Below are 72,089 nucleotides of genomic sequence, written 5' to 3' on the forward strand. Positions count from 1 at the left end.
GTGTGCTATAGTGAGGGCTCAGAAGATAGAGATTAATGAGAAGGAAGCAAAATGTCAGCAAATCTCTGCGAGAACATCTATGCTATCTACAGGAAGAAGTGAATAATGGGGAAGGGGGATAAAAAGCATTTATTTTTTTGCCCTAAGAAAGGCTAGAGATGACCTTATCCTAGGTTACTAGGATGTATTCAAAAATGAGAAATCCATAGCCCTCAAAGATTAAAAGTTCACTGATTTTTTTTTTGGCTGTTGATGAGGAAAATAATAAAGCTTTTGAAGAGGCCTAATGTAGCAAAAAATATTAGCAAAGGACATGGTATAGTAGAATTTGAAATTTGTTTGGGGGAGGCAAGGAAATATACCCTGATATTGGATAAAAGAGCAAAAAGATTTAGACAAAATTTGCCAATGTGTGCCACTCTTCAAAATATTCACCAGAGGAACTTAGTTTACTTTATAAACGGTAGTGACACTGATTCATAAGTTATATTTTTCTTATTTTACAATTAATAAATATAGACATAAATTCTAAACATATGAAAGAGATTTAGATGTAAATACTTATCTTTCCTCATCAAATAAGTCCCAAGAAATTCTAACAAGATATTTTAAAAATATGCCATCTGGCAGTATCACATAATATGCTGAAAGATGATAAAATTGATATGGTTTATTCATTAAGAAAATGAATGGCAATTATGTACTGTATCTATGCATCAAGTAAAGCTGAAAACTAAACCAAAAAAAGTATAGATAAACTCATAATGACAACATCTTCACAGATAGAGAAACTGGAGTCCACATTTTGAGACATATCTTTTGGATCATTCTAAGTCTGGAGCGTGCCATCATTATTTCAACTCAAAGAGTAACTTTGGAAACTGTTATGTATTATTGTAAGGTGTATTTTTAACCTAAGGTCGCTGCAAGGTAAAGACAAGGAGTAGTACACAAGTTGACCTGCCACAGGAATTCCAGATAAAACCCCAGAAGTTGAGTCAGAGATAATCACAAGATCTGGAATCTGCAATAACAAACTGTTCATATATCTACCTGTCAGCTGTCTTCCTCTAAGGGAGGGACACAAGGTCACTGACATGGCCACTTTCCATCCCTTGTTTTTACTGGACATGTGCTGGGTAAATGGAAAATCAAATATTTACAGGAAAACACTTTTCCATGAAGACTAAGTGATTTCATTTCAAATGGTTGTTTGGTAGCTTTTTTGTCCCTTTTTGCAAGTTCCCATAAAAAGTAATAAAGCTAATCAAAGAAATACAGTTAGTACTCTTCTCAAGAGTATTTCCACTCTCGACAGTATTTCCAAGTTTAATTAAAGGACTATGTTTCAGTTAAATAAATCAGGTATTAATTTTTTAATAAATTGAAATGAGAATGTGTGGAAGGAAAGACAGAATCACAAAAATGGAAGGTGGATCACTGAGTTCAGTAGAGCAGCTCTGCTTGGAACTGTACAACACACATATCATCAAGTATATGTTATGTACAAGCAGTACCACTACCCTCCCAGTACTATTCCCTTATACATTTAAAAATATCTCAAATCCCTAGATCAAAAAATATTTTGGTTTAGGATACTCTAACATAGTTGCATTTGTGGCTATTCCAGTAATAAGAGAGGTAACATTTATTATAGTCTAATAATAATGGTTAAAAGGATGGGTAATGTTAGGTGGTGATGTCACAATGCCAAGCTCCCAGACTTTGTTATTCTCAGTTTTCTGAAAAGAAAAACGTTGAAATGGTTAGAATCAGACATCTTTATCTGTGTTGGATAATTCGAAAGAGAAAGTGTGTTTGTATATTCCAAGTATGTTGTGCAGCAATACTTCTGTGAGCCAACTGAAGAACAGAAATAATTTTATTGCTGTGCCTGTGCTCCTGCCCCTCACACAATCTGGATATTTTGCAGCCTTGTATTTATTTCTCAGTGCCCCAGCTGGCTTTAGGACAGTGCTATTCTCGTTTTCCAGGGGCAGGGAGGGAACTGTGAGCTACCCGGGTTCACACAGGACATCAGCGCAAGAACAGGCAAGGGAGCTCTATTCTCCTGAGCCACAGCGTTGGCACTGTGACAACTGAACCCAACTTCCTCCTCTTGGAGCCAGGACAGGACACAGAAACGTATTCATTTGGCAGAGGGGGAGGGGAACCCCTGTATGCCTTCCTTATTTTGTTTTATTTTGGAGGGGACGGTTGCAGTTCTCATGCAGGGCAAGGTTATATAAACTTGATGACAAGTAACCACACGTTTTTCAGCATTTCCTAAAGTTTGAGAGGGGTGAATTCCAGACAGAGCACAGAATGTCACCATGCAAAAAGTCATACCAATGCTTTTTCCAAAGTATATAATAAATGTTAATAATAATTAATTTTTGGTCACTGTGCATCTCTATGTACTATAATTTATTTTCCTATGCATATAGTACATCTGTAAAGGTAAAAGAAGCAGCATGAATAGCATATGTTTAATAAAATTTTTTTTTTCCATTTTTAACCTGATTGTATAAAGATACATTAGAAAAAATATCTAGAAGCTTTTTATAGTTGAGAGAAAGGTCCATTGTTTTGAATGACTTCATGATTGGACTATTTATGAAACTGAATTTGTTTTCCTGAACTTCTGAAAAATGTGCCTTCCTGGTTAAGTTAACTTTATGTGTATGTAATATATTGCTGTTGTACCAAAATAGAGTATGGCAGTAATATTTTATCATACTTATCAGTGTCATTTTTTTTTTCTTGCTAGTTCTGTTAAGGTGTTGTCTCCATAAAAATGAGACCATAGGTTCTTTGTGGGAAAATGGAATTTTTTTCTCATATAAAAGCTGTGGATCTCTATTACTTTTGTAGATTAAACACATTTTTGTGATTTAAGAAATTGCATTAATTTTCTGCATTTGAAGAAAGATGCAGAACATTCTAAGAAGTGTAATTGACTTCAGATTTCCTATGAACCTCATAACCCTGGTTTTACAGCCCAAGGTAGTCCTTGGTAGTCCTTTGTGCTCCTTACTTCAAACCAAATTGCTTGAATGCTGATGCATATTTTTGTGCAGAAGACTGAGCTCTTTGTAATGAGCTGAATTTAAGTAGCAGCTGATAGTAAATGTTGAAATAGCAAAAGCGACAATGTAGAGAATTATTATTTTCCTATCTAAGTTTGTCAGTTCTATAATGAGCTTAAAGCAGAAAATATTTTTCTTTTGGAAGTGCACTGTGTGTATCACAGCAGATGGTGGAACTAAGGGGCAAAACTGATACATGCTTAATGCCTTATAGTCATCTCTGTCTTGATTTAGTTATTATACATACACAATTTCTCATCAAGAAGAAGATTTTAAAGGCAGGAAATGGAGGTAGTAAAAACTTTATGACAATTGCAAAAGAAAAATAATTTGATAATCAGCATGTATTTTTTAATTCCACTTTGTTTTATAAGTACAGAAAATTCAAAATTAAAGACCTATTTGTTATATATATGGGAGGAAAGTGGATAGAAGAAATTCTAAAGAATTGCACAGGGAAGGAAGGCGACTTCAGAAAATTCATATAGTGGTGAGATATGGGGAGATGTAAACTGAAGATTACTTTTAAAATCAACATTTCCTTCTTTGTGGAAAACAGAGGCAATGGTTTTGTCACTTAAATTTAGCCCTGGTCACTGCAGTTCCAGCCTGACTTTGCAGTTGCTGCAAGTGCATCGCTTGTATGGAAGAAATTTCTAAGTCAGCATGAAGAACATAGTACAGCAAAAGTACAATTTCCCATTGAGAGCATTAATTACATTCATTCTTCAATCAGAAGCAATAAATCCAAGTGGGAAACAGCAAAACATCAACCTTTTACAGAACTGGTTGTGCATTTTCTGCAGCATTTTCATGAATGTGTGGGATTTTTCACAGCTGCTGATAAATGATACTGACCAGTTAAGATTATATGTAATTTTTGGATTTACATTGTGAGTATTCAGTGAAGCTAATGCTGTCACTTTCACACACACTTTCACACTACCACAAGATACCCTACATATCATTAACTTTTCATTTTGGTCCACTTCAGAAGACATTACTTGCCTGGTGTCACCAAAATAAACGTGGCCATGTAAATATGACAGAAACCGTTTCTTCACAGAGAATACTCTCAGATTTTTATTATTTACAAGTCATTTCTTAAAACTCTGACAAAACCAAACTTTTCTGTGATGATATCCACTTATGGTCAGTTCATAGCACAAAACAAGAAGTTAGTATCTACCCACTGGACCATAAATGATTTATCTGTAAGGTCCTATGCAGTCCCATGAAAGTTCATTTTGTACATAAATGATTCATAACAATACTGACTTAGAGAACCTGGAGGTAAATACCTCCATCACCAAGGAAATCATGTGAATCAAGGTATCCGTCTTTTTCATACATGTCAGCCTTATCCTTAAATGCAAACTATTTTGATTTTGCTAGACCTTCTTTCTTGTGATCCTCCTATCAGAGATATTTGAGGACTTTTTTTTTAAGTGGAAGACAGGAAAATTATAAGGAAATGCTAATACTCAAACTGTTTCTGATCTTTCTTGGTCTTAATGCACTTAGGTCCAAATACACAGTACTTTCACATTGCCAAGTCAGTAGATTTGAATTATTATGTTTGTGGATAGAAACTAATACCAGCAATCTAAGCACCAACAAAGTAAAACAGTACCTACACTCATCTAAATATATTGTGTTTCACTAAACCATAACAAATTAAATGGGAAGAAATTATGGATTCTTACAACTACTTTCTCTCATAACAGCACACTGTTCTGAGCCCTTTACTTTCTGGTAAGTAATGTCACAGAATTGGCTCCCCACTAAATATTGGATGTTACCACTAAGAGAAACACAAGCAAAAATAACATCACCCAGCATCACCTGGCATAAGCTTTGGTCTGTCAGTCGTCTTTTCTGGAAGATGAAATCTGGTGGTCCTTACCATGTTGCACCATGCAGAGTGACTGCAGTAGCCTCCATCTCTTTAGCATCATTTCTTAAAAACAAATTCTTGTTAGCATTCTGCTCCTGAACACGTGTCAGAAGTCATTAAATGTAGCCAAGCAACTGCATGTAGCTATCCCTTACTTCATGTATTCAGTGTGTGGGTAGGTCTAGCCACGTATCAAATTTATGCAACTGTGATATGAATCAATATTATACTTTATGCATCATCAACTGCAATCTCATAGGCTAGCACAGCCCATAGATTACAATAAATTAAGTAATAACTTCCCTGATAACATGGAATCAAGGTGGATTTCTAGAATTCTGGAAGAACATTACTTTTCTAAGGCAGATTTTTTTATCACATTGAAAACATAGAGATACAGAGGTGAGAGAACATGCTGTCATCAGTTTGGAGGGCAGTAATATCAAAATTTGGTGCTGGAAGATATGCTTTATTGTAATTACTGGTGGTTATACAAAGAACATTCCACTGTATTTATGAACAGTGTGAGAAGTGGGATTGGGTTTTCTGGAACTCCATTTATAATGACTTTGCTGAACTCAGGCTAATTATGAGGGAGGCCCATCTGAGAGAGAAGGCACACCACAGAACAAAAGGGATCCATTTTTTAAATCTACTGTTTGAATTTCATCCTTTCTTCTTTCATCTGTTTTCATCTTATGGAAGCGATTATAAGTGCTAATGAGACATTTGATCTTGCTTCAGGCAGTCATTTTCTGGTTAACACAACAGAGGTATCAAGCATCTATTTTGGTAATATAGGAAGTCAGCAGGTTGGGGTCACATATTCTTTTCCCTTATACCTACCCAGTTGAAGCAATCCCTTTTCTGGTACTTGAAATACTTATGGTACTATTTTTATTTTTCTGTCTGCAGCTCTTATATGGGCTCCTCGTCACTAATTTATGTCAGGAAAAGATACAACTCTTAACAGGTGTTTCCAATTTAGAAGCCAGTCAGAATTGTATGAAACTTTTTTTTTTTTTTTCTTTCAGGAGCTAATTCTACTCAAGTTGAAAATTACAGATGTGTTGTTTAGTTCCAGCAACAAGTGGTGACTGATGAGAGCAGAAGCAGCATTTGAACTTGGGACCCGATGAGTACAGTTCAATAAATTGGGGGATCATTCTAAAGAGAATAATACTGTTTGAAAACGTGATTTCTTTCATGTTGACTTAATTCCTCAGAAAGCATAACCAAAACTGGCAGTTCTGAGCCATTCTTTCCATCAGTCTTATTTATCAAAAGAAAGCCAGAGAATGCTTTTGGACCTGTGTTCCTCAAGTGCTGATAATTATGTGTATAGACAGCGCTGCTTGTATTACACAGTACATCCAGTGGAACTGGGATTACTACTGAAATTTAAAGGAAGCACCCTGGAGAAGACCTAAGGTATGTGTACCAGGCAAACACCAAAAATTTTATCCCATTAGGATGCATTTTTTTTAAAAGAAATAACCCTTGTTAATCACTACTGTTCTTTCATTATGGTACAATCAGTTTCTCCTGCTAACTTGAATGTGGAGCTCTTCTAGTGCCTACTTTCCATAAATTAAAATTGGTGCCAATTAGCCATTTATAGGAGACAGGCTTGTGAGATCTTTTCGGGGAATAAACACATGAGAACACTGAGGCTAATTTGTGGAAATACTTTGCTAATTCCACCTGTTCTAGGTAATACCAATAACTTTTACAAACACACTTGCACTGAGACAGATAGGAAATGCTGCTAGTATGTCTGCATGTATATGGTGTGGTAGTCAGTAAAACGTGTTCCAAAGTCTTGTTACAAAGCAGAATAGTATTTTAACATGCCTATTGAATAGGCAAAAATAAGTTCATGACACACCTTCATTTTCTCACAACTAATACTGGAGAAAAACTTTAACTTAAAAACCCTCTGGGCTTTGTTTCTGATATGTGGAAAAAGGTGAATAGGCCCAGAGAGAAAAAAATAAATATCTCATACTGAATCTTTAAAAGCATTATCCAGGGTTTCTTTTCCCCAAGTCTGCAATTTAAAAATCACCAAATATCAGTCAGTTCCTTCTTTAGGTGTACCTCTTTAAGTGCTGCATTTTTAAAAACATGGTTTTAATTCTGTGACTGAACACTGTTGTTTAATTGGATTACTGTGATCTTTATAATCAGGCTTCCAATGTAATAAATTATATGCATGGATTTTCCTTATATAATGAACCATTAATAGTTACTTGATGAATATTTCAAGTTACAAAATTTCAAAGAAACTTCAGATTGAAAAAATTAACTCTGATGTAAAGACAAATTGAAAATCTTTCAAACTTTTGAAAGATCTCTAATGTTATTAATATTTCATTAAGTACGCCTGCTAGGAAACATAATACTCCTGAAATAGTAATGCAAAGAAAATCAAAGCATGTTAATAAAGCTGAAATTAAAATGTAGAGAAATCCTGTGTTTCTGATTATCATGCAGGAGCATGTAAAACTGAGGACTAGAGAATGTAGAGCCACTTCATGTATTCTTATTTTTCTTAACTTTACTGTTATGTAGTCCTAAACAAATTAGTAAAGAAACATGCATACATAATGTTAGCTCCAGTCAAAAACACCAGTCCTATAAAAAACTTATGCCTTTAGGTAAAAATTAGATTAATTAATTTTACTCATAACTGCTAAACACAGTTATTGAAGATTATTTTCAGGATCTAGACTCACATTAGCAAATGATTATGTTTTGAAGTGGTTTTTGAATATGTTAGATTTTGTTAAGTCTACTTAAAAGAGTGTTGGGAGGAGAGGACGTATTTTTTAAACTGGACAAGTTTCTCACACATGCTGTCATATTTAGAATACTGTTTCCTGACTTAGCACTTTTTTGCTCCTTCAGAATATGACTACACATTTCAGTAGTCTTCAAATTCACAGGCACATGTCAGTTTCACCAGCTGCTCATTAGTTGGTGTATTTTAAAGAAGGTAGGGAAATGTGGAAAGCCTGTTTCTTAGCGAGTGAATCAAGCGTGCAGTGTGAAGGTAATAATGAGGAAACATAATGGGTTAAGAGCAGAGAAATCCCACACTTAATTCCTTCCTGTTAGATGAGCTCCTTCACAAGAGTGTGGTCCTTGTAATGTACACATTTATAGCAGTGTTTCTTATTTTAAAAGAGCTGTGATTCATTGTATGGAGGTGGAGAGAACTGAGCTTTTGCACATTAACAATTTTAGATGAAGAAAAAACCCTTTTTTTCTTGCCTTTGCATTTTTGTTAGAACTTTATGAGACAGAGTATTTAAGCATGATGGTTAATTTTATATCAAATTTGATCCTGCCACCAGTTACTTTCTACTTCTGCAGGCTGCTTACTCTGTCACCGAGTATTAGATGTATTACCCACAGAGCAGTAATTACATTTGACACATAATTATTATGGTTTTGATGACAAGAAGGCCTTTTCTTTTCCTGCTTTCATAACATATACTCCTGAAAGTGCTGGCTGGATGAATACAGTTAGTTTAAAAGCACTTGGATTTAAATTGAACCCTGGGACAAAGAAAGAAATGAAAAGAAAGAGTGAGCACATTTGAAAATTCCAGATGATCTCACACAGTCGATTTTGAAAAGGAAAGAAAGCCTTTAAGTGTTGTTAATGCAAAAGGAGAAAGAGCTGCCGGGCTGCAGCCATGCCAGATCCCCAACAGGAAAGGAGTGCTTTTAAAGTTAATAAACTGAAGGTTTGGAAAAAACGGAGGCTCCTGGCAAGGCCACATAAACTACACAAATGAGTTTCTAATCTTGCCACATGGGCATTTTTCCAACTCTGCACTCTGAGTCACCCCCAGCTGCAGGCCTGGATGAGCGGTTTAATAATCCTTAGCCCTTTTTTCCCTTAAATGATCAGCATCAGAGTATCATGTTTCTGGAGCCTGGAGGCTGTGTGGTATTCAAATAGGGTGAGTTCTTGAAATTCCTCCAAACCTACCTGCAGCTGCCTCTGCATCTCTGCTGAGGTTAGAAAAGCTGGACTTGCACACTTTGTAAATTGCCATCATCTTCCTCCCTCATCTCCTCTTGATTTCTCACAGCGTGCATGGGGCAAAGCCAGGCCAGGAGGATGCAAACTGTTCTTCCTGTCCTTTTTTTTTAAAAAAGAAAAGTTAACAAGGCATGGACGGGGTAATGTCAATGCTAGGAATCCTTCTCTGGGAATTGAGTGGTTGTGAAGGAAACCTGAGCAGAAAAAAAATGACCTGACTTTCCCCTTGGATCCAAGAGCTGAGCATCAGCATCAGGGAAGCTAGATGTAAAGGGTATCCCTCCTACTGATGTGAGATCTTCAATCCGTGCCGAGACAATGATGACCAAATTAACGTACTATAAAGCAGCTCTAATTTTAGCCTGGTTTGTTATTGTAAGAGTTCGTAGGGAAGGGTAAAGGGGGAGGGGAAGGCTGCTACAAATGACTAATGCTGCATTTCAGCCTCCTAAGCCATCTTTAGTGATATGGGATATAAACCTAAGCTCTCAGTACAATTTTTCCTATTTGACTCCTGTTCTCTCTCTCCTGTTCCCTCTCCTACAGACAGCTGCGGACAGACAGGTGTGTATTTATTGGGGCGCTGTGCGGCAGGCGCACCCAGCCGCCGGGGCGGATCCGGCACCGAGCGCGGCCGGAGCGCTCCGAGCGCGGCACGGCCCGAGGGCGGCCCCGGTGCCCTGTGCCGGGCTGGGCTGTGCCGGGCTGGGCTGGGCTGTGCCGGGCTGGGCTGGGCCGGGCTGGGCTGGGCCGGGCTGGGCTGTGCCGGGCTGGGCTGTGCCGGGCTGGGCTGGGCCGGGCTGGGCTGGGCCGGGCTGGGCTGTGCCGGGCTGGGCTGGGCCGGGCTGGGCTGTGCCGGGCTGGGCTGTGCCGTGCCGGGCTGGGCTGGGCCGGGCTGGGCTGTGCCGGGCTGGGCTGGGCCGGGCTGGGCTGTGCCGGGCTGGGCTGTGCCGGGCTGGGCTGGGCCGGGCTGGGCTGGGCCGGGCTGGGCTGGGCCTCCGCCGGGAGCCGCCACCGGCACTGCCCGGGGTTCAGCGCCCGAGCTGCCCCAGCCCGAGCCTGCAGCCTGCTCAGTGTCACCAGCGTGTCGTGGTTGCCCCTCTCTGCCAGTTTTGGCCATTGGACTTGCTCGGGAGTCAAAGTTTGGGTTGGTTACCTGCGTGAGGTGGGTTTCGTGTACCTCCGTGGCATTTTGCACATCCTGAATGCTTTTTCTGCAGTGAGTCCACACATATACATTAAACTGCAATTCTCTGGGGCTGTCAGAATTGCAGACCAGCCTGAGGCATGGCAGTATGATAAAGTTTTCAGGCCCTGTTTAGTTAAGGCTGAAAATCTGGGACCCAGCCAATCTATACCACTCAGGGCTCTTTTCACAGTCCAAAATGATTTGGCTTAAACATTTCCAACTGTGATGAGGTCTCATTTCAGTGATTATACAGTCATTCACTTTTCCACATCAACATCAAAGTCATTAACAACTGAGTATTATTGCATTGGCTGGAATTCAGTTAAGGACTAGAGGGATGTTGCTCTTTATTAAGATAAATCATTGCCTTGGTTATGTCACCCATGAAATAATCAATTTACTGTGTTGGTTAATTTCCTCCCTCTTTGATCTGTGAATTAAATTCAGCAGATCATTGTTCCACACAACTGCAGTGGAAAGGATGCTTTAAAATAAATGCGCCACATTTTCTAATGGTACGAGTCTGGTAACTGTATAAAGCAAGACTGCACGTGGCCTGACCTATCTCAACATTTTCCTTTAAAAGCTTGAGAGGAAAATGAACCAGTAGCACCAGTTTGGGTTATACTCCCTTGAAGTTCCTGAGAAATGAACCAGAGGAAAGAGAAAAACTAGCAGAACTGATTCTGAGGCCTTCGGAGGATTTAGGCTGATTGCCATACGAAATGAAAATATTCTATTTCTACCGAAATATAGGGTTATTTCTTGATAGCCTTCATGACCTTTGCTTACTGAGATGCTTACTGTAAGAATTTTTTTCAAAAACCCTACACATAACAAGCCAAATATGAAAAAAAAAACAAAAACAAACAAAAATATCTGCACTGAAATCGATTGATATTCCAATCTCCTTTTGCATTGAACTATGCATTCTGAAATTAAACCATGTGTATAAATAAATCCACGTTGACTGGAAATCACTTTGCCTGTCAATGGGAAACTGATGATGAGAGCCCAAGTCTGACTCCTCGTTTTGCAGAATTTCACAGCAGTGTGGATATTCAAGTCTCACTTTTCTAATATTAAACTCTAACTTTTTAAATTTAAATAGATTTAAATAATCCCTGCTCATTAAAAGCAGCACAGACTTCTTCAGCATTTCTCTAAGTTCAGATCCATGCCTCTTCTAAAACCTGAGATGTTCTCACATGTATGTCCTCTAAACTCAAGACCATGATCGATCATGAGATTTGAAAAATAGGAACAGCATGTGATGTAGTTTTAAGGTCAGCATCTAATTTTGTTAGATTTTGAGGAAAACAGCACATAGGTTTCTGGTTATGCAACCAAGATACAGAATTTCTTCCAAATTTTTACATCTTAAAGCTATATTTATATAATCTTAAAGATTCTAGAACATGTGTTGGTGAGAAGTGCTATTATTTTCAAAAGAAAATGCATATGAAAATACTATTGCTAAAATAGTTGAACTAAAATTCCTGATTGGACTAAAAAAAAATCACTTTATTTTCTAACTCCATTTCCCATAACATGAGTAAAATATTCTCACTAATTCTGAGGTCAAAGTTACAAATTAGAGCAATGGATTAAGAAGATATAATACTGTTTCATTATAAGAATCACACCCCTCATTCACTTAAAAATTAATGAAAGCTGATTGCAGATTTGTTTCTATAGCAATTACTTAGAGTGTTTCTCCTTACATTTAACAAAAATTGTGTGTGACTTCATGAAAGAAAAACAATTTGCATTAACAAATTACTTTAGTGCATTTGAAAGTCATCTTCATGAAACAAAATATACCCTAGCTGAGTATGCAGAAGAATGAACACTAATGAAAGTTCAAAATCAGGACTATGTAGAAATTCATGGTAAATCAGTCAGGATATTCAGAATATGTGAGGAGTCTTAGTATTGAAGAGTTAATTGCACCTGATTAATGCACATGGCAATTCTATGTTGCTTATAAACCTCCTCAGTTAGCAATCAAATTACTATTTTCTAATTAATTGCATTTGTTAGTTTCTACTTGTCAGTTGTTTCATATTCATCATCCTTTTGCCATTAGCTTCCATTTCTAAATGAATCATTCTAAGAGCAGAAAGTGAAAACATTGCTATTCCTCAAGCATGATTTCTTATTTTGTTGACATGAATGCATAGTAACTGCAAGTTTCTTCAAGCTGTTGTGGAATATTTATTTTTTAGTTGCCATGAGGTCATACACTTGGAGTTTTAAGATGACAGAAACTCCTGGTGGAGTTTTGAACACATTTAGCTTTTGTAATTCTGCTTCAGGCAGTAGCAGGCAAGTTAAACAATCACTGATTGACTTTTATTAACCGATTTGTAAGGCTGATAGGCTCAGGAATGCAAGCTATAGATAGATTCTTGAAATACAGCCGAGACAGGAATCTCACAGAAATTCCAAAAATAGGAGGTAATATTCTCCTTGCAAACTATTTTTTTTCCCTTAGATAATATTCTTTACTTTATAAGATATTATTCTTTTTCTGCTTTTTATTTGAAAAGTTCATCAATAAATCTATGATTATTAAAAAACCCCAAATTACCTATCACAGACTTAATTTCAAGCCTATGCTATTTTACATGAAAATAAAAAAAAAAAGAATTCCCACTAAGGTAACTGAAGAGTTAAAGTTAAAATGTTAACTGAAGTAAAATTAGTGTAATGGTTTCTTTGGTATAAACTAGCAAGCAGCCCAGAAGAAGATGCTGCACAGTGGGACTCCTAACCTGTCCTTGGATTATCCCCTTGCTCTGGGGCAAACAAGCCAAGCTGTACTTGGCATGCATTTCCTTCCTGAGAGAGCAACTCCCTTCAACTCAATAAAGGGTTGAGAGGAAGGGGCCAGAGTTCCACCTTCCTCTGGGCCAGACACCTGTGCAGGGTGACTAGAAACACAGAAACACAGCCCTGCTATAGAACACATTCTCCCATCCCATGCTGGTTTTCATAGTTATCCCACATATACCATGAGCTCTCTTGGAGGATTAGAGCTGTACGAGCCAGTTCCTGATTGTATAAACCATAAGCTATGTGATATCACAGATTTGGATGCCTGTGCAATCTCAAATTTTTGTTTTAAAGGTTTGGTTTGGATTTATTAAATACATGGCATTTATTTAATTGCTAGATCAAATTAATTTCTGCTATGAATATATAGTTATCATCTAATATTCTAAGGAAAAAAGTGCAATTAATGATTTGGGGCTTATGTTTCTCTTTTATTTTTCATTTTGATGTCAAAAAGCATCTGTCATACAGCAAGCATTCCACATATGAGTCCTTAGATTGAAGCAGCAGTTCTGCAGTTTTCAAGGGCTTATAGAGACAGCCTCAGGACCTCTAAGTGCATTTACACAGTTGACACCAAACATATTAGTGGAATCGACATCAATGATTAACATTCTTCTTAAAAAGAGGGGTAGAGCAGGGTCTGATAACGCTAGTCTGTGTTCTCTGAACCAAAAGAACGCTCATGGTGGGTACTTCTTGCCACTTCCATGCAATTAAACTTTTGAGTAGTATTTCTTGGCATTGGAACACTACTGTTAAACGTCCACAGTGGAGTGGAACAGATAAAAAGAAAACCAGATAAATTTATCTAAGCATTTTCATTAATTGTTAAGATGACCTTGCTGATGAGAGGTAAAGACTAAAATTCTGTCCTTAACTGAATCAAAATGGAAACAGCACAGACATGAAAGCCCTCAAATTTATAGATATTTAAGCCTCCATCTCTTTCAAAATCAAAACTTGAAACCAGATCAAACTTAATTGCTGACATTTTTAGCATTTTTTTCCTTTTATTTGTCTAAAGAAAGCATCATGTGTGGCATACACTAGAGCTCATACAATTCAATATTTGACTGCTGGGAGCTGTAGGTACAGCAGAGATTCTCCACATCACTGAAATTATCTCTGAAACATACAGGTAAAAAAATCTGTTATACTAATTATTTTTTTTAATTAAGCCCACTGTGTCACTTCCTAAAGAGCACTGTACAAAGATCTTGTAACACACAGTGAAAATGTATAGGTATCCAGTTATTTGTAAATAATATATCATACACAGTAATTATAATTTTTATAATTTTAATAGGTTAATAATTTTAATAGGACTCTTTTAATTCTGTCATCCTTTTGTGTTGATACAGGCTACAACTTCCAGCAACATTACTCCATGCTCTCACTAAAAACAGATCAGTTATAACATATCCTTTTAAGAAGTTTGAAATAAAATATGCTAAGTATATTAAAAATGTGCCAGGTATGTTACGCCCACTGCCAGATTCAATGCCAGTAAATTATCCTGTTTTGCAAGGCATTCCCTATTGCTATTCACGATGTGAATAAATTTCTAGCTTTCATTCATTCTAGGCTCTGGAGCCCAGTGATGGCAGCTCTGGGAAACAGCCTTTGGGCTGAGGGCTGTCCTCTTCATTTTTTGAATGTTCTCCACAAGGGATGGTTCATGGGATTGCTATCAGTATGCTCCAGGGCAAATGCCTCCTTCTGTGGGGTGCTTCTGGGGAGTTGTTATCATTGGGCTCCAACTTTAACACCTCCAACCCACTGAAAATCTTTTATCTGTAGCTGTTATCAGTAGGCTTCACAGTTAAAATACCATCACCCAAGAAGGCTGTTTACTGGAATGGCTTTTTTTTTAAGTCTCCAGAGTGAAAACTATGCCCCAAGTCTGGAGGAGCAGCCATCAGTAGGATCCAAAGCATCATCTAAACAAAACTTATTTGATAACTTTGCATTGATGAGGACACAAAGGAAAGAAAGATGAAAAAAAATGAATGCAGATGATTCAGGCTAATGACACCAAGAACACAAGAACTGGAACTCATCAACTAATGCTGGCATTTCTAAATAGTCCAACAAGAAATGTGATTAGCCAGCTACACTGATAATGTATTAGCTCCTGCCAGTCTTCTCAATATCTGCTTCACCTAAGGTAAGAGAACGAGCTCATATACAATTTTGTTAGTATATCAAAGACTGCAAGTGCTATGAAAACTGCTGGTTATACTGCATGAGTACTTGACCAGTGGGAGAAAATTCCATCTGTGTGTGCCTTTGAAGTTTAAGCGCCCTTCACTACACAAATCAGCTTGTGTTAAAGGATTCTTATGTCTTCTAAACTGGTTTGCCACTTCACTGTTTTACCTCACCCACAGCATCTCCATTCAAATCACAATTCATATGCTTCAGAATGTATTTCCTAACTGATGCTATATTAACCACAGCCCATGTAGCACAGCAATGGAAGAAAAGCCATAAGGGTCTCAAACCATAAAAACCTGGAGACTGAAAAGCTTTAAGGGTCACTGAACAAAGCTTGGGTAATGACTGGTATTACTGACAAAGAGTCAGGAAGTCTGGGGAAGGAAAAACCTAGCAGGAGAACTCATAGTGCAGGCACAGAGATTCAAACACTACTGGCAAAATCAGAATAATGAAACTTTGTCCAACCCTTCCAGGGAAACCTTGAAAGAATTCATATGTTCCTGAGGCATCAACATTGCTTTAGGAAAATCCTGTTGACCATGAACTCCCAAAATAATCTGGAGAAGTTGGCATTAAAGAGAGAAAACTGCTTGAAGACATCAGTAACATCTGAGGAGGGATGCAGAAACTGGCAGCCCTCAAATGGAGAGGCCAGAACAACTGATATTATTGAGAGCTTTGCTCTTTCCCTTCCCTGTAATAGTAAGCTCAGAGCACAGAGACCTTGGAAAAGTATCAAAAGGTACAAAGCACAAGCTGGGCATTGGGCACTATCAACTTCCCAGCTCATTTCAGAGGATCTCCCATCGTAAATGACTGCAGGTGGAGTAAGTGGCAGTTACAGCTAACTCACAACATTTGTTCACCCCCAAAGAAGGGCATTCTTACATTATTGCTAAATAAGATTAGAAGCTCAATTATAGAGCCTGGACAGAAGCTAAGCCACATCAGCTGCTTTCTCACTCCTTTCCTGCCTGACCAGCAGTTAATGGAAAGGCCAAAGCAAAACCGGGGAGAAGTTTGAGAAAAAAACTTGTTTAATTCTTCTGGTTCTTGGGGAGGTTGTTTTTTTCCCCTCTGGCTAAGAGGTGATGTCAAAAGGATTCTGCCCTAGAGTCTCAACCCTACGGGGTGAGAATTAGAGTGGGCAGCTCTCAAAGACACTTTGAGGCAAAAGCCTCTGTCAGTTCTCCCAGTCCTACAGCAAGCAGTTCAGGCAGACACAACCCATTAGACAAATACTCTGTGCTCAGGCACCACTGGACCAGAAAGGGCAGTGCTGGGTCTCTGGGAACATGGGGACAAAAGCAGCTCTGTGTGAGAACAAACTGGGGCTGCCCCACACCAGACTGAGCGAGTTCCATGGCAGGCCCATGCCCAGCCCCAGAAGAGCTCTGCAGGCAATACGGCAGCACTGCAGCATGAACAGGTCTCAACATCACAGTGGGCTTTGCTCATCACTGGGAGAGAATGGCCCTTTGGGATGTCACCTGGTGATGGAGGTCAATGTTGATGGATCCACCTAGCAATGGATTATGATGTCACCGAGGGGCTGGTGTCCCTCCCTGCACATCACCCAGTCAGCGCCACACTCCAGCTGACCAAGTTCGCGTGCAGACGCGCCGGAGGCTACCACCCAGCCAGGCCAGCGCTGCGCTTCTCCGCTGCTGCTGGCCTGGCAAACAATCATTGCCTGAGGGCACAGCAGGGAGTTCTTGCTGCATCTTTGCTTCTAACTTGCTGCTTCTCTCCATTCCTCCTTCTCTTCCATCTGCTACTCCTTGTTGCTCTTCACTTTCCTTCACCTTCTCTCGTGATGCTAGTTTGCTTTCTTCCTGCTCTGGGCTACAGGAAAGCTTTGTACCAGTGCTGTGTCAGAGAAGCCCTTTGGTAGCTCTCCAGTTTTTCCTGTAGTTTCTCTGGCCACCAGCATGGAGGGACCCTGGGTAGGCAACTGGCGACCTCATCCCCGACGGGGCCCAATCCTTGCAGAATTCAGCACCCCAGGTCCCAAGTACTGGCTCCCTGGGACAACAGGTAAACCAAATATCAGGGGACATGATAGCACTGCACAGTGCTTGCTACCACTTGGGAACCTCCTTTCATCACACAGTTGCAGGCACAGGTCCTTTCACAGGCTTTTCTTGCCAGGTCATATGGCTCATGATCCCACCAAAGACAGAGCCCCTGCATTCTCATTTCGAGGGACCAAAGCTCCCTCCTTAGACACCTGCTCACCAGGTCCTCGGTACTTCATTGAATCATCCATCACCAAGACTGGGAAGCAGATGGCTCCATCAGCACTTGTGACAGCACGTCCCAAGATCAGGATTTTGGCCACCCCTGGACCCAGTGAGTAGCATTTCTGCAGCCATTCATCCAGGCCGGACAAGCAGGCCTTACTGTTGCCCTGTGCCACTGGGGCACAAAGCCTGCTGCTCATGCCATGAATAGGCTTCAGAGAGTTCCAGATGGAAAACAAGCTAGACTGAGAACACCCTCCACCTCCTCCTGACTTCTCCTCTGTGGCTTGCAGTTACGCTCCCGGTTTCACTTCTTTTCTGGTCTCCTTCTCTGTCCCAGGTGATTACCGCACGGATCGTGCCAACAAACTCGTCTTCCATACTGCACCGTCCAATCTCATGGTGTTCCGGCCCAAGGACTTGAAAAGGTTCCGCACACCAGGTATGGAACTTGGGGAAACAGACACTCTTACAGCCTGCGTGTCCTCCAGGAAGCGTCTGCAGCTTCTTCAACAGGCCCAGCAAAAAGCCTGGGCAGCAAGACACAGTGTGTGCTCAACAAGCTTTTAGCTGTCCCACAGCACCAACTTCTCCCATCTCACAGAAGAACCGGCACCTCTGGTGTCAAACAGCCAAGGCACACCACATGCAACAAAAGCCAGAGGCACCGGGATGAGGGGCAGGATACCCTTCCTGCTCCTCACAGCCAGCTTGGCAGGCTGACTCTCTTTCACCCAGGCATTGCACCCTTTCCCACAGGACTGACCTACACTGTCTTCCTATTCCATTTCCAGGTCCTGGCACCTACACCTTGCCCAGGATTCTGGGACCCAACACAGCATACACTCATGCTGAACCATGCTACTCCATGAAGGGGAAGAGTCAATACCAGAGCTGTTTTCAAGATGTGGCAAAGGTGAGCTGTGCTTCTGTTCTCTAACAGCAGCAGCAGAAGTTCAGCTGCTCTGCTTAGAGCAGAAGCCCAAGAAGCCACAGGGCCTCTGGCTCTGCTATTACCAGTAACACCAGCAACTGAACCCCCCCATTTTTCCACACCAGCAGCTTTGGTACAGTACTGCTCACTGGCATTAATGGCAGTAATCTCCCTTCTGGGAAATCTACCTCTCTTCCCAAGGAGCCCTCAATTCCCAAGGCTCCAGGGCTCCCACACTGCTCCTCTGGCCAGCCACCTAAAGCAGCACAGTACTCATGGACACCCAGCAAGAATCCACACTGCTTCTTGTACCCACCAACCTCATTGCTTCTCTTGCAGACGCCAGGTCCTGCAGCATTTGACAAGGTGGATCTGGATGTCTACAAAACCAGGGCTCCCAGGTTCTCAATGGGACTAAGAACCAAAGTTCCTGGAAAGGGAGTGCTTCCAGGTCCAGCAGACTACAACACCCTGGGAAAGGTAAGACAGCCTGCCTACCATTATGTTATGCTGCACAACCTTCACTTGAGGAAAACTGGAGAACGAGCCACCATCTTCACCTCTTTTCTTCCCCTTCCAGGTTGCACTGATCAAAGCCCGGGATCCTGCTTACACTTTTGGACTACGACATTCTCTCTACAAAGCTTCCATAATACCTGCAACACATGTTGATTAAAGACAGACACCTGAAGAGATCTTTTTTCTGTTCCTCCTTTGCAGCAGGGTGGGGTTAGGTGTGCATTGGTGTAGACCACTGGCTTCACTGTCTCATGTCTATGCCTCAGTCAAAACATGGCAGGATGAGGGTGAGGGGAGAGCAGTGAGGTAACAGCGTGAGCCATGCTGACACATCCAACACCACCATTTCACCTAACCAGAGCAAAACACTGTGAAAGCTTTCCAGCCCTGCCTTGCACACTCTCACCCCATGGCCCATGCTGGCCTCAAGGACAAAGCCCATCTCAGTGTCCCCCTTTTCAGTGCATATAGGTGGCATCTGCCCAAGGTGTGCCCAGAAACACATATGCCCTGCATCCTCTCTTGACACAGGCAGGGGCGGGCTCATTTCCACAGGCAAGTCCCCAGAACACTGAGAGTTAAGGAGAAAGAACCATTATTCCCAGTCTGAAAATGGAATCACCATAGAATCCTGCAACAGCCCAGGTGGGAAGGGACCTTGGAAGGGACCTCATCCAGCCCTTGTGCAGAAGTGGCAGCCTGGAAGAGACTAGCCAGCACCTAGCCAACTGCAAACTTGATTGTGGCCAGTGATGGGACTCTACTGTCCCCCTGGGGAGCCTGTTTCTCCTCTCTGAATAAGTGGTGATGCCAAAAGGATACAAAATCCCCTGATTGCTGAGGAACAGGGTGGGAATTGTTGGAGTGGGCAGCTTTTTCAGGTGCTCCAAGGCAGGAGCCTCTCTCAGCTCTGTCACCTGCACTTCAGTCTACTCAGCCTCTTACAATTACACTGATAAAATAATTTAATAATAAAAAAGGCAAAAGTGTTACTATGATTGCAAGTAGAAAACCCTGAAGCATATGTTATATGAATGTTAGGAGTGCTGTTTTTAAAGTATTCAGTCATAGAAACCTTATCAAGAAGTTACCAGGTATCATGTGCCTTGTTCAAGAAACTATGCAAATCGTCATGAACACCAGTTAGTGTGCTTGGAAAACCCTTCCCTTCCCATCTTAATTTGACTATCAAGGATTCCAATCAGTAGATCTCAGTAGATATGGCCAATTATAGTCATAGGGTAGGAATATTATTGTAGTTATATAACTAGTGAAACCAATCATTGTAAAGGTTACACTTAAGAATGGGCAGATGATGTATACTATGTAAAAGAACTTATGTAAAAATGACACAGCAGAAAAAGCATATAAAATGGATTAATTTTGTTTGCAAATCAGAACAAAATCGGAGGAGTAATCCCCCTTTTTGCTGGCACTGAAATACAGAAGTGTTTCCTTGTTCACAAAAAATTGGTGTTGGATAAGTTTATTTCACACTGTTAGGTGAAAAAAGCCCTGCGCACAGGCACCACTGTACTAGAAAGAGCTGGGCTGGGTCTCTGGAAACATGGGGACAAAAGCAGCTCTGTGTGAGAACAAACTGGGGCTGCCCCACACCAGACTGAGCGAGTTCCATGGCAGGCCCATGCCCAGCCCCAGAAGAGCTCTGCAGGCAATACGGCAGCACTGCAGCATGAACAGGTCTCAACATCACAGTGGGCTTTGCTCATCACTGGGAGAGAATGGCCCTTTGGGATGTCACCTGGTGATGGAGGTCAATGTTGATGGATCCACCTAGCATTGGATTATGATGTCACCGAGGGGCTGGTGTCCCTCCCTGCACATCACCCAGTCAGCGCCACACTCCAGCTGAGCAAACTCGTGTGTAGACACGCTGGAGGCTATCCCCAGCCAGGCCAGCTCTGCGTTCTACGCCAACAATTGCTGCCTGAGGGCACAGCAGGAGTTCTTGCTGCATCTTTGCTTCTAACTTGCTGCTTCTCCCCATTTCTGCTTCTCTTCCATCTGCTACTCCTTGTTGCTCTTCACTTTCCTTCACCTTCTCTCGTGATGCTAGTTTGCTTTCTTCCTGCTCTGGGCTACAGGAAAGCTTTGTACCAGTGCTGTGTCAGAGAAGCCCTTTGGTAGCTCTCCAGTTTTTCCTGTAGTTTCTCCGGCCACCAGCATGGAGGGACCCTGGGTAGGCAACTGGCGACCTCATCCCCGACGGGGCCCAATCCTTGCAGAATTCAGCACCCCAGGTCCCAAGTATGGGCTCCCTGGGTTAACAGGTAAACCAAATATCAGGGAAGGTAGTGGCAGCAGGAGGCACTGCACAGTGCTTGCTACCACTTGGGAACCTCCTTTCATCACACAGTTGCAGGCACAGGTCCTTTCACAGGCTTTTCTTGCCAGGTCATATGGCTCATGATCCCACCAAAGACAGAGCCCCTGCATTCTCATTTCGAGGCAGCAACGCTCCCTCCTTAGACACCTGCTCACCAGGTCCTCGGTACTTCATTGAATCATCCATCACCAAGACTGGGAGGCAGGTGGCTCCATCAGCACTTGTGACAGCACGTCCCAAGACCAAGATTTTGGCCACCCCTGGACCCAGTGAGTAGCATTTCTGCAGCCATTCATCCAGGCCGGACAAGCAGGCCTTACTGTTGCCCTGTGCCACTGGGGCACAAAGCCTGCTGCTCATGCCATGAATAGGCTTCAGAGAGTTCCAGATGGAAAACAAGCTAGACTGAGAACACCCTCCACCTCCTCCTGACTTCTCCTCTGTGGCTTGCAGTTACGCTCCCAGTTTCACTTTTCTTGTCCCCTTCTCTGTCCCAGGTGACTACACCACGGATCGTGCCAACAAGCACGTCTTCCATACTGCACCGGCAAATAGCCTGGCATCCCGACACAAGGACTTAAAAGGTTTCCGCACACCAGGTATGGAACTTGGGGAAACAGACACTCTTACAGCCTGCGTGTCCTCCAGGAAGCGTCTGCAGCTTCTTCAACAGGCCCAGCAAAAAGCCTGGGCAGCAAGACACAGTGTGTGCTCAACAAGCTTTTAGCTGTCCCACAGCACCAACTTCTCCCATCTCACAGAAGAACCGGCACCTCTGGTGTCAAACAGCCAAGGCACACCACATGCAACAAAAGCCAGAGGCACCGGGATGAGGGGCAGGATACCCTTCCTGCTCCTCACAGCCAGCTTGGCAGGCTGACTCTCTTTCACCCAGGCATTGCACCCTTTCCCACAGGACTGACCTACACTGTCTTCCTATTCCATTTCCAGGTCCTGGCACCTACACCTTGCCCAGGATTCTGGGACCCAACACAGCATACACTCATGCTGAACCATGCTACTCCATGAAGGGGAAGAGTCAATACCAGAGCTGTTTTCAAGATGTGGCAAAGGTGAGCTGTGCTTCTGTTCTCTAACAGCAGCAGCAGAAGTTCAGCTGCTCTGCTTAGGGCAGAAGGGCCCCAGTGCCTGCCGTATCCCCACATAACACACACTTCCCTGCACCTGCAGAAAAGAACAAGAAACCACAGGGCCTCTGGCTCTGCTATTACCAGTAACACCAGCAACTGAACCCCCCCATTTTTCCACACCAGCAGCTTTGGTACAGTACTGCTCACTGGCATTAATGGCAGTAATCTCCCTTCTGGGAATCTACCTCTCTTCCCAAGGAGCCCTCAATTCCCAAGGCTCCAGGGCTCCCACACTGCTCCTCTGGCCAGCCACCTAAAGCAGCACAGTACTCATGGACACCCAGCAAGAATCCACACTGCTTCTTGTACCCACCAACCTCATTGCTTCTCTTGCAGACGCCAGGTCCTGCGGCATTTCCCAAGGTGGATCTGGATGTCTACAAAACCAGGGCTCCCAGGTTCTCAATGGGACTAAGAACCAAAGTTCCTGGAAAGGGAGCGCTTCCAGGTCCAGCAGAATACACCCTGGGAAAGGTAAGGCAGTCAGCCCATCAATGTGTTTTGCTGCACAACTTTCACTTGAGGACAACTCTGGAGAGTAAGGCATCATCTTCAACTCTTTTCTTCCCAATTTCCTCTTCCAGTTGTCAATAACCAAGGCCCGGGATCCTGCCTTCAGTTTTGGAGTCCGACATTCTCTCTACAAAGCTTCTTTAATACCTGAAACAAATGTTGATTAAAGACAGACACCTGAAGAGATCTTTTTTCTGTTCCTCCTTTGCAGCAGGGTGGGGTTAGGTGTGCATTGGTGTAGACCACTGGCTTCACTGTCTCATGTCTATGCCTCAGTCAAAACATGGCAGGATGAGGGTGAGGGGAGAGCAGTGAGGTAACAGCGTGAGCCATGCTGACACATCCAACACCACCATTTCACCTAACCAGAGCAAAACACTGTGAAAGCTTTCCAGCCCTGCCTTGCACGCTCTCACCCAATGGCCCATGCTGGCCTCAAGGACAAAGCCCATCTCAGTGTCCCTCTTTTCAGTGCATATAGGTGGCATCTGCCCAAGGTGTGCCCAGAAACACATATGCCCTGCATCCTCTCTTGACACAGGCAGGGGCGGGCTCATTTCCACAGGCAAGTCCCCAGAACACTGAGAGTTAAGGAGAAAGAACCATTATTCCCAGTCTGAAAATGGAATCACCATAGAATCCTGCAACAGCCCAGGTGGGAAGGGACCTTGGAAGGGACCTCATCCAGCCCTTGTGCAGAAGTGGCAGCCTGGAAGAGACTAGCCAGCACCTAGCCAACTGCAAACTTGATTGTGGCCAGTGATGGGACTCTACTGTCCCCCTGGGGAGCCTGTTTCTCCTCTCTGAATAAGTGGTGATGCCAAAAGGATACAAAATCCCCTGATTGCTGAGGAACAGGGTGGGAATTGTTGGAGTGGGCAGCTTTTTCAGGTGCTCCAAGGCAGGAGCCTCTCTCAGCTCTGTCACCTGCACTTCAGTCAGACTCAACCCATTAGACGAAAGCCCCGAGCTCAGGCACCACTGGACTGGAAAGAGTTGTGCTCTGTGTCTGTGTGTGGGGAAGAAGCACGTCTTCGTGAGGACAAACTGGGGCTGCCCCACTGGGGCTGTCTGAGCCAGTTCCATGGCAGCCCCATGCACAGCCCCAGCGGAGCCCCGCAGGCATTGCGGCAGCGCTGCAGCACGAACCGACCGGCGGCTGGCCCCAGCCTCCGGCCGGCGGCGTTCGGGTGCCGGTTAACCCCCGGGTTAACGAGAGAAAGGCTGCGTGTGCCATATTGGGGGGAGGCGGACGGCAAATTCCCGGGACCGAGGCACACAATCCCGCCGCGTCCTCTGCGGACGGCCTTGTGCGGCCGTGCCGAGGAGCTGCAGCGGCGGGAGCTGGGCAGAGCGGGCCCAGGCTGGAACACGGTGTGCCGAGGAGCTGCAGCGGCGGGAGCTGGGCAGAGCGGGCCCAGGCTGGAACACGGTGTGCCGAGGAGCTGCAGCGGCGGGAGCTGGGCAGTGCGGGCCCTGAGCGCGGCTCTGGGCAGGAGCCGGCAGCCATGGGAGGCAGCTCTGACTGCGAAAGGGGAGCACTGGATGGGTGGTGTTGGGGTGTAATTTTCTCTCTATCTGAATAAATAGCAGTAAATTACACTCGTTTCCTCCAGCCGAATCCGTTTCACGCGTCGTTATCTCAATTCGCGAGCTTTTACACCTTGTTTTCCGTTCCTGTTTTCCTGCTGAGGAGGAGCTGCGGGCACCTTGATTGCCTGAGGCTCCCCAACTCCGATCAGGCATCTTCCTTGTCAGGGCTTCAGGTGCCCTTCTCTTCATTTTGAATTGTCTGTGGTTGATGGGAAGTCTTTTAACTAAAATTACATGAAATCGAAGTGAGTTAAAAAGATTACAGGAGAGCACAAAGTTAGAACAGGAAAGTATTTGTTAAAAGTTGGTATTGCAGGGGAGGGACAAAGGCAAATGAAGCTTTGGTTAATAGACTGGATATTCAGTCCTTTGTGGTGCAAGAAAATTTTATACCTGTTTTTTTTTAATCTACAAAAGAAATCTCGTCCTACCTGTATTCACAGATGAGGTCAGTAATGCTGTGCTCTATGGGAACAGTGCTGAGGCAGCAGTGGACAGATTTTGTTCTGGAGAGGTTTTGTGCCCTCATGAGTAAGGTGGGCTTGTCTCACCTGCAAGGAAGGCTGGAGAAATGGTACTCAGGGTGACCTCGGTCTTCATCTTGGGACATCCACAGATGTGCAGTGCTGGAGCTGAGTCCTTCCCATTCACAGTGATACAGGGGTGAATGTAGTGCTGAGTACCTGCAGAGCAGCTGTCTGTGATGGAATGTTTGGCTCCTTGCAACTTGTAAGTGTTAAACTTACAGTTTGTTAAGTCGAAGCAGCAGATGTGCTCTGATCCCCCAGCTGTTCTCCCCCCCGCTGCCCCTTCCCCATCTTTCATTATTCCTGGTTTACCTGTCATCTCAGAGATTGTGTAAGTGAATCCCAGGATGTGGAACTCTGCCATGATGTGGCCACGTGGGTGATGAAACCCCCAGGTGCCTGCCCAGGCTCCATCCATGTTGGTGGCTACAAAGCCCATGGCAAGAATAGGAGCCTGGGACCACAGCGCTGCCCAGCCCAGTGCCACACGAGAGCTTGCTCTGATGAGTCTTCTCCTATTTTCTCTTATTCCCAGAAGGTTCAAGGGTGATCCCCCTGCTGAGCACTCATCAGGCCTCATTCAGGCATTCTGTCCTCTTTGGGTTCCTAGAGACAGGCTGGCAAACTTAAGAGGCTCAGCGTTAGGCTGGGAAAGTTTGTGTGGATGGCACTGGTTCAGAATGGAGTAGAGAAGGCCTTGATGCACCTCACAACTTGGTGCCTATGGATAAGGCACCTAATATATTTTCCTCTTGAGAACATGACAAGTAGACCTTGATGATGTCTGCAAGGCAGAAATGCGATGAGAGAAAAAATGTGATTTTTTGTTTATCGAAAAGCTGTATGTTCTTGTAGTTTTGGGTCACGTAATATGAATGCAAATTTGAATGCCTCAGACTTCTGTTTCATGTCTTATTTTTCCATGGACCCTTAATATATGTTTTTTTCTGGAGAGGGTGATTTGGGCCTGGTGTTTGTAAGCAGAATTTTCTGCTGAAGATAATGTTTAGGAAGAACACCTCTATGCTGCCACTTTTGGGAGTTTGACAGCCTGAGCGTGCAAATGAAGGCAAGAGAGGCCTTTCCCCAGAGTGCAGAAGAAACAGAGCAGACTCCTGTGTGCATTGTCAGGTCATGCAAACAAAAGCTGGATGCCAGCCACAGATGCAGAGTGTTTTCAGACTTCTTCCCAGTAAGTAAATATAGATAAATTCTCCATACATTGGAACTACCAGTGTGCTTAGCAATTATCAAAATACTGGTGGGTATAATAAGTGTTTTTCATGTTTAAGTGCATCTTAGGTTTAGGGAAGAGTTATTGATGGGGAATTTGTCAAAAACATTAGTGACAGTGTTATTAGCTCACAGTCTTAATGATGGGAAAGCAAACAGCATGTGCTGTTTAAGACACTGAATCTCAACCACCCGAAAGGCAAGGCCCAAGACAACTAACTCTCTTCCTGAGACTGTGACTTGCGATTGATCTGGGTTGCTGAGTTTTCTGAGCATTAACCTCAATAATTTAAATATTTCCAGATTGAAAAGCTTTTTGTAGTCAGAAAATCTGAAGTGGCTGCCGGTCCTCTTTAAGAGAAGCCTGTGTAGTTATGGATTTGTTTGTTCTGTAAAAGTTTACAGAGAAGAATCTTTATCACAGCTCTGTTTTGTTTTCTATAGTTGTTTTTGGACATGCATGACCAGAGGGAATTGCTCTCTGTCTCTGTTTTTAAACTTAAAATGTGATGAGGTGGTGTATCCACTTTAATATGTTCCTACATTTGAGGATAAAGGACAAGCTATGTTATACACCAGGAAAAAAACCCAAACAAAACCAAACATCCTTATTCCATCTTCATTTTTTCTCTGGAAGGGATTTAAGGACTCTGGCCATCTGGATGTCTGGCAACTCAGTCAGAGCTGTGGCTACTGTGTGTGTGCAGATTAACTGTGTAGCACATGCACAGTAAGTCCAATGTGTCCAGTACACATCAGACCTGCTGCACATGTGCTGCACAGATGGTCCGTGCATACACAGTAAATCAGCTATGTTAAGCCTACTGCGCATATGCAAACCATCTGTGCATTGCACATATGTATATTTTTGCATGGGAAATCCCTAGTCAGAGCATGAAAGGTTGTGGCAGAGAGGAACTCCAGTGGTAGAGAGACCGTGAGAGTCTGACAGTGGCATAAATTAAAGCAGCTCCTTGCCTGTTTTTGCTTATGTCTGGGCCAAAGCGGCAAATAAGTTCCTCAGAATCAGAAAATCTGCCTAGCTGCTTAACAGTTTCAATTTCTGTAACAATTGGCTGCAGGAGAGAATCTGTATCAAAACCATTAGTTTTAAAGAGTGATTATCGGCTAGAACTGCAGCTAGTTTGTCAGGTAGCTCAAAATGAACAAGGTCTGATATTTTACTTACCTGTCCAGCCCACTCTAAATAGCTTGTTCATTTCCTCCCAACCTTCTCACCAAACAAGCCCAAGCCTTACCCATGTGAATTTCCAGTCTCAAATGCCCAGTATATACTTCCTCTAACAAGTAATGTTTCTTAATTAATATTCTCTCCCCTTCCCACTCATACCTGTCTATGCTTAATGTTATATTTCTGCTTTTATTCTTGGTTTCTAGTCAATAGCTATATGCCTTGAATTTATCCCTAGTTTTATTCTGAGAAGAGCTGTAACTTTCTTGGTCAGGAACTTCCAGAAAAAAACACCTTCAATCAAATACTATCAAGGCCAGGCTTTACAAGTTTATTAATACAGTAATAACACTAATGTGTAGTAAATCGTATGAAGTCAATGCTTGAAGTGCTACATTCCACTACGCTGTAAATAATCCATTTAACCAAGGGGAAATACCCCAGTGAACAAAAGAGGCAGAATTTTTCTGTAATGCAAATTAGAAGCATATACCTCAGAGTTGGGCTGATTTTGAAAGAAGATGCTGGAAATGTGATAAAAGTCCAACAAACAATAAAGTGTGACATATGAAGTGATCTGTCATTTCTAGTCAGAGTTCCAGCCTCAGTAAGCTGCAAGATAGATGATGCACTAAAAGAGAAAGCAACAAAAAAGATAAATAAAGGAAGGCCCTAAGGAAAGGGGGATAGGGATAGGGTTAGGAAAATTGAAGATTATTTGAGGCCATCTCCTTGACCCTAGCCTACCTCCACTGGTGCAACCACTGGTCAGGGTGAAGTAAAGCTGACAATAGCTATTCATCATACTATAGACTTCAATGTAAAATGAAAACCACAACTACCTCATATGATACAAGTACATACAGGAAGGGATTAAATCAATGAAAGATGTTATCCCAAAGCAAAATAGGAATTCCTATTGAATTAATCTCTTACTTGAAGGAGTGATTTTTCCCTGCCTTAAGCTACAAACACATGCAATACACCCTCATAGTCAAGTGTGTTGAAATTCCATAGGAGTTTCTTGACCCACCCCTCCAATTAATTTTGTCATCAATCTGCATAATGTTCCCATGAATTATTTGCTTTCAAAATGAGCAAATGATGTACAGTGAGGAAAAATAGTAATTATTTTCTTTCAGAGAGACTGCTTGGTTTTCCCATCTTTGTTTACTTCAAAATCTGGTAATAGTTTTAATTTTTTTTGCCTGGATAAAGGAATCAAAAAAATATCATTCTTAGAACACCTGACATTTCTTCCTGCAAAATCTTCCTTGAAAGGCCATAGTCAGGAATTTCTGCAGCTGGGCTGATACATGAAAGTAAAAGAGCTCCTTTATTAAAAAAAAACAAACACACCTCTGTTCCTCCTAGTTTTTAGCATCCCTAAAGGAGGAAAATTCAACATCAAGTGTCACAGTACCCTGGTGTAAATATCTCAAAACAGTCTATTAATCTTGACTAACAAAACACACATTTTTCAAATTTCTCAAGGCTGTGCTACAATCCTGGGAACGTCTTAAAAAAAGTGTGCGCACACATATGCACGCATTCTTTGAATGACCCCTTCATTCTTTAAAGAATGGGGTTGTCCGTAAATTTCAGCTCTTTGTATTATAGTACATTAATTAAAAATATCTGGTTAGTGTGACCTTGCTATTTTCAGACCTGCCAAACGGATTATCCATATACAACTACAGCTTCACTGTTTAAACTAAATCTGTCTTAAAATAACTGCAACGCCTTCTCTTCCTTCCTTTAGCCCTAAAAATAACAATTGTCACAACCAAAGAACACAGCAGTTATTTGTCACAAATCACTCACAGACAACAGCTTCAGTTCCTTGTTATAATTGGACAGTGAAAATGTTGAAGGGTTTCTAAAATAGAGGTGTCAGCCCCTTTGATTGACAGGTACCATGGAACTGCAGTCTGTCCAACCTTCTTCCCAAAAGCTGAGATCTCCTTCAAAACCTTAGGAAAATTTTTATAGTCAATGGAAGTTGTCTATTTAAAGCACTGGTGCATGGAAATGAGTAATAAATCAATCAGCGTTTGCCATTGGTCAGCAGGTGCGAGCATTTACATTGTGCATCACTTGATCAGTTGTTTTTCTTGAATGTTATCTCTCTTTACTGTTATTATAATTTTTTTTTTTTTTTATTTCAATTATTTAACTGTTATCTCAAACTAGAAGTTTCACTTTTGCTTCTCCCCCCTGTTCCACTGAGGGGGATGTGAAGTTTGGATCCATCACTGAACAGAGGTGCATTCTTTCTTTATGAGATCTGGCTTTAAATAAAGCTATTCTTCACACCCAGACACAGGTCCAAATTTCTTGTTGTGGCCATCTGGCTAATATTAGCATCCTTCTTTAAAGCTGTGTTCTTGCTAGCTTCCCAGACTTGCATCAGTCTTTTGAAAAAGTTTTATTTTTCATTATTAACATTTCACACATTCAATTTCAATCAGAAGCAACAAACATATTTCGTCGTAAGAAGTGAGCTAGCAACAGAATATGCAAGGAAATGATGCTTTATTGTTTTGTTTGTGGACTGTTTGGTTTGGTTTAATATTTTCTGACCAAAAAAAAAAAAAGATTAAAAAAAAAAAAGAGTAGAAGCTAATATATTGACAACTGGTGAACTGAATTTGTGTGTCTACTGCCAGGAGCCAAAAAGTGGTGAGAAGTAAGAACAGCCAAGCTAGGGCTCTTGGACCCCCTCGGAGTGAGCAGCACAGCCAAGGTTGGTAGTCCATAAGTCACTTTTTATCCCATGATGTTCTGAGTCAAAAGTCTGAGCTCTTGGGGCACACTTAGCACTCAGGTTACTCAGACACTCTTGACTTTCCTGTTGGCACGTTTCCTGATATCTCCTATCAAGAAGCATGGAAGCCTGTAGAGCTCTGACTTGTGGCTTTGGAAACCCATGTCTCTGTGGCTACAGCCTGCCACATACATATTGATTAAACAAGGCTGGGGTGTGTGCTTGGACATTATTTAGCAATCATTTAGACTGTTTAAATGTGGACAAGATCCCTGACATGGTTTTAGTCCAAGAAAACTGCAGTTTCCTAGTCAGGATCTGGGCAAGGCTCAGGAATCACATTAGGCCAGGGAACAGAGAGTGTGCTGGACATTGTGATGGATGAGAAATTATTGTGGCAGAAGAGAGGGAGTTTGATTTCAAAAACACACACCATGCCATGGTGTTTGATTTAAAAGCCAGAGAACAGTTTAGAGTTTAGTTTAATAATGTATCATAGCCTCAAAGTATCCCATCACATCTAGATTTCACAGAGCTTGCCTGTCATGTTTTGCAGGTGTTGTGGTTTAACCAAAGCCAGGATGGCAGGTTTCCAGGATCTACAGCTCTGGGTTGACTTTGCCAAAGGGGCTGCCACAGATTTAGGACAGAATTTTTCACTGTCTTGGGCTAGATTACCTGTAGTGAAAGCACTCTACATAACAGGGTTGTTTTAGGGCTATGATAATCCAACATTTCAAGTATATTCTTGCTCTCCATACCAAGTATGACCCAGCTGATGCTTTATAAAATGGTACTTTGATGATGCTTCTTTATTTATATCAGAGTTTATTAAGTTAATTCTTTGATTGCAAAATATGAAGTTCAGATATAAGGACTGAGTTTTTTATGGGATTTAAAAAAATGTCTTTTTTTCATAAATTTCAGGATGGTATACTAACTCTGATCAAGACTTTCACACCTGCCACATAAGATGTTTAGTTTATTTTAAGAGACATGACTAAAACTGTATAATTTCAAAAGGTTTGGATAAAGGTTGTTTTTGCTTTGCCCTTCTATCTGCCTTTTTCATTTTCAAAAAGCAGAGGAAATGAAAATAAGCCACTGGAATATCCAAATTCAGTTAAGCAAGTGAAGGTTGAGATTTGCATCCCTATAACATTTCTGTTCTATAAATAGACATTTGTGTTTGTAATTTATTACCTGAGGAAAATATTTCGACATCTTTTTCTTTAATCTCATTGTTCTTTCTACTAAAGATCTGAATTTTGGACAGTACCGTAAAGCTTTTCAATATAGTATTTTAAGACTATGCAATCCTTTACTTGTCTATCTCAGTTAGTCTTGGCAGCTTTAGTGTTCACAGGACATAGTGGTAATACTACTTATGTGGTCCCAATCCATGGTTACCTTCATGAGATTGTAATATGGTGCTGAGGATTTAAAATGCATTTCAGATCCATAAAAGGCAACATACTCATCTGGCAGGGTTTTAAGCTAAGGCTATTTGTCTGGCATGTAGTATATTCCCTGTGATATTTGTTCATCTTTAAAGGAAGATTGCCAGAGTTCGTTCTTAGTAATGGAGGTAGGAATGATTAAAATCATATCCCAAGGCTCAGAGACATTATTTTATACCATATGTCTAGTAAGACTCTGAGCAATCTAGGTATCATTAGAGCTGTTTTCTCATGAGAGTAATGGTACTCTATCACATACACAGACTCAGGAACCCTGTCTGTGTGAGCTTTGGTATGCCTAGGTGCACCATTCAAAATATAAAATGTGTGATAGATCCCATGGGTATGTTCTTCACTGTCCCCCTGTTTGAATTTGTCCAAAGACTTCATGTCAGAAAATTTCCAATCAGCTACTGGATTCTGCAAGTCAAGTACTGTTCCTCAGGCCCTTGCAGCCTCAGCTAGCATAAATAAACTTTGCACCATTTACACTTATGGAAGTTCATCCATTAATTACCACCACTTGAAAATTTGCTTCACCTATTTTTCATGAGTGGAAATTCAGCAATAAGACCTATTTAAATAAATGTGTCTTGGTTAGCACACAGCCAGGGTGTAACTGGAAACGGGAGCTGATATAGAACAGTGGATTATATTCTGAGATGTTCAGGCCAAACTATATTTTTTCCTCTTCTTGAAAGTTTCCTGTGATGGAAGACTAACACTTCCAAGATGTTAGCACATCATTTGGGCTGTAAGTAGAAAACAAAATTTAAAATAGTCAAGATTGCTTCATTTAGTTATTCTGCCGTTATAATAACTTTCAGAGATACAGAAGAAAAGGTAGGATTCCTCGGAAGAACTGGAATAGAATATGGCTTCTTTTTCTTCTGAGGTTTGCTCCTAGGCAAGGTATTGGAATATGCAAGCGAGATTTTTTTGTTTTGTTTACAGGGAAAAAAGTTAATTACTTTTCTCTGTTTTAAATAAATGAATTTAAAAAAATAAATACAAGTGTTATTTAGTATTCTGAGTCTTGAGGGAAGACTTGTATTCTTACAATGACTTACTTTCATTAACTGAAGTTCTTTAATGGCAGCTGAAAATGACACAATTTTAAGGCAGTGTTTCACAAATTATTTTGTGTTGCCTCCACTTGCAAAGGATCTTCCATTCCCCATGAAAACATATATAAGACATGGTACTTTCTTATCAGAAAATAGGGCAAGACAGACAAGCCATATCCCATAGTTCAGAAAATCTGGAACATCCTTTTAGGCTACATGGGACATTATCTCATGATGATGACCATTGGAGTGAAAAAACTGGTCCTAAAAAACAGCAATTTTATTTAACTCTAAAAATAACTAGAGTTTTTGAAAGTAATATACTGTACTGTTTTATCTTTTAAGCAGAGGGGAAAGAAGTCTGATGAAGTTGGACACAACCTGTGAAATTGAATAGAGTTGGGAGGGCAAAGTTAAAGTATTAAACTATCTCCTTGAAAAAAGCTATTTTGAACAAATGTCAGCTATAAACTATGCTTACAGGCATTTAAACTCACTAGCAGATGCTGACATGATAGACTGTTACTTTTGCTGCTCTAGTCAACGCAGGAACAAATTACCATGGTGCTCCACGTCTTTGATTCCTGTCTTTGCTTTGGTGTTGATAAGGGTTTAAACTCCCTGGGCCTCTGTTGTTAGTCATTTTATATTAATTCATAGCTTCCTTCTCATTCTTTTTGTAGGTTTAATTCAATATTGTGTTAGGTGAAATTTGCTTTATGATAATAGTGGTAATAAAGACTGATGGCGTCTTTACTTAATGGAGCTATTTTGTGAATCTGTATCAAGCTTTTCTCATTGTGCCAAGAGCAGAGCATCTGTGATTATTGCAGTGTAGTTTAAAGCACTCAATTTGAGACAGAGAGGCAAGTTCTGCTTTTGGCTGCCTAAGTAAAACTCTCTTTTCATTAGAAGTCATATATCTGCAGTGGAAAACAGTATTCGACCCCACAACATTGGGGCTGACCATCAGGACCAGAACAAGAAATTACTTGGAGAGGAACTGTGCATCAGTTAGTTCTCTTTTTCAAGACACAGTGAGCTTTAAGCTGCAATTAGTATTTTCAGATATTCTTTTGCAGGGTTCACCCAATAACAGCATTTCCAATTCTATAAAATTGTGTCTAAGTACATTCTACTGTGCACTTCTTATATGAGTGCAGTGGAAACTCAGAACTCAGGAAAGGAGGCTGTAACTCTCTAGGCTAGAATTTGTCTAGGGAAGCAGGTTTAAAGACATGTCCTGTAAAAATGGTCTAGGAGATCTTCCTTACAGATAGAAACTTGTTTTTTCACTTCATCTAGAGTAATAATATTCCATCCTAGACATCTCTAATATCCTAGATAGTGATTTAAAACAGAACAATGTGAGAGTCCCCAGCAACATCAGTTGGGTGTTCTGATGTAAGACTTGGTTTTATAATTTATTTTAGCTCATTTTCCTTCTTATGTAAGTTCAGTGTACTGATGTTTCTGTCTAAATTAATATTAACAGTAAAATAATTATTGATCAATGTATAAATAAATATTGATCAATTATATGTACAACATAATTTTCCTATGTTATTAATATATTATGAAAACAAAATATATTAGACTTAAAAATAAAAAAGCAATGCTAAACTCCCCCCAGAACAAATAAAATACTTTATGGACACATTATTAAAATCTCGAGAAGTTAAAAGGATATATTTTCACATCATTCTTTCTCATTTTTTTCATTCAAGTAAAAGAGACCTTCCTAGACAGGTTTTTTTTTTACTAAACAAAAATTTCAAGATGATGTTTTTAAAACATCAATCCTGTTATTACAAGCATTGTTTAGCTGAAAGAGATCAGTAACTGCACTAAGGCAGCCGGCCATTTAGTGAGGAATCTTCCAACTTTGCTCTGCAACACAGGAAATGGTATTAGATGGGGGCTTTGTCCTCTGGATTTGTAGCCCTTTTCATGAGAAATCATGTCATTACTTATGACAGTAGATGGTGGCAAACATGGCTTCATGTCACAGAGGCCCAGGATAAACAAGAGAATTTGACCTAGCTTTTTTTTGCTTTGCTGTGCTCCTCTTACCCCCCCCCCCCCGCCCCGCCCCGCCCCCCACCTTTTTTTTTTTTTTTTTTTTCCCCAGAATCTTTGTGCTAAATGGGTTGAAGTAGATTTGGTTTGTACTTCTAAGAGAGGATTCAATGTGACATGTTATGGGAAGCTCTGGCAGAAATATGTGGTAAGTAGGTCACAACAGCTCTGTTGATTAGCATATTGGTGATTTAAAACCACAGTATCAGTTATAAAGTGGTGGATGGATAACATAAAATCTTGTGTATTTATTGGGAGAAGGAATTTTTACAGCATGAGACCAAGCTGAGTAACCATGCTGTACTAGCACTATATTTATTTTTCTTAAAACCGTAACCCCCTCATGAAATGTTTTTAGCCCTCAGCTTAGCCTGAGGCCAAATCCAAGGAAAGTAGCCTAAAGCTCATGATGAATGTTTACTGACTTTTGTGGTCAGTGTTTCTCAGGAGTAAATTGTAAAGAGCACATGAGCTACACTTTATGTTTCCAGCTTCAGGCTGTGGAAAGGAGTTGGAGGAAAAGGTATGCCATTTAAAATTACCCCCGAATTATGTTCACAAAATATACTTCACCTTTTCACAGCTGTGCATACTAAAATTACTTAAATATTTCATTCCCTACTAGGAAGTCAAATACACCTACCTCATGTGGTTTAAATAAAATAAGAAGCCGGTTCATTTAGCAAACAAGAGAGATAATTCAACATGAAAATCTAGGAGCTGAGAAATTATCTTGGGAGCTTCTGGGTGAACCACGAGATTTGGCATAAGGTAAGTGTGGAGCAATCCCTTCCCTAGATTACCAGCAGGATGTGCATTGCCTTTTTCCTGCTGTCTTTATTCATGTTTCAGCAGCTTGCCACAAGCAATATGCCAAGCTCATACAAAAACCTGCGTAGCACACAAATGTGTGTACACAAACACACATACCCTGTTCATTTCAGAAGATTCTATGTAATCTTAATAAAAAGCTGCTTTCTGAAGTAGAGAATATATAGAGCTGCACTTGCTCAAGCTCTTTGCTGAACAGAGGAATTTTACAAAATACAGTTACAAGATTTTCTGCTGTGACTGCCATGGTTATGATCTATTTCCATAATTCGGTATTTTTCCTTATTCATTTTAGAGTCATGCATATAAAATAAAATGTCACTAGATGTGGAAGTCAATATTGACAATCTCTTTCCACATAACACCAATATGTATGCATGTTGTACTTACTTGTGCAACACTTTGAGATAATTTGGATTGCATATCAGATTGGACGTGAACTTTGAGGTTCAAGTACGATGACTCAACATTGATTGGCTGAAAAGAATCTTATTTCAGACAAGAGTGAATTTTTTTATTAGATGTCCATCAGTGCAAAAACTGTCTTGTTTTAACATGATTAAATTTTGTTCCAAGGTCAACTGTGATAAAATTCTAAATATAATTTTGAATCCTTTTAAACCATAATTTCAAAATGTACATTTTTTTAAAATTTGAAAATGAGGCACAACAACAACTGATCTGAAAGCTGTAATCTGAAAGCAAACAAATTATGTATTTTTTTCCTTTGCATCAGGTAAAATCAGAAATCACTTCCAATCAGATCTTCACAGATGAATAGCACACTGGTCTACATAACTGAGAAATAAAAACATTGACATTAATTAGAACTGGCTTTTGGCATTATTTTATTTTTAAGTATACAAAGCAAGAAAACACAGAGTACTGACCAAAATAGGTCCTTTTATGTCTTTTTAAATCATAATTCCAACAATGGAAAATATTTTACTCAAATTTGAGGGAATGGCAAATGTTAGCATACATTCAGCTGCAATGTGTCTGTCCCCTTTAGAAAAAAATTTCCTTTTCAGACAGCTAAAATTTTACCTTTTCTTATGTATAATAAGACCCCATTCTGTTTTTCTGAGTGAGCAAAGGGTAAACATTGGGCTCCTTCCACTGACATTCTGTCTAGTAGAGCCTTCTATAGGGCCTTCTAGCCAAGTAGCAGAAGAAATTACTATAATAGTAGTAAAGCAATCTCCAGAGTTAATTACAGGGCATTTACAGTAATGGGGCTCCGATAAAGAAAATGTATTTTAACATATATATATATGTATATATATATATATATATATATACCTGCAAATACATATTAAAAATATGCTTCCATGTATATGAATATTTAGGAACTCTTATTGACTACTTATGAATCCTCCATTTTTCCAATTCTCTTTGTTATTTTTTAAAATAAATTTATTCTTGTAGTAATACAAAATCATGAGTGTAATCTTAGTTTTTAACTCCTTTAGCCTCATTCTATTCCCCATTTACAGATACAGCTGTGTGATTTTTTTGTTGTTATTGTCTTTGTTTGGTTGTTTTGTTTGGTTGTTTTTTTGCTTTAAATATTTGGGAGCACTTGGATGGTTAAATATCTTGTGAGTTTGTAAGCCACCCCTGTGAAGTCCAGGGCAATCCAGCAACATGTAAGCATTGGGAGAGCAACCAAAAGCATCCTCAATATGTAGTGCCTCATTTAGCTATGACTGACAGGTGCAAAATGCTACTGAATCAGAAATGACAGCTATAATAATGGCCAGTACAGGAGATTCACAAACCAGTTTTTCCTGGGAGCATCATCTGCAATGGATGTTCCTATATACCTAATATGGGAATGTCTAATTACAATTTTCATTTGTTAAAACAAGGAAAAATATTGATAGAATAAAATAGAAATCCCCAAAGAACACAGCCCAGATGTTCTTCATAGTGATTTTAGCCAGAGGGAAGTTTGGGGAACAGAAGTGACTAGAGGCTATGGATAAATTTTCTGGGTGGTATGCAAGGAATTACATATATAATTCCAGCTGTTCTTAATGGGATGGAATCATGATTATAATAATGATTCCTTATGTACACAACTGAAAAATTGCCCACAAACTTTCAAAGAATTTACTTTCATATGACCTTGCTTCTTCAGGTAGAAGCATTCTATGAATAAGAAGCAATCAAGACAGAGTAGGTCTTTTACCTACTTTTAGAGCAGCAAAAAAATTTAAATCTAAATCTACCACTGTAATGTTGGCAGCATTCCATTATCCTGGCCTAGGGCACTGTTTGAATAAGCAAAATTCTAACTAATTTGAGATTTTTGACCAGACAGAGATCACTACAGGCCTACTGATTACATCTTTCTTTATTTGATGAAACAAAGCATTTGAAAAGACCTCCTAAGTCATTATGCCCAGTTCCACTTACTAGCACAGGCAAATATGTCATATAAAATTAATGTCAATCATGTAATTCAAAATCTTTTAATATGCAGGGGTTTTATTTGCCCTCCCTGTGATATAAAAATAGCACAAAACCAAAAGTTAGATCTTGAGAAGAAAGTTTCACAGAACTGTTTACATTGAAATAAAGAAAGCTGCAAATGCAGATTTTCTCTCTTGGGAAGGCACTACTGGGAAATAGTAGAGAAACACAAACCCACATCTGTACTTCCATTTCTCTCTCTCTATTATTTGTGTAATGTGCAAAGGTGTTTTTCCTGATCCTTCCAGTTCTGTTGCCATTAATTTACATTCTGAAAAATAGTTTTTGCTGAAAAGTTAGGGACCATAAATTGGTTCTTTATGACCCTTCTAATCCATTTGGTTATGGAGTGAAAAAAAATTCAGCCTGAAAAGGAAAAGCAGCTAGAGTGACAGTGAATTTCATAAAGGGCATATAAGAGGCTGCAAGGAAGAGCCTGAATCCTCCCCCATCTCTGCTTCTGAGTTATTAGGCCACATCTCACTCAAAAGATTAAACATTTTATCTCACAGGTCATTCCATTTTATTGCAGTGTTGCCTTTAGCAATGCTATAGTTAAGGTTCTGTCACTGTTTCTATTATAGGCCCCTATTTTCTGGAATTTATAACTTAGGGCTAGAAATTCCCTCTGGGTTAAAACTCTGCAAAATCATAGGAGGTATATTTTCCAGCAGAGAATTTTCCCCCCATACACTCTCCACTTTTTAGTCTATGTTTAAAGCAAATGGGAATGCCAAAACCATTTGCTTATAATTTTAAAATAAGCATCTTTTACCTGAATCCAATGAATTTCAAAAAGTATGTATTACTTAATGCAAAAATGCATGGCAGTGTGATCTGAGAGTCAATGAAATACCAGAAATGCAAAATGGACACTCTGCACGTTTGAATGCATGAATGTGTATGCATGTGAGCATCTGTGCATGCCCACACAGTCTTGAATTTTTCTACCACATTTTACTGAGTTCTGTGCTTCAAATGAAGACTCAACAGCTAATGAACTCTTACTGAAATTAATTGCACAATGTTGCATACACACATGACATTCAATAGCTATTGCATTTGATTACATTCAGCAATCCACTTCTATGAATTTTAAGTGGATAATCTGAATTTAAAACAATTTAAAATCTCTCAGAACAAAAACAAAAAAGAAACTGAGGTGGGCTACATAAATTGCTCTGCAAGAAATTTTTCTCAAGATCCAACTGAAAGCAGTGAATCCAAAATGACCCAGAAGTAAGGAAAATTATTAAATTGAGCACGTAGTTTAATTTTTTTGCCTCTTTCTTATGTTAAGACTTGGTTTATTTTTTAAAAAACTCAATAAAAGGTCAGCTGCTGAATAGTGAAATGAGAAATGTGTTGGGGCAGCCAAGAAGTTGTTGTTTGATATATATCAATAACTTCCGATGGGCACAGCTGCTGGTCTGTGGGCAGATTCGGGCTGGTTTGTGTGAGCTGCTGCCCCTCTTTGGGGAGACTGAACTGCTGCAATGCCTCAAGGGTGGACTCTGGGATGGGAGGTGAGTGCCACAGGCAGGGCCAAGGTTGGCACCGTACAGGAGGGATGTGAGAGCTGGATGCAGATGCCCTCTGCCCAGACTGGGGAAGCCTGTGGTTCCCCTCTGCAGCTGTTGCTGCCATATGTGAGCATTTGGGTCTCCTGATCTGGAAAAGCTCAAGTAGTGTGCCCGTGGGAATCTCATGAGTTTTAACAAGACCACGTGCAGGGTGCTGCGCCTGAGTTGGGACAACCCCTGGTATCCACCCAGGCTGGCAATGGCCAGATTGAGAACAGCTGCATCCCTGGAAATGCTCAAGGCCAGGCAGGATGGAGCCCTGAGCAACCTGTTCTAGTGAAAGGTGTCCCTGCCCATGGCAAGGGGTTTGAAACTGGATGACCCATAAGATCCTTTCCCACTCAAACCATTCTATGATTTTCTGTCAAGGTCCTGATGAAGAGCTGAACAGCACGTGAGTGGAGAAAGAAGTAGTGGTGGAAGAAGAAAGAAAATGTAAGCCAGCTCCTCACAACTCCTACAGCTCCTTATTTTTATTGGCAGCTGTAGTCATCACATTTTTAAACTGAGCTATTCTTCATAATAAAAATACAGAAAAAAAAGGGGGAAAATGGATGTTAAAGGGGGCTGGTTAAGGAAACTGTGTTCCTTCTTTTTCTAGCTCAGTGGTTCAAAACCAGCATAGAATCATAGTGATTGAAATTTTTTTCCATCTGTTCTGGTTGTTTCACGAAATCTTCTCATGATGCTGATGCATTTACTACTGTACAGTCCACCACACCATGAGCTTCCTCCACAGCTAACACTAAGCGACAACTTTGAAATTTCAGAAGATAGGAGGACATGAAGAATGGACTAATCCTTCTCTTGATCCCCTGGTGTTGCCTGAGCAGAATTGAAACAGATGGTTTGGATGGTGTAAAAAATTTATATTGCTGCTGCTCCCACTTAACTCACAGTACGCTTCTTATTCCAGCATCTCTTAGGATAATTAAGCTGATATAAAGTAAAAGAAAGATGATGTGGTGAATCAGTGGAGGAAAGTCCTACTATGGTAAACCAAATGCACTTTTTTAGTGGGTTTTACTCTCATAAGTTCTTTAATATAGTTGTCTACCATCTCAAAATGATCCTCTGGCAAAGGACTGCTAGAAATGACAAACACCCTGCAATATGGTTTGTCTAGAGCTTCTATTATTTCTCCTGTTCTCAACATGCTTTATGGGGAGCTATGTCAACTTTTTAACAAAAAGCAAAATACAGATGGGTATGTCCATCTTACATCCTTATCTCAGGTTCCTATATTCTTCTTACACTTGCTTTGTTTAACAAAATTGCTGTAAGAGCATTTTAGAGATTGTTTAAAATGAACATGTTCCTCCCTCCAGCACGTTTTCAAGATGCCATTACTCTTTCCATTATAAAAAAAACCTGAAGCGAAGAATAAAGAAGACAAAAATTGTGCAGTCATCTTGCATAATATGGTACATGTAACATAGTTTTAAGTCATTTTTATGCTGGTATATGTCAGGAAGAAAAAAATGAAATCCAAATGCTTTTTCTACAGCTTGAAACTTGTGGGGTATTTAACTAAAGTTTTTTCTTTCCTTCAGAACATTTCATTAAAACAAAAATTACATCCTCCCTCTTGATATAGCCAAGAGGAGTCTCACACCATGTAATTAAATATCTGTTAAAGTACTTTTCTCAGCAAAAACAGGCTTCTAAGTTGAAGACTTCATAATAGATGTTATTAACTCTACATATAAATAGAAAATATGACTTGTAAAACATTAAATTTGCTGAATGAGTTTGCCTTTTTCCAAAGTCATCTTCTTATTAATGACTCATGAGTTTCTTTTCTATTATTTAAAACTAATGTAATTATGGACTACTCTGGAATAATTTGATGTATCTTACGTTCATATCCAAACCTATTAATTAAAAGAAGCATAAGTATTTATATTGTGCTGTATGCCTCCATTATTGAAGCTAATCCTTTTAATCCTATTTAAATTGGAAGATAAAAGTTAATCCAAATAACATCTCTCTACAAACAAATATTAATAAACCTCTCTCAGTCTCCCTTGTCACCTGCTCTGAAAATGATGAGTGATTTGCCTAATTTGCTCTAGATAGTAAACAATGAAGATGAAAGGCAAAGAATGCAAAACTGCCACTTTGTATCTGAGGCCTCAATACCAAAATGTGCAGTAAAAACACTGTACAGAATTATTCTGTATGATGTCTCCTTAAAAACAAAGATTTTCTTGGTGATTCTTCTGAACTCCTGAATCTTTTTGATGCTGCAAACTAACTCTATACTTTTGCATAGGGAATATCAACTGGGTAAAGTTTTAGAGTGCCATAATAACAGGCAGAATTTCAATGTCATGCTGTAGTTTACAGGACTCTGGTATCTGGTAATTTCATTTAATTTTACTTGGAGACCAGCAACAACTTAAGGAAGCCATGTTGAATGAGTAATTTTGGGTTTACACCATAGTACTATGATCTGTGATCTGCACATGTGGCCAGTCACCAGGAACTGGAAAACCAGCAATTGTTTTTTCCCTGCTGTGAGCAATGGTTTTGAACATAACTCACTATTTTCACACTGGTTGTTCTTCCTTTTGCCCCAAAACACAACTGCAAGCTGAGATGCTGCAACTCCTTTGGACCAAAGAAAACCCTGATGTGTCCACACAAACCTGTGGGTCCTTGCTATGTCCAAGGACACATAAAATATGACCAACCTGCTAGAATGACATTTTGCTTTGTTAGGTGAATACATAATTCGTTGCAGCTGGAAAATTAAAAATGTATGGAATGTTATGGATTGCAAAACACAAACTGATTTTTTTTGGAAGCCCAGACTCATATTTAGGTTAATTATTTCCTCCACTTTCTTAACACAAAACACTTAAAAATAAATAATGCTTCCTTAGAAGCAGAAAATCCCTAATAACAGTGACAAAATTGTATCAAAATAAAAATTTGAATATAGATGTAAATTAGAGATTCATTTTTATATTCTCTGTGGATTCTGTATTTACTAAAGAATACCTGCATTAAAACCAACAAAGCAAAAACTGTGAGTTGATGATATGTGAATTGAATAATAATGACTTTAAGGAGGATCAAAGTATTGAAAATTATAAACTGTCTTTTTTGATAGATTATATTAAGAGTAATGCTTCCATTTAAGGAAAATTAAGGCCTGTCAAGTATTTAAAATTTCAATTGGGAATGTACTGGATCAAGCAGATCTATTAAAGGAAGAAAAGTATTTGCAATGGAACACTGTACGTGAAGGAATTCCAAAGTATTTTAGGACTGAGTGGTTGAACTTCTAACATAAATACACAGTCTTTGATTTAAACTGGTCACTATGCTAGAGGATTACAGGGTAGCTGCTTTTTTTCCTGCTATAGCTGAAGGAAGAATCATGCAGGGCAACACAGATCCACACCTTTTTCAGTACAGGAAAATTAAACAAAATATTTTAGAATACAAAGACAAGCAAGCAAAATTAGTGAAGAAAACTACTTCTCAAAAGAGAATGGTTTAAAAAGTAGGTTATTTGGAGTTTTAATCTCTTATGATAAAATCTCATAGATAAATGATTCAGAAAAGTGAGTAGGTGGAGAAATAGAGGATGAGTTGCAAAAAACAATTGAAACATGAAAATATTAAAATCCTATTCAGGACTGATGAAGATGGGAAAGGACTACCAGTGAAGCAGGAAGTTTTTTATTTGACACAATATTTAAATTGTCAAAAAAGAAAAAAAAAATTGAATGCACTGGAAGATATGTTCAAAAGGTAATGTGATGGTAGGGGCAGTGCAGTGTTTTAACATAAAAGTAAAACGTACTGAAAAATGCAACAAGTGCTGGGCTTAGTGAGCTTTTGAACTAGCAGTGAGCTGATTGAAAGTATTCCTTATACAGTGAAATTTTTGAAAGCAAGCAATTTATGAAGAACTACTTTTCAGAAGAGAGAAAAAATTGTAACAGAAATACTCAAATAAATAAATAAATAACACATCTTCACACTAATACCTGTTTCTAGAAACCATCTCTCCTAAAAGCTAAAAAAGCAGGAAACATTTCAGAGTGTGTTGTTAAAATGCAGCAAAATTCTGTAAAGACAAAGATATACAGAGATGAACAGAATAGGGAAGATATAACAAACACTGCTTAAAATCAGTAACAAGAGGATTTGAAAAACCCTTAAAAATATTACTTTCTTTAGGTTTGCTTCCTAAACGTATATGTTTAGTTTTTTTGGTCGAAGTTCTTTTGTAAACATAGTGAAATGCTAAGATCTGTGAAACTCATTTGTATGAGGAACAGTCTTTAACTTAGTAGCATTCTTGATTTGGATGTGCATTGATAGCGTAGCAATGGGAGGGCTTCAGAATGAGTTTGTGGAGCTAATTCTACTGCTGGATTTTGAAAAGGAGGTTCTTCTATAAAAGTAATTGTATTACTTTTGAATTAATAGAAGATTGTGACTACTGCAGAAGCAGAACACCAGGCCAGAGGTACTTTTTCTAATTAATACCATGTCTTCCTACATGGCTTCTGGGCTTGAGCCTCCCTTCTGGAAACAATTCTGCAGCATTAAAACACATACAATAAACCTGCATAGCAGAGAAGATGACTTGTGTGGTGTGTGAGGCATGACAATAGTGAAAGCCAGCTACCAGCTGGCTGTGAGCTTGAGCTGGACACTTGAACACCAGGCTGTACAGCCAGCCACTGAAATAGAGAGTATTTGCTTTCATTTGCCACCCACCATTTGCAACCAGTGTTACAAATGTGTCTTGTAACACGATTCTTCCAATTAAGAGCTTCTGAGCTTAGAGAGTTAGCTCCAAACATGATTTTATGCTGAAGCACCTTGTTCATCCGGTACTGAAGTCTGCTTCCAAGTTTCCTCTACCCAAATAAACAAGAGGCTAGAAGCAACATAACACCTACAGAGGTGAAAATTTTAAGGAGATTTGATTTTTCACTTCTTATCTTGATGTTAAAAGCCAGTATTTCATTTTTTCTACATTCAGGTATAGAACAATGAGTTGGGACAAGCTGACTTTCTTATTTGTTTAGCAGGAAGGTGGCTTGCCTGTGATTTCCACTCTGATAGTGATGGATGCCCTAGGCAAGGAAGATTTTCCATGATTTTGAACAGTGAAGCTTTCTGTCAGCACCACGTCCTTATCTTCCAAAGCCTACAAGTGTGTGTGGGTTTGCCAGTTTACATAAAGATAGGTTTCGTATTCTTTTAATTACCCTTTTGGAGGCAGGAGAAAGGAAGTCATGTTCACAAGTGCTAAAACCATCAGAGTGACGCAAGTCAGCGTGCTGCTGCTAGTCTGCCTAGCCCCAGCCTCCAGTCAGTGGTGACAGACAGGTTATTCTAGACAATGATTTAAAATATAAGCTCCTGCACTATTTCTTCTAAGGCAGGAGATCTCTCTCAAGTGATCTCTCCTGATTTATACTAGAGGGAGCCTGGAGAGATTGTCCTTTCTAGGCTGAGGTTAGCCTTTGGGAATAGTCACAGCAGGGAGGATCACTTCCAAACCAGTTACGTCCATTTAGTCTTTCCCTAAACAGGTTATACTACCAAATATACTGCAGAGTAATCCAACTGTAAAGCAATGGAAGAGTGCTTGGCATAGGCTACCATAGTATTTACTATGTAGATTAAATCAATTCAAGAGATGAAATAGTGACAGAGACCACTGTATTTGAAGAAAGATCCTGTGTATATCCGTGTTTTTCCAAGAAAAGGTCAACTAAAGAAATTTTGAAAGAACTGTATTTTTTCCACTTCATTAATTAGATTTCTGTGTCTCGTCACTTACTGCCGCTACTCATCTTAATTAATCATTACAAACACATGATGCACAAGTGACTTGGAAGATACAGCGAATATTGAGGAAATTAAATTGCAGACAACACACATAGCTTCTGATCAATCATCTCTTAATTTGCAAAGTCTGCCAAGAGATGCCAACCCTTTATGTTTATTTGTGCCATGGTGATAAGAAGTGTTCTTAATGGTAGTTCCCTTGTGTTTTGTTTTCTCTCTCCAGGGCCTTGTTGTAAATAAGAGGCTCAGTTTTCATGTGTTTTTATGATGAAGCATTGTAGCTAAATGAATGCCATGGGACACCTCTTAAACAAGTAGGCTACAGAAGAGCAAACCTGTTAAAAGAATATATTTCCTCTTCATATAGAAAAACAAGTCCTGTGCAATGAATGCTTCTACTGACACTTTATTCACTTAAAGTGTAGTTTAAAGAAGTGTTGCTTGTTAAGGGAAATTACCTAAAAAATTCTTATACTTCAAGCTGCATTACACCATAGCATACACTGGGACCTTTAATAATACATGCTAATTACAGATTTATATTTATTTTAAAAGAATTGCTTTTTTGTCCACTTTAGAAGGCTTTCAAATAAGCTTCAACCATGTCATTAGTAAGGATCTATGGAGTAGCGTGTACAAGAGCCATGTGTACACAGCTGGTTATGCATGTATATAGAGGGATGGAGTTGTCACTTGAAAATAGTTTTGCTATGGCACCATCATGCATTTTGTCTACACAAATATTTAAACCATGAAAATAATCAGGGCCAGAATAATACTGCAAAATTTAGAATCTGCATTGGCAGTATGAGTTTCAGAGACGGGAGAAGCCCTCTAGAGCTCCTGAACTCTTCTGTAGGAACAGAAGAGAGACTCGAAGAAGCCAGGGGCAGTCGGACACGTTATGGGGCCAGACATTGAGAGCTGCACTGGGGGCTACCTGCAGCAACATCTGCAGCTCAGTGAGGTTTCTAAGTCCATCATTCATTCTTCAGTGAGTTTTGGATCTGGACCCCAAAATCTCAGCAGTCAGTATAATAGGAAATGAAAAAAACAAGCATATAACTATTTCTGTAGTATATCAGTGAAGATAGTCCAAATGTTTAAAAATGCATATATGCAGTTTTCAGAAGTATAAATCTGTTATATTAGAGTTAAATTTTTTTAATCCTTACTGACAATTAAATTACCTTTTTAGAATAGTTAATATGATTTTTCTGTTTTTACATTCCATTCACATCATCAACAATCTGTTATTTTTTGCTTTGCCAATGAATGAAAGTGCAAAACATCCCTGCAGTAAGAGTAGCTTGGTAATTATCCTCTTGCCATACAGCTCCCAACTGGTTGTCACATTACAGAAGTTATATTTAAAGAAACCGTATTTTATTAAGTATTGCCAGAAGACAAAAGAACTGAAATTCGCAGAAAAGAAAAATAGTCACCAAGATATTTACTGCTGAGGAATGTGTGCTGTATTTTTCACTGTTCACTGTATTTATTGAAAAATCAATGCTAGGTCTCCTCCAGTGTGACTGTTTTGTGACAGACTTTTATTATAGGCTAACATTCCATATCACCAGTTCATTTGTGTAAAACTTTTTGCTGGAGTGGCAAATATTGATAAGATTTTAGACTGAAAAGCAAAACAGAGCACTCTCTTCAAAACAGAAGGAACATTAAGTGCAGTTCATTAAAAGGCTGGAAACAATGTGTGAAGCATGATTTCTAGTAATAAATAAACTAGTGTTTTATTGTTTTTCAAGGTGCAAACATATCTTTTGTGCACAACTGTGGTAGATTTTTTTTAGCACGTACACACATATGCACACATGCTAAAAGCATATAATCCAGGTGCTCAACATTTAAATTTATTTATGCCTTCTGTGGAAATGTTTTTAACATTGAAATTCTAATATTGTGGAAAGATTTTAAAGTGTTTTAATAGCTTCTTTTCAGCTGGGGTGGCTATACATTTTTAAGCTTTTTCATCACAGAAAAAGTGTTGAACTGCAACAAGGTAACTCATGTCTGTATGTGTTTAGTCTGAACTGTGATTGAGTCACCCAGCTTTCTCGCTTAGCAGGAAATTGTTGATGTTACATCAGCCTTTGTTGATGTTAGCATTTACAGAATCAGTAAGGAACAAAATGTGGACATGGAGGTGGCTCACTTTATGACTATGGCTCTTGTAGGTGTATTAGGGAGTTCCACGCAGCATATTGAACTGTCATTAATATTCAACATTTAGCTTCATTTCTGACTTACACTGATCTTTCAAACTGGTATCCTCCTGACAGTTTCAAAGTGGTTTTGACTGTGTTCAACTCTTTTCTCTGTAGGGGTTTAATCTCATAAAGATTTCAGCCACACAAGTACTAGTGTCAGGGGTATAATGATCACTTTGAAGTTTGTTTGCTTTCCAGTGCATTTAAACACTTTAAGTGTTCCAGAAATAGGATTAGATGCCCCAGTGAATTCATTTCATTTACCCCCAGCAGTGGTTTTCCAATACTATATGGTGTTTACATGGTATCAATTTAGTGGCATGCTGATCTCCAAGATTCACCCTCTCCCCTACCAATTTTCTACTTCTTGATCCTATTTGAAAATTGCTGTGATATGGGGCAAATAATACAGACAAAAGGAATATTTGGGTTCTGGTATTTTGTTGTTTTTTTTTTTTTTTGTCACTGCCAAAGCTTTTTGATACCCTGAGCAAAGGAACTTGATGTGAATTTAGTGAGGCAAAGTACAGCCCCACTTTTTTTCTCCATGTATCCCTATCAGATTCTGAACGTTTTAGTTGCATTTTGCCACAGAGTGAGATTCTGTGCTTTTCTCAAGTCTTATATTTTGACACTCATTACGGAAGTATTTGCTACTGCAGTGTCTGTCCCACTTTTCCTTACTCTTCTCACTCTAAGTCCTCAGTGAGAACTAGTTGATGCATCTCCACACTTCTTCAACTGCATTAAACTTCCTTTTCTGGGACAGAGCCTTTATGCTTCTTAATGTCTGCCTAGAAAATGCAACTTACCTGAGACGTTTTTGTCTTTTGGTTTTGTTTTTTTTTACTCTTATTGATTTGAAATGGTAATTTAGCATACTCCCTGGCATTCATAAAGAATTAAAGGAACAGGGAGAAGAGGTCTATTATCAATTAGAAAGTGTTGGGGGTTTTTTCTGCAGCATTTAATCTCTAATTATTTTTTTTTCCATAATAACACATTCAGTGCTGCTGCAGAATGAGCTAAATGGTTTATATTTGGGGCAATAAAGGTTTTTTCACTTCTATTACCAAAGGGAAATATTAGAGAGGTCTTTGACTGTCCATGCTGTATGAGCAAACACCACTTAAGCCAGACTCTGCTTCCTAAACAAGTATTTAATCTCCTCATTAAAGATATATGAAACTAGAAATCAATGAGCACTGGTGGCTAGAGCTTTATAGCGGAACTAATGGCTACACCTTGTCTAACATAAGAAACTTCACTTGTGGTTTACAGCTGCTACACATGGAGAAACATGAACCTAAAAGGCAAGGCTTTCAGTTATGCTAGTAATTACAGTAATGGTTCTGGAAAGCAGGTCACATAAATGTGTGACAAAAATCAAGCATTTTCACTTCACATTTCATTCCCTTAAAAAACACTGTGAGTTCTTACTATAAGGTTTACATAAAACCAATAAAAATGCTGCTCCTTGAATAAAAAACTTCATTCAGTTTATTACAAATCCCCCTACAGCAGAAACAATTGCAAACTTAAAGTGCTGGGTATTGGGAACAGCGTGAACTGGAGAGTACGTGACAAGATTTAAGTGAATATATGCAGTGTTAATAAGATCTATTTTGTTTTCAAAATCTACAATTGGCAGAAAATTAACCCTGTGAACAGAAAAGAGCACATCACTGATACACTGTTTCTGGTTCTATATCTTCTTTGCATCTAAAAGATTTGCAGGAGAAATATTGCAATTTTTTTCACACACTTGAAAATGCCTGAAATAATGTAAGATAGCAGAGCGTAAAAGAGTACTGTGGGATGCATTGCCTGTATTTTGTGGAGGCATGAGGATGTATGGCATTCAAAGAGAAAAGCCTTTTTGTACCACTGGTGCAAAATTTTGCAGTTTTCCATCATAACAAATCCCACTTATTTCACAGGAAAACAGTTTTTCCTGATCAAAGATGTTGTTTTAATTTTAATATTGTCTAACCTAAGCTAAGGTGGGATATTTAAGAAAGAAATAAGTGATACAATTCTCTCCCTCTACCTTGTACATCTATAATTTCAGAATTAGCTATTTTGTTGAGGTCAAGTGATGCCATTTTACCTGGATACATAATGTCAACACCTATGGACAAAAATTTAAATGTAAAGGTTGTATATTTGCATAAAATCTTAGTGTCCTGGCAGACCTTCAAGCACAGATCAATGGACAGGATGCATTCCTGATTTTATTTAAGTTGGAACAGAAGAGCCCAGCTGGAGTGGTAATCACAAGCATCAGAGATTACAGTGTTTGCTGTTACCAAAGCCTGTGTCTCCCTTTGTATACATCGTCAAATAAATAACTTGAAAACTATTTATGGTTTGTGGGGTTTTTTCCTAGTAACTATCTTTGGAAGTGAGAAAACTCATGTAAGTGAACCTGAACCACTGGACATTATAAAGAGATCACACAAGGAAATGATTTTTTAATAATTTTCCATTACATACAGTTTATAAAGCTTCCATTATGCCCCAAACCAATCTAAGATGTTTCTAAATGCTAAAAAAATAGTAGTTTGATGATACTAAATACTGAGCATTGCACTTTACATGACTTATGAATGTCACTGTTTTGTGCCTTTACAAACAACTTTCTATTGACCAGAAAAGGAAAAGAAAGAATACTTTTCCAATTTCAATAAAAAAAGGATATCAAAAGGTCTGCAAGGCATTGGAATCTGTTCCAATTATCTATCTATCTATCTATCTATCTATCTATCTATCTATCTATCTGTCTATCTATTCTGGACAGGAAGATTTTAGAGCATTTTACCCCCAAAGATTGACTTTATCGAATTTTGTTAAATGACCTCTAGCACAATATGTATTTTCCTTGGGTTCAACCTGCAGACTGCAGTAGAAACTTGCAGGATGTCAGCATTTTTTTCAAGCTATACAACTCCACTGTAAAACTTGGGAAATAATTAAAGACAAAAGAGTTTGAAGTAGTACCATTCCTACTCTAGTGAAGTTACCATATATTTGGCCTTCACACATTAATTTCACCTGTATTTTTTAGCACTGTAATTTCATCTGAAAGTTTTGTGACTCACTTAAAACAGTTCAGTGTACTGGGTGTTTTAACTTAGGTTTAGACATGATTAATGCCCTCCACATTTCACAACACATTCTCATTTCCAGGCTTACTCCACAGAAAACTTTCCGCAAATAAATCAATTTTCTTTCCTTCATCCACATCTCTTGGATTTATCTCTATCTTTGTCCTACTTTTACACTATTTTCCATGGTGAGTCAGTCTCTTTGATTTATTAGAAATAATGAAATGAAGACCATAAAATGAAGCGAGAGTCATATAGAAGAACAAAGTCAGGAGTTGTATTGGTCATAGAACAAAGGGCTTGTTTGACACATACTTGGTTTTTAGAAACTAGAAATTCTTGGCTTCTGCATTTTACCTGAGAGTGCTTGTCTAACATGAGGCTGCTAGTGTGCACCAATCTGCAGTGTATATTTACTGCACATTAGACACAAGAAATTAGCCTGGGTGAACACTCCCATGTGATACATTATAGGTCTCAATTAGTGCAAGAAATATCACTATGGAAGTCAGCCCACTGTTTTTATGAATAAAAGGATACATTATCTTCATCAACCACAAGTACTGATACTTTGGAAATAGTTTTTAATATGTCATCTGAAAATATAGACAAGAGAAGCCCATTGGAAATAGATACAGTGTGTCTTTACATCAATATTAAACATTCTTTGTTCAGTCTTGAACTGCAGGTGTACTGAGATTTACAAAATAGTTTTAGCAGACAATGTTCTGCATTTCTGACAACAAGTATAGATAATGTCCTCAAAAGAGCAATATGTAACTACCTTGCTAAATAGATAAATATTTTTCTGCCTAGAGAAAAATGTGAACTGAATATTTCTTCTAAGTCCTAAAGCCATTAGGTGTTGTTAGGTTTAAGTTGCACTGTGATGAATCGTGATTTTGTTTCTAGTCTCACACAAACAATGTACCTTATGAGAGGAATAGAAGATGGCAAATGATTTTAAACAGCATTACAAGACTATGTGGTGAAATATCAACAAACAAACCTTTGATCATGGGTAAAATACAGAGGGTATAATTAGAAAAGGATTACAATACATTAATTAATATGTGCCAGTAAAAGGCCAACATTGCTTTTGTAAAGAGGTGTCACACCTTAGGCTATCATTAAATGTTTGAAGAAACAAAAGAAAGCAGTGAAGAATAATAGGACTGTTAAAGTTTTGTTTTGTTTTTAAGAAAACACCTTTAGATAAAATCTCTCACTACAAATTTTTGCAGAAAAAAAGTTGTCATAAGAAGGAAGGTCATCTTACAGATTGACAACATACTAAATTTAGGAAGCAGAGACTAGGAATTCATTAGCAGTTCAAAATAAAAAGAGGTTTCTCAAGCTTTCCTGTGTTTAATTTTTTTTTGCGCATAACTGAGAAAAATTATGCTGAAAGAGAAACATGGGTATCTAATTAAGCAAGCCAGACAGTTCTTGATAAAATCTTCAAAGAACTGCTTAAGAATTTTAAAATAATTGTGTAAAAAACAGTTCACATAAAAATATATAACCTAATTATGGATAAAAGTGATAGATTATAAAATACATGTTGCACCTCTAGATGTTCTGGAGTTGTTTCTCAGCTTACATCAGCTCAATTCATGGTGTAAAAAAGGTAAACACTGCTGTAAATTACCTTAATAGAAATAAACCCCAAATATTATTACTATAGAGTAATTGGTTTGAATACTGTGTGCAGTTCCACCACAGTCTCAGGAATGGTAGTACAGATGCATATTATTATGTGTTCATAAAATACTCAGAAGTTATTATTAATAACAGCAGTTTAAGCACTTCTTAACCCTAGGAAAATTGTTTTTGTTAAACTTCTGACATACCTCCCTGCACTGATCTATGTTTTGTCACATTTTTACAAGTCTTGACAGTTTACAGGATGCACCTTCTAATAAGAGTAAGTCCAATTTTAAATTGCTTGCTTTTCTTAATTTATGTTCCTTGAATTTGAAGTGTGACAGAAATTAACTGTGTGTTTAACTATGTTGTTAGTGAATGAAAAAATAAACCCTCTATTATTGGCATATTAAACAAATATTTTCATTTTGCCAACACTTAAAGGCCAAAAACTTTTAGTTGTTGCAAATAAATTGATTTTCAAGTTCAAAAGTATGAAATAAAAGGAAATGCTGTCTTTCATGCTTTGATTTCTTAACTGGGTTTTCTTGTACTATAGCTGAACATGGATTGCTCCAAGTTTGAACTTGGTATTTTTTTGATTCTTCCCTATTTCCTATGTGGTTGCCTAAGATGGCAGCTATTAAAGAGCTTATAGTTGTCTTTCTTAAATTAAAGTATTCTTTCTAGAAGAGATGTGATATTTACTCATGGCCTTTTGTTATTAAATTTACAAGGGTTCTGTTTTATTCTTCCTTCAGGATAACAGCTGTGTTTTAGAAGACAAAAGTTACATACAGAAAGGATAAAGCTATTACAACTAGGAGTGATAAGAGGAAATGAATACTTTTCTCTTCTAATTACCTGACAATTCACTTGAAAATCCTTATCACCTGGGTTTTTGAAACAGAAACAACCATGACTCAAATAAGCTGTTAATGGCATTAAAACATTTCTTTTCACTCCCCTCTCCCCTTACACCACCTCACCCAATTTTATCTGTCTAGCATGTAGAGACCATTTTTAAGGGGAAAAAAAAATCAGGAAACGGATATTACTTACATAAATCTAAATATAGAATCATCTAAACTTTTGCACAACATCTGCCATGCCTCTGAGGACGTGCACAGCCATGAGTGCTGCTGTCTGGCCTCCCCTGGGGCTCCCAGGACCCCTCATGTCAGCATCCCTTCCGTGTGGAGCTGGCATTTCCTTACGTGCAACAGCGGCTCAGGAGGGGTGCTCAGGGACTGAGGGGACCATGTCTAGGGAAATGTGTGTCTTGGGAATAGGCATAAACTCAGAAGAGCAGCAGATTTAGATTTAAATCAGCTAACATAAACACTGAGTAAATTAAATTAATATTGAATTGCTTCATTCCTAGAGTGCCTCCATGATATTTCTGCTTATTTCCTATTTAGTAAACACCTGCAGCTGGATCACAGTATGTTCTCATATAATTCCAGCATCCAAAGCATGTGCTACTAATAAAACATCTGTAGATGTATCCAATATGAGTTGCCTCTTCATGGCAGTGTAAGATGAATGGAGAAGTTTATGATGAAAGGTTTGTGGTCTGGCAGAGAAGGGAGAAGTCTGGATTAGCCACTGAATGCAAGATGTTTTCATAGCATGTTACTAGGACTGAAACTGCACTCCAGCTATTTATCAGCCCTAATCTACTTGGTGCAAGAGGTGAGCTATATAAAGGGCAGGCACTTGGGTGAGTGGTTACATTTCCTCCTTTGATGCTGTGCCTTTCATGGTGGGTTTGATTCGGCACATCACTATACCAACTCAGAAATGCAGTGGCATGAAGCTGGTCAAATGCATGGGAGTTAGAGCTGCCCTGAGCCTGCAGCTGGTACAGATGCATTGCTCTGAATCCCTAATCTCCCACTTGCAAATCATCTCCATGCATGCAAAAGCAGTCTAGTTGAGAATCAAAGGATCCACACAGCTACAAGGCAAAAGTATTTTACCACAGTTTAACATGAATGCACAGATTAAGAACAACCAGTTCTTTAAACATACCCTTTACTAGGCGTGTAAGTGCTGCTGTCTGGGTATGTTAGATGAGTGCAATCTTTGGGGAGGAGAAGTCCACAGGAAATGAGGAGGATGGCAATGAAAGGTCCATAAACAGAGATACTGAATTACAAAAACTGTTTTATTTTCCTTGCTGCCAGATGTGCCTTTTTTTTTGTCTTTTTTCATTCTCATCTCCACCCGCCCCCCATTCATGTCATTTAACTGTTTAGTGTCATAGGTAACTTCTGCTGATAGAATCTTGGAGATAAAAGTTATGAAAGAAAACATTTTTGTGGATATTTTCATTGTGGAAAACTAAGACCCTGTGTAAGCTCTCCGTGCTAAGTGAACCCTGAAGACTATGTCAGGCTTCACTAAGCACACAAGGCTCTGATTTGGTATCATTAATGACTCATTTTCTCTTTTAACTTCTGTTGAAAGCATTCATCCATAACCATAGCTACCACTGAAAAAATAGAAGCTACTAAGTCAGTAATAATGCACTTTTGCTTAAAAAGCCTTTAAAGGATGGATTGGATTTCACAACTCAGCAGCAAAAAGCTCATATACAAGGAAAGCAAGAAAGGTTATTTTTGAAAGTAACTTCAAAAAAAAAACAGATGACAAAGATGCAATGCTCTTTTAGTTCTACCTTTAAAATACCTTAGCTTTAAATTTTACTTTGGGATGCAGTTTATTTTCAGAGAACAGAAGAGTAAATATTTTTCAGTGCTGGGTCCTGAAGTGAAAATTCTTAAATGGAGCAGAATGAAACAGTCTTAATATAGTGATGGTACCAATTTGTTCTGCTTTAATGTCTTCTTCTTACACCAAAACTCTCCACTGAATTCAGTAGCGGATTATATAAAAGGTAATTTCTATATTTACGGGTTTTGTTTACACTTTCATTATACCTCTACTGCATTCTCTGATGTCTTGATGCAGTTTTTAATCTTATAGACACTTTAATCTGCTCCTGCACTCAGCATATCTGAATGAGTTTGTTGGCATAAGGGAATTTTGAAGGTTATATTGCAGTACATGAATCAACAGAAAATGAAATGCACTTGAGACATGATCAGCCAGTTTTAATTCATTGCAGAAAGTTACAGATACCAAAATGCATTTAATGTAATCTGATATCTTTATTCATACTTGAATTTATGAGCAATTCAGCAGGAGGAGAATGACAAGTTTGTTTTTAAAATAGTTGTCTATATTGAATGCCATTTTAATGTATCTCTGACATATTTACATCTAGCAAGTAGAGAAAAGAAGAATCTTTGAACATAAATTTCTATTTTCACAAGAAAAAGCAGGGGAACACAATTTTTTCATTTCCTGCAATATGATATGTCATTATAAGCCAGGTCAGCTTAAAGATAAATGTTTAATAACACCTCTGCACGTGGAGTCCAGTAAACAGATTAGAAGCTTGCTAAATTGTTCATATTGTGTTTTAAGAAAGATGTGAATAACACCAGTGTTCTGTAAAAGGCTACTTTGTACTTGCAGAGCAAAGCTGTGCTTCAGTCCCATCTGGGTGAAGGTTCATAGCTCTGCATATTAAGAAATGAGTGTACAACTGATTTTCTTCCTTTGGAACAGACCATAGCGGACCATAAACATAACTCGAGTGTGGTACTTTTACACAGTATTATTTTGCTAGCTATGCCTAATCTTAAATCCAAACATGACTAGTGGTGTGTCATGTTGTGACATGGCTTGGGTATCTTTATTGGGAAAAGTAGATTTTTCTGTAGAAGAGACACATCTCAATGGATAAGAGAGATTAGTTAAGACTGAGATGAATTCTGACTTCTTATCTTCAAAATAGTTGATAGCAGTGTGCTTAAAATTGGCACTTAGATTATTTGCAATTCCTTACTTTCCTTATGGAATGAGAAAAATCTACTGATTTTGGCAAAATGTGATCATCTAGGTGAATGCCTATAAAAAAAATAAAACTTTTTTTCTTAATATAAAGAAATCAATAGCAAGTAAGTACAGTCTTGTTTTTGATGTATGATTTAGGTCTCCTAATATTATGCAAGGTGAAAGTTTCCATAATAAATGGCAAGTCTCAATATGTCCACAGGTGGAATCCAGAGGTACACAGAATCCATATGTAATGTAGAACTACTTATAAGCATTTAAATTATCTACTTCCAACAATTTAAAATATAAATTACAAGATTGTGAAAATCAGACTTACTTAGTCATATAGGTGAAATATGCAAAATACTATGATCCATGTAAAGTTGAAGCTATCAATACTGTGGAAAATTGGATGTGTTGTCATGTTAATATAGGCCAGAAACACTGAAATGCAAACTAAGATCTGGAGTCCAATTCAAGTGGCATTACAATACTATGGAAAAGCTTTTGGTCATAAATTAGCTTTGCCTATATTTCAAAGAAAACTCGGGGAGGGCAGAGGAATGGGAAGATTTTATGACATATTTTGATTCATTTTTTCCTAGCTTTGCTATATTTGTGTTTAGATTCCTCCATGCGTAATCACATGAGTATATAAAGTGGAACCTATTGTTTATTTATGCATTATGTGCTCTTCATTCTTTAATGTTGTATGTGCAGGCATTTCTATTAGATAAATTTGCTCATTAGGAAGTCAAAGAATGTGTCATTTATATATCTGTGTTTGGCCTTTCAGGATGCAGAGAGTGGGGGCAATGAGGCAGCATAGGGTTCTGTTGTGTCTCTAAGCAGCCCAGAGGGACTACAAAGAGAAAAGGAAACATGGCACAGCTGAAATAAAGTTTTTCCTCTTGTCTGGTGGAACCCAGCTGGGCTCTTAAGAAATGAGTAACTCCACTGAAGCCTCTGACATGGTTAGAAAAGTACAAGATTTTGAAGATAGGTCTTTTTTAAAAATGGCATTTAAAAGTTTGCTCAGAAAATGGTCTATGTGAGGATAATAAACCAATGAATATTGTGATTTATTACTGCTTGAAGAAAGAAGGAGGAGTTTATTATGGAAGAAATAATGAAAAATTATTGAGGCATAACTTGAGAGAGAGGGAGAAAGGCTAGTTGAGTGGATATTTTTTTATTATTTTCTACTTTTTTTTCTCTTTTTCACTTGAAAGAGTGTAATCCCTGCCATAGATTTTCCAGTGTTCTTGAGCAACCTTTGGTTAAATGAAGGAAAGCCTATGGCTTTCAAAGCTTGGAAAAACACTGCATCTTTACTAAAGACACTATTCAGGGATTATTACTATTCCACACACAGCCCTTCCAGTGTGTATATTTTCTATAAGACTGTATATTTTGCCTCAGATATGCTTCTTAGCTTCATTTTTTTGTAGAATCATAGAATCATATAATAGTTTGGTTTGGAAGGGGCCTTTAAACATAGGCAAGCAGGGATGTCTTCAACTCGGTCAAGGCACTCAGAACTTGTCTAACCAACTTTGAGCAGTTCCAGGGATAGGGCATCTGCCAACTCTGCCCAGAGATATGTGATCAAAACCAACAGCTGAATTAATAAAACCTGTCCACGCATTTGTAATTTATGATTTCTCCATGGGTTTGTACCAATTCAATGACCAGCAGCATAGATAGGACCATGTTGCAGGTGCTCTTAACCCATGCCCAATATTATTTCTTGCTACCTCTTAGCTATTAATTGGAATGCCCTAGAAATCAGAATTTCTACTTAGTTTCCTTTTTTCATTTTGGCAAGAAAACCAAGAGAATGTAAAATTCTGGTCGAATAGCTAGGTAGGCCTTTAGTCTGCTGAGGGGCAAGAGGTAAGATCACAGAGGTCTGTGAGAAATATCAGCTGTGACCTGCCTTGTCTGCTTTTGTTTGAGGAAACACAGCAGTCGTGGTATCTGTGTCCATTAGCCACACCAGACTCAGCCCCTGCACAATGCAGGGAGAGCCAACAGTGACAGAAATTTCATTATTTCCTGATTCCCCAAAGTCCTGTATTATGGCCAGATTTTATGAGATGGAACAATGCATTCAAATATTGTAAGCCACTGTGAGATGATGAAGTGTGAGGGCTGGTTGGCTGGCTTGTTTATTATTTCACACTTCCCCCGTTTGGCCAAGGCAGCTTCTTGTATTCAGAAGCAGAGTGAGGATCCTGTCTCAAAGATATTTTGGTCTAATCTTCCACAGGAAAATGCAGAAGCAACAGGAAAACAAAAGGCAAAAGAGGGGAGAGTGGTGATGATATTAAATAAGATTATTGACTTACTCAGTGAGGACACGCAAGAGTCACAGCAAAAGCCTATCTTGATAGCAGTGAATTGGTTTAATTTTTTATGTATCAGGATATTTTTCATCTATATTTTGGTATAAAATAGCTGTTCCAATTTATTCCATCTCGTATATTTCCCTAGCAAGAAGAAACAAAACTGTTCTTATGTTTTAGACTTCAAAAATGTATTTGAAAGAAAAATTTGTCTTTTAAATTTACATTGCTTGATTTTTTTATATTATTTAAGTATACAATTGAAAATTCAAATTAGACTTCAAAATCCTGATGAGTACTATAAATGTGCAAATATGTGATCCCATTATAGAGATATATTAAACTACATGTTAAGTTAAAAGAATGGACAAAATGAATAATTTGATTTCTTTGTCAGTTTGCTTCCTGTTTTGACTATCAGTGTCATAGGCTGCAGACTTAAAAAGTAGTTGGTGCTAAATTTGATTAAGCTCAGATCTATTTTCTTAAGTCCATTAAAAAATCTTTAAAGCAACCAACCAATTTACAAGACACATACAGGAAACAGCACTTTTTATTATATCTCCAAGCAGTACAACATACATTGATATTTTGTATACTTGAAGATTACTTTAATTTCCACTCATCTTAAAATGAACTAATCTCAGATAAACTCTACCAGGATTTCACCAAGGCATAAAGAGCACCCTTTCTACTAACTCTGTTTTGGCAATGCTCCTTGTGAGGCCCTCAAAACAGAGAAGTGGGATCAAATGTCATTCTTTTTTCCCTTGAGCAAAACATTTATTTCCACTGCACTTCCCTTATATCAGTGGGCTTTACTCCAAGCCTCAATACTTTGTATAAAGTCAGCCCCAGAGTTCAGTGGCTCTAGGACCATCGTAATGGATTGAAACAATTAACAAGTCTCTTACCATCCTATTTTTTTTTTTATTCTAGTTCGGGAAATCTTGTGGTATGTAAAAATTCTGACAGCCAGGCATTCCAGATTATTCAGGGCATGTTCAGCCTGGACCTCAGTGATAACTGTTAGTGCAATCCTAGAGTAAATGTGAAATCTGTCTATCAGTGCCACAACAATGTTTTCTTTAGTATTTTGTTACACTAGACTGAAGCATTATATTAGCAAAGACAGAGCTATTGCTTTTAGTCATTCTTAATTGTCTTTCGCCTGTTGGAGCTTGCACCTCGAGTTTTGATCTTCTAATACAGTGTTTTTATCTGACACCTCCAGGTAAGCCTACAAAATCAGATGGCAGTCCCTGAAAAATAGTTTCTCATGTGGTTGCAAATATCAATTGCTGATGAACACTTAAACTGCTCAGATTTGCTCAAAAGCATTTCTTGTGAATATTTTTCAATTTAGGAAAAAAGCTAACAACTATTCTAAAAATGAAAAATTGTGTTGTGAGGCACACCCAAGGTTGTTTATTAATATTTGCAGAGATGTATCACATGAAGGGATTAGTGTAACACATTGCACATTATTGAGGCAATCTTTTATTTCTATCAGGTCTATGTATTTGTATGCATAGCTTGTTCAGAAGATGTATTTTTATGTGCCTGATAGTAAGAGATGCTGAATATCTGTGGTTACCACTGAATTCAACCAGTGAAGTCTGCACAGCACAAAGTGATACAGTAGTGACATTGATGACCACTTTAAACTCTGTTCAGATTATATATAGAGCAGATAGAGCTCCAGAGGCTTTTGCTTATACCAAGACATTTCGATTTTCATCTTCCTAAAAATAAAGCCAGTGTAGAAGAATAAGCGACAAAACCTTTTTATGTCTAGTACAATATCAGACCTTTGGGAAGATTAAAATGCTCTTGGGGTGTACCAACCCAAACCTGTAATATTGTAGATGATGATTACTTTGTTTGGGAAATGACTCCTTTGGTTTGGTCATGAGATAGCAGCAGCAGATGGTAGAGACTGAGATCAAACAAGTTTTGCTCTGTAGAGAATAGGGCAGCTGCAAATTCCTGAACATTGACACTGGTTGTGAAAACTGGCACCGCCTTTCTGCCGAACTGCTGAGACTGCCATCAAACCTGCAGAGGCAGTTGCAGACTATCAAAGGCAATTTAGCTCGTGGCAGACAAGGTTTTAAAGAAATGTGCAGATTTAGAAGGTGCTATTTCAAACTCATTCCCTATGCCAAGGAAGAGGAACGGAAACGCTGAGGCAGGTGTCATTCACTGAGTCAGTCACTTATTCTATGCAGAAATTTTCTGTTGGGCATCAGCAGAACACTGTAGGAGCTTTTTTCCCTCAATAAAGTGCTCATAGTAAGGCAAACCTTTTCATATCCAAACAATATTGATGGGCTTTTGACAAAGGTAAGGAAAACAATGTATTTTTTATAAAGTACACTGCTTGTAATGATGGTGTAAAAAAATGATGGTGCAAAGAAATTCAGACTTCCGTGTAGTTATCCAATATCTCTACTGTTCACTAATTTAATCAGAAATTAATTTAGAGAATGCTTTCTTAGATTAAGGTGATAAATGCCCTATTGTTGAAGTGTCAATATAAGGCTTAGTCAAATGTTTATGTTAAAATCAAACAAACAATGCATTTCTGCCAGTGTTGCCTACCTCCTTGATGCTTACAGATTTTGGCATTTTGTGTAAGAATCTGATTCCCCATAATAGTTAAACAGTATCAGATCTCCACAGTTGCTAGAGCATAGGTATCTAACCTTTGCACTCAGTGGAACAATGTTCTCCTCAGGTCGTCCAAGCCCCTGCATGTAAAGCATTGAAGCATCTGTGTATTGATTAGAATACACCTTAATCAATATTGCTCTCTGTTTATACACCCACTGGAGGTACTTTCTACCATGCCATTTTCACACTGTTTTTTCTTCTTATGGATTTTTCCCCTGTTAGATTTGTATTTACAAATAGTCTTTTTTCTGTGTCTATTGAGAATTTAATATCTCTAAATCTTTTTTATCTCACTTCCAATATTTTACCAGAAAACTTTGTGATGATGATCTCAATTAACAATACTCAATTTACTGAATAACTTCATTTATTTCAATTGAGAATGCTTATCTGTTGTGCCCTTCAACAGATATTTTGTCTCTGTTCATACACACTCTCTCCTGCATGGAGAATAAAGAAAGATCAGTTAAGCACAAATACCTCTGCATCTTCAGCATAGAACAATCTCTTATGCAATATTGCTATGTCAATGCATCTATAACTTGGAAACACAGCACATATGGACCTTTTTGATCCTTAATCAGTGAAAATTAGCAAGCTGAGAAAATCCTGTCATCTACTCATGATCTTGGTGGAGTATTTATGCCTAGTATATCCTGGCCTGATAATTCTTCAAGGAGGAGGGTTCCTGCTCATTCTTTTTTCCTAAGAAAAATGCAGTGAGTATTCAAAACTATTATGTTATATTATAGTTGCTCTGTGAAATGTAAAAATGTAATTTATCAAAGTATTTGTTCTTATTATTTTCAAAATAATAAAAATGTAGTGACATTAGCATAATATAAACAGTGCATTGCAAACAACTGCAAAATGCACAAATGATCGCTTAAGTTTCTGGTTTTAGTTTGGATGATTGTTTTCAAAATATTTTGGTTGTGTTACTAGTTTTCAGAAGGGTGGGTTAATGAGACTTGAGTTTGGTAGTCCACTAAGCTGGGGAAGATAAAATAGGTTTCTGTTGATCAAACTAGGAATCTGAGTTTTCCTACATGAAATGCACTTACATGAGCTGATCTGACAAGAATTGACCAAACTCTTTTAGCTCACTCTGACAGGAAAAGAGCTTTAGCAATTACTGCTGTTTTCTGCTGCAAAATTTTAAGTGAATAATTCTCTACTGTATATAGTTTGTTGACTATATCTTACATAATTTTCTGATTCTATGTGAACTTTCTTTTTTAATGCTTGATTCTTACTGATTCTTTATCCTGTGAGACTACTGCATAAGAAAATGTTGAAAATATTATTTGTATACAATATTTGCATTCTGTATAAAATATTGGAAATGGAACTGCAGTTTCACAGTTTTTCTACATCAGCTACAGGATATTGAATTATTTTAGTTTTCGTAGGTTGCCTTATTAGTTGAATTTCAGCAATGTATTCTCTGTAACCAAACAATGAATTGCATAACAGGAATTGAGGTGAGGCATAATTCCATACCTCTGGAACCTGATAAAGTTTGTTAACAGTGCACCAGTGCTGAAGTGATGTATTTCTCCTGAAAATCCAGTGTAGACCCACAAGAATTGAAGGCACTCATACATATTGTCAGAGAGCAAGGCTTTTATGAGTACAGCTTGAGCACAGCTGTGTCTTTTCCAATATGTGGCCAAAAGACAAAATGCAACATGAGATTTTTATACATTCCAAGGCCCATCTGCCATGAAAACCCACTTATCTTTGTGGCTACAAGTTTGTTATTGATCCAAAATGGTAAGGAAAAAAAGGGGAAAAAAATAAAAAAGAGAGAGAAAAAAGAGAAAGAAGAAACAGCACAAGAAAAAAGACAACAAAGGGGAAAAATGCAGGGGAGAAAGAGCCATAAATTCATTCTTTTGTTGTTCTTCCAGCTGCATCTGTGAGCAATTGTCACAGTTACTAGTCAAACTGTATTTGACTTGTTGCCAACATGAATTTTCCAAAACCTAAATGTAAACAAACTCTGCAAGTGCTTCCTCATTTGCCAAGCCAATAATTATTTACTTTGTTTGGGCCTAGCATTACTGTCAGTTCAGCTTTGCAGTCTGTAATGTGTTTGCTAATGAAACCATGAGGTCTAAAGCTATGCATTAACCTTGTCACCCTTCAATTTTGAGCTCAATAAAGTTGCACCATGGTTTTGTAAACTAGGGTTGAAGGATAGGCAAATGATTAATTATATTTTCTGTTTTCCTTTATCTAAGTAAATTGTTCATCTTTAAATTTGCCTTGCATTTAAGGTTAACTCACTGAATCTGAAGCACTGGGAAGATGCATCATTTGCAATGGTTATAATTACCATTTGTACTACGTATCTGAAAGCTGGCAAACATGCATGACCACGACTTGATAAGTCACGAAATCATTTCACAATGGTAACTCAGGGAGGGTAAAAGTATAACAATTTGATGGGAGGCACCCAGCTGGGAGAACGATTGGGATATTTCTGTTGTGTTGAGGTACCACATTTTCTCTTGGGTCTGAAGGCTGTGCATGCATTATGTTTGCTTGTTATGTTTTCAGGATTTCGGACTATGAGTTCTTTAATTTAATGGACGAGTATAGCCTATCATTTTAATAGATGTCACACTAAACACAATTAATTTTACTTAAATAAATATCACTCGTAATTTTTACTCATGCTCTGTGAGATGTTAAATTCTCAAATGATTCGAATAGAAACAGGCGTCTTACCCCATATAAACAGATCGGTGGAACAGAAAACATTCAAGTATCATGTGTTGTGTGCTGGGATTTTGTCACTGTGATTTGTGATTTAAACACTTTTCCATAAGGTGTCCTTTTTGTGGAGCCCAGCAGAGGGTAAAGGCTGTTTGATATACTGTACACCTGTGTAGTCTAATATACAGTTTTTAACAGCTTTGCTATACTCTAACATCAGCCAGAATTAGTGTGTCACTCTGATCTTTGTTGGGTCCCTTTTCCTAGGTGGAGTTGCATTTTTTCCCTGAAGTAGTAGTAGAATGCTAAGATTTTACTGCTGAAGTCCATTAATTTTATTTCTTTTACATAGATGATCCTAACAAAGTCATTTAGCCCTCAAGTGTTGTCTTATCAAATAACTGAGTACTTTAGGTGAAATCTGACTTTTTTAGTAAAAATCTCCTTTTGCTGCCTGTATTCAAACCTTATGCAAGATTAAATGTTATTAATAGAATCTTGTACATAATTTCTGTCTCAAAATGAGGTCCAAGCCTCTGCTCAGACACATTATACTGAAAAGTAGAATAACTGCTAGTAGAAAATCCTCTGATATCTCTTAGGATATTTTTTCCATCAAATAAAATATTAGAATAAATGTGACTTCAAAATACTTAAGGTACTATGGGACTAAAATCATGTGGCAAGTCAGAAGTTGTAATTAATTTCAAAAGGATTCCAGAGGTAAACAAAAGAGTCTTGTTCTAATGGTGCTCTGCAGATATTTAAGGCCAGTGTATTTTGAGGAATCCTCACACAGAATCTAATGAACAGAAACTCACTTGGCCTTCTCACTTTGTGTGGACATTTAGAATATACAGAGGGCTAGAGAAAGATTCTTGGTCACTTAATCCTCAGCTGCCAGAATAATTTCTTGTTATAATATGTTTAATGAAACCTGAAAATATTAATATCCAGAGGACAAGATAAATATTCTAGAAAGCTTTAGTGGGATAGAACCAAAGATCTGATTCTGTGTTTTTATCTCCACTGTATGTGTAAATAATGTCAAAAAATAATGCATAAAAAAGTACTTAACTATTGGGAAAAATACTGACTTTTTAAAGTCCTAGTGGTTTCTGTCTTGGAATTCCAAACTTCATGTCACTCTACCTCAAATATCCCTCAGCCCTGATGTATTTGAATGAAAATTTTTACATACAATCCTTTTCTTTTTCTTTTTTTTTTCTTTGATGAACAAAATAAGGAAATTGTGTTTTGAAGATTTAATTTAAAATAAGGTATTGAGATGAATTTTTCTATATTATTAGAAAGTAGGGGCTTGTAATTTTTTTTGGATCATGCAGCCCTGTCTCATGCTTTTACTGTTTCATTTCATGGGTTTCTTTTGAAGATGTTTTTGGCTTGTAAGCTGAAGTTTTACACTTGAGTCATACAAAAAAATCCTCCCCTGCAACACAAGTGTACACAAATCGCTGGCAGAGTCTAAATTGTGGATAATTGGATTGAGCTATGAGCTTAAAGATGAAGGGGACAAAAGCGTGTCCCAAAGCTGCATTTGATAGTCTTAGAGTCTTATCTGGGGATGTTTTACACCAGGCTTGAAGACTGCATTTGTTCATAGTGATTTGTACAATCTACAATGACATTTTATTTGAGCTGGAGTCATACAGACAAGCCATAACATGCATTTAACTCTTTCTTTTTTGGTTTTGATGAGATATCACAGCAAAACCCTCTGTAGAAGATTGCTTGAAAAACGTGGATTTAAAATGTTGAGATGAATATTGTAATGGATGATGACAAGATGCAGCAATGAGATGCAATGTTAATATTTTATTAGAGGTAACTCACAGAAAATATGTGTTAAGAATCATGTCCTTTTACAGGCTACTGTAAGCAACACTTTGAACTTGTTTCTTACATAGGGAAAATATTCTTTAATTTAGCATGTATACTTTGCTAAATAATTTGTAGACTTCTTTAAGAGACTTTATTTTTTGAAATCTCATTATTTTCAATAAATGTTCCTGGAAAGTAAAGAGTGGTTTGTCTTGTTTACCTGTAGTTATAATTTTAAAAGAAATTATATTGGAGATTGAGATACTCCTGCTTATAAATTACTGTGCTTTATTGATACAGTACAGAATGTAATATGGAAGGAATTTCTCTATATGGGCATTTCTCATGGTTATATGCCTCTGACTTTTTTCCTTTTCCTCGATGTTGCTGTCAAAGTTATTACTAAGGTAATTAGTTAATCAAGATATCTCATACAATTATATATTTTCATGATATTACAAAGTTGTTCTCATTGAACTCAGTGGTACAAAATCCCATGAGGCAAAATTAAATTCCACGTCTATTAAATACACCGTATGTATAGGTGAACAGACTGTAATATTTGCATATTTTGTCCTATTCTGTCTAAAAATGTTTAAGATTTTTCACATAAAATATTTTTGGAGGAAGTCAGAGCAGATGCCATGATTCATAGGAAGTTCTTAGTAGTATATATTTCCACAGATTAATGCAGATTTTATTGCCATTTTAACAGATGATAAAATATACATCTTACATCTTACAATGGCTTTGTCTATTATTGAATAAAAATATTTATTTTTGAATGGTTATTTCAAAGGAATCCAGGATATGAAGTGCATGAAATGACATTAATTTTTGAATACCTTTCTATGGTTCAGAGCTCACAAATGTCTTAACTTAGTGCTCTCATAGTATAAAATTCTCAGATGCCATCATTAAGACTTACCAATGGTGCCTTATGCCAGATCAGAAATTAACACAAGTGTGGACTGTTTTTCATATGACAGCAATTTTATGTGACAGAAGAAATGTGGAACCAATTTATTTTACTCTCCAGATGGATTTTTGTAGATTACTTTTTAACTGATCAAACCCCACATTACAAATCCAAATGAAAATGCCTATCTGTCTTAAATGGAGCATCAAAGTGCTTCTATTATTGTTCCAACTGTTAATTGTAATTAATCATATTGAAGAAAGCCAAAACCGAGGCAAGGTCAGGGTCCCACTGTGTCAAGAACTGTGCAAAATATACAGTAAGAAATAACTTCTCTCCAAGGAGTTTATAGACTAGGAAAATGGTACTGACAAGCAGGAAAAAAGGGAATTAACACTATTCACATGATAATGATCTGAAGTATGTATTCTTGAGTGATAGATATGGAGTATTTCAGTAGCTGAGATACTTCTCAGGGACTTGGTTTTCTGACATCACTGTAATATGAAGCCTGATAACATCAGGAAACTCTAGCTGAACAGGCAAAGCTCACTGGGTAGTTTTGAAAATTCTGCCTTTTGCAGCTGCCCTGTAATCCAAAAAGAACTGTGAGGAGAGAGCAGAACTGTGCCCTGTTATTTCCAAACCTAAAATGATCACATGCCTATTCTTGTATTGTGTCCTCCCTCTGAGGCTGGGAAGTCTATATTAGAAGACAATATTGTGTTTTGCCAATTTTATAATTATTTTTTTTTAGTAATTTGCAAGTTGATACATTTGTTTGCTTTCATAGTGTCACATAAAAGTAATTTGTATTGCTTTCTCAATAGCAAACACTGGTAACCAAAAAAGGTGCATTCTCTTCTGCCTCCCAGATTGTGTGCTTATATTAAGCTTAAACTGTATCTGCATATTAAGTCTAATTGTGACTTAAATTACGTGTGTATGAGAATGTGATCAGTATAGAAACAGAATTTTTGAGTACTTTTCCTTCTGTGTATTTTAAATATCAGAGTCAACCATGAAATGGAGTTCTTCTTTATTTACATAAAGTAGAACTTTTATATTTATGACCTTGTCAGACAGGACTGTGTACAGACCATGAACATTATTCTCAGAGGAAACCTGTTCTGGGAATAATACAAAAATTGTTGAATTAGAGTGTTTGGTTTATTTATTTATAAAGAAATATCCTCTGATTTCCTAGAAAGGTCAGTCATGAAAGAAAATGCAGAGTGAGAAATTTCTAATATTTGGAATCAAGAAACAATATTGTGTCTTTGATTGGGAATAGTACTTCCTGTCCTCAAAAATTTTAATTGGCCTTTATCTATATTATAATAGAAGTATATTCCTCTAAAAATAAGATTTAATTAAAAAAAATGCATACAAGGCATGGCAACTCAGTAGCAATTTAGACATATATTTGAATAACCAAGAATCAACATCAGAGGTGTTACAGAAATAACCTTTTATTGATGGCAGAATCTCAAAAGTCCAGATATTTGGATAATTGTGATTCAGTGTGTTAAAGTCAGGGTTGCTTGGAAGACTTTTTCATTACTTCACATTATAAGAACATTCTTATAAGTCCCTGATTTGAATTTGGAATGCTCTGAGATGTGACATTGTTTATGATAATGCCAATAGTAAAACTAAGCAGAGTTTTACAGCATTAGACTAATGGTGCAGGGAAGCCTCGAAACCTTCAGAGAAAATTGTTTTTTATTGCAGTTATGACAGGTTAAAGATATGAGAAAATACAGTGGCATGTCATATGGGTTGGAATTTTCCCTGCAGGAACACTATGGTTTCTAGGTGAAATTTCCATACATGGATATTACATTTGGAAACGGTGAAAGAGAATAATCATGATTCTGGACTGTCCGGTTCCTGATGAGGTTCAGAAGTATTGAAGAGCATTTCTCTTTCCCCTGTCTGTTTGGGCTAAGGGAAACCAGCAAACAGGAAGGGACAAACTACACAGCATGTGGCACACAATTGTAGGGGTGTGGATGGCCAGCTTCTGGGAGGGACTGAGGATTTCAGGGCTGGCTGCTGTAGGATCGTGCTGGACACAGCTGGCTCCAGACAGCTCCACAACAGGACTACTGCAGGCCAAGGCTGGGTCCATCATCCAGGCTTTTGGCACAGATAGATCCCCAAAGGGAATGAGGTCCATGGATGAGCACACTGGAACACAGAATTCCCTGAAGGGAATGCAGACTATGCAGGACCCACACTGGAGAATGAGAAAAAAGTGGGATGGAAGCAGCAGCAGAATGAAACTACCCTGTCCTGATTGTACACTGCTGACTGTCTTGCTGAAGGGACTGAGTGTAGCCTGTGGTGGGATCAAGTGCCAGAAGACAGGTGTCTATGATGAAAAATTGAGGCTGAGATTATGATGGTGAGGAGAGATACTTGAAAATAAGCTGAGCATGTTAGTAAAGTTGAGGCAAGAAAAGAGGGAGCAAAGGTGTTTTCACTAAATGTGTAAGTGTTTGTTTCCTTTTGCTGTTGGTTTTGGGTTTGGGTTTTTCTTGTTTCCCAAGACCCAGTCCAAAAATTTATATATGAATTTGCAATAAATAAAATTCTCAAAAATCTGTTTTACTTCAAACTGTAGTTGACAAGTGATCTTCTTGCCCTAATTTGGCCCCACAAGAAAACTCCTCTGTGTGCATTACCTTTGAAAACTGGGGATATGTGCTGGCATAGAGTTAAGTTTAATTAAATATGTTAATTTACTAAGTTTTAGTAAATTAGTTTCAATTTTACTTGTAATAGATCATGTAGTGCTGTGCTTTGGATTTGTGACCGAAGCAGCGTTGATAAGAGGGGGATGTTTTAGCTATTGTTGAGAAGCACTTGCACAGCACTCAGGTCTTTTGTGTTTCTCACACTTCCCTGCCAGTGAGTAGTCTGGGGGTACACAAGTTTTTGGCAGGGGACAAGCCAAGACCACTGACCCCAGTGACCAAAAGGATGTTCCATACTTCATGACATGATGCACAATGGAATTTGGCAGAAATAAGGAAAAATGTTTGAAGTGGTGGTGTTTGTTTTTTCAAGTGGTGGTTACATTTCCTGGAGCTCTGCTTTCCTAGGAATGGCTGAACACCTGCCTGGACATGGGAACCAATGAACTAGTTCCTCGTTTTGCTTTGCTTGCACGCATGGCTTTTGCTGTTCCTATGACACTGTCTTTATGTCAGTCCATGAGGTTTCTCACTTTTGTCCTTCCAGGTCTCTCCCCATCACTCTTGGGAAGAGTGAGCAAACAGCTGTGTGGTCCTTAGCTGCCTGCTGGGGTTAACCCATAACAGGTCACCTTTGATGTATCTGTCACCAGCACAACCCGTTCCAAAACAGCCAACAGGAGGCACCACCTGAGGCATTTCTTGGGCCTTGCTGAGTCCTGCTGCTTGTAGAGACTGGGCTGTCTCCTGGACTATAATGGGAAAAACACTGTTGTAAATCATTATCATTCACCTCACTATACTTGTAAAATGCTTTGATGTTTTTTGCCTCTTTGGCATTTGGCCACAGCTCTGCTGGATTGGAAATACATACTGGTTCAGCTGTGCATATTCTGCCTGAATCTGCTTCTGTATCATAGCTGCAGACAGCTCAGCTCATACAATCTAAGCTGTGCCTGACATCCTATTTGAAGAAAGTAAGACCTATGCCATAAAATGATATATAATACTTATGTATTTGCCAAGTTCCCTACATGAAATTCACCCCCTATTTTACTCAATGAAAGATTTTAAAAGGAAACAGAGAAATGTTCTTAGAGAAATGGCTTCAGGAATTTAGTATATTTGATCATGATATTTGAAATTTCTTTTTTCCCTAAATTATCCATTTACTTGTGAGTTCTAGTGGGTGTAGATTTTATTGCACAAACAATATATACAGATTTTTCTGTGCTATTTTTCTGACCTTGAAGAGGAAAGGGAAAGAACACAGAACTCAAGGTGAGCAGAGGAGAGTGGGAAAATCTCCTCCCTTGCCCAGCTGGTGATGCTGGGCCTGATGAGGCCTAGGAGATGGCTGGCCCTCCTGGCTGCCAGGGCACAGCTTGCCATCAACCAGGACCACCAGGTCCCTTGCCGTGGCACTGCTTTCCAGAGTTTCACTCCCCAGTCAGTATGTACATCCAGGATGGTCCCATTCCAGGTGCAGAATCTGGCACTTCATTGTTAAATTTTGCGTGGTTGGTGATTGCCCAGCCCTCTAATTTGTTTAGGTCTCACTGCAGGGACTCTCTGCCTTTGAATTAGTCAACAGCTCCTCCCAATTTAGAACCTGCAAACTTAGCATCCCTTCTAGGCCTGCATCCAGGTCATTAATGAAGATGTTCAAGAGCACAGGGCCTAGGACAGAACCCCCCTAGTGACAGGTCACCAGTCTGATGTCACCCCCTTCAGTATAACCCTTTACATCTGACCCATGAACCAGTTGCTCACCCATCCCATGATGTGTTTATCTGGCTGTGTGCTGGACTTTTTTTCCAGAGGGATACTGTGAGACACAGTATCAACAGCTTTATTGGAATCCAGAAAAATTACATCTACTCGCTGTCCTAAATCAGCTACGGGGGGGTTACCTAGGTGGGTTACTGTAAAAGAAAATCAGACTTGACAAGCAGGACTTTTCCTTGGTGAAGCTGTCCTGGCTGTGACTGAAAACTGCATTGCCCTTCAGGTGTTTCTCAATATCTCCCATTATTTTACCAACTGTTGAAATGACACTGACAAGGCCTGTAGTTTCTAGGGTCATCCTTATCCTGCTTGAAAATTGGCAAAACACTAGCCAGCTTTGGGTGGACTGGGACCTACATAAAGTGGAAAGTTCTGTGCCTCTTGTATCTTTGGAAAATAACTCAAACCTGAAGAGACAAGGCCAATCCTATAAAGAGTGCTAAAATACCTTAAAAACATTCTCGCAATACATAGAACTTTTCTAAAATACTTGTTAGAAGATCTCAGTTCCTCCTACTGAAGTCAATAGGAGAGCTTTTTCCACTGACTTTTCCAGGTTCATG

General features: G+C 38.7%; 2 protein-coding genes across 8 annotated transcripts; both read left to right on the forward strand.

Annotated features, from left to right (window-relative positions):
- The first annotated feature begins 6,261 nt into the window (after positions 1 to 6,261).
- Positions 6,262 to 19,161, forward strand: LOC132074934 (outer dense fiber protein 3-like). Of its 7 annotated transcripts, XM_059474991.1 has the most exons (7): positions 9,445 to 9,607; positions 14,956 to 15,240; positions 17,445 to 17,645; positions 17,877 to 17,978; positions 18,331 to 18,452; positions 18,810 to 18,950; positions 19,051 to 19,161. In XM_059474991.1, exons 3-7 carry the CDS (start codon positions 17,450 to 17,452, stop codon positions 19,144 to 19,146), a joined length of 657 nt encoding a protein of 218 aa, XP_059330974.1. In that variant the 5' UTR covers positions 9,445 to 9,607; positions 14,956 to 15,240; positions 17,445 to 17,449; the 3' UTR covers positions 19,147 to 19,161. The 7 variants fall into 7 exon arrangements, with proteins under 7 accessions (XP_059330976.1, XP_059330977.1, XP_059330974.1 ...); XM_059474993.1 differs by lacking the exons at positions 9,445 to 9,607; positions 14,956 to 15,240 and adding an exon at positions 6,262 to 6,417; XM_059474994.1 differs by lacking the exons at positions 9,445 to 9,607; positions 14,956 to 15,240 and adding an exon at positions 8,866 to 8,960.
- Positions 19,162 to 21,174: 2,013 nt separating this feature from the next.
- LOC132075047 (outer dense fiber protein 3-like) lies at positions 21,175 to 23,167 on the forward strand. The gene is made up of 6 exons (XM_059475194.1): positions 21,175 to 21,280; positions 21,405 to 21,605; positions 21,834 to 21,935; positions 22,288 to 22,409; positions 22,824 to 22,961; positions 23,072 to 23,167. The coding sequence occupies exons 1-6, from the start codon at positions 21,175 to 21,177 to the stop codon at positions 23,165 to 23,167; spliced, it is 765 nt and encodes a 254-aa protein (XP_059331177.1).
- Positions 23,168 to 72,089: the final 48,922 nt, after the last annotated feature.

This window comes from Ammospiza nelsoni, chromosome 6 (genome assembly GCF_027579445.1).
Source record: "Ammospiza nelsoni isolate bAmmNel1 chromosome 6, bAmmNel1.pri, whole genome shotgun sequence".
Classification (NCBI taxonomy): domain Eukaryota; kingdom Metazoa; phylum Chordata; class Aves; order Passeriformes; family Passerellidae; genus Ammospiza; species Ammospiza nelsoni.

What these genes read in the sequence shown, in the direction of transcription:
- LOC132074934 (XM_059474987.1), top strand. Translation starts at nt 17,225, where the DNA reads ATGGAGGGACCCTGGGTAGGCAACTGGCGACCTCATCCCCGACGGGGC. An exon ending in GAAAAGGTTCCGCACACCAG is followed by an intron (nt 17,979 to 18,330) that starts GTATGGAACTTG and finishes TTCCATTTCCAG; the next exon opens with GTCCTGGCACCTACACCTTG. An exon ending in ACTACAACACCCTGGGAAAG is followed by an intron (nt 18,951 to 19,050) that starts GTAAGACAGCCT and finishes TTCCCCTTCCAG; the next exon opens with GTTGCACTGATCAAAGCCCG.
- LOC132075047 (XM_059475194.1), top strand. Translation starts at nt 21,175, where the DNA reads ATGGAGGGACCCTGGGTAGGCAACTGGCGACCTCATCCCCGACGGGGC. An exon ending in TGGGCTCCCTGGGTTAACAG is followed by an intron (nt 21,281 to 21,404) that starts GTAAACCAAATA and finishes TTTTCTTGCCAG; the next exon opens with GTCATATGGCTCATGATCCC. An exon ending in CAGAATACACCCTGGGAAAG is followed by an intron (nt 22,962 to 23,071) that starts GTAAGGCAGTCA and finishes TTCCTCTTCCAG; the next exon opens with TTGTCAATAACCAAGGCCCG.